Genomic DNA, 72,089 nt, shown 5'->3' with positions numbered 1-72,089 from the left:
TTTGTACGTACTGGTTATATATGACAAAATTGTTTGTAATTGTATTTGTTGGGTGGGTTTGTGCAGCTATGTTGGCCTCAGGATTCTGGAAGAGAGAGAGTCTTCATAAGTGGGCATGCATGCAGAAGTTGGAATTAAATTATGTCTCCTTCACTCCACTTCGCTTTGTTACTTGAATTCATACATTAATAAAGAGAAAGATCATCCGTAATAAATTGTATGAGCTTGATATTTATAATAATTTTTAGATGGTAGTTTCTATCGGTAATTAGAAAGGCTTCGCTTGCGCATAGGCATGGTATTTGCGGAATGGAATCTAATTTTATCACCACATCGTGTGAGAGCATAATTTTTTGTGTTTAATTTTATTTAATATTTTAGCGACGAGGTGACTCATCGCTAAATTTTAATTTTTTATTTAATTTTTTTTACTTTTTAGCTACGGGAGTGATCCGTTGCTAAATTTTAATTTTTTTTATTTAAATTTTTTTTATTTTTTAACGAATTTGAATTTTTTTATTTTTTAGCTACGAGAGTCACTTGTCGCTAAATTTTAATTTATTTATTTAATTTTTTTTTATTTTTTAGCGACGGGGTTGACCCCATCGCTAAATTTTAGTTTTATTATTTATTTATTTTTTATTTTTTAGTGACGGGATGAATTTATTTATTTTTATTTTTTAGTAAATTTAAATTTTTTTATTTAATTTTTTTTATTTTTTAGCGACTAGAGTGACTCTTCGCTAAGAAATATAAAAAAATTAAATAAAAAATTTAAATTTAGCGACGGGTCACTCTCGTCACTAAAAAGTAAAAAAAAAAATTAAATAAAAGAATAAAAATTTGTTAAAAATTAAATAAAAAATTAAAATTTAGCGACGAGTACTTCCCGTCGCTAAAAATTAAACAAAAATTAAATAAAAAAATTTTAATTTAGCGACGGGGTCAACCCTATCACTAAAATATAAAAAAAAATTAAATAAAAAATTAAAATTTAACGATAGGGTATTTCCTATCTCTAAAAATAAAAAAAAAAAAATTAATTTAGCGATGGGGTTGACTCCATCGCTAAAAAATAAAAAATAAATAAAGAAAGAATTAAAATTTAGCGACGGGTCAACTCGTCACTAAAAAATAAAAAACAATTAAATAAAAAATAAAAAATTTTACATTTAAACATATCACAATAATTTTTACTAACATTAATATTAGTAAAAATTAAACTAATAATTTTTTAAATATATTAAATTTAAAATCAAAATAAAAACATAATTTTTCACAGCTAATATAATAATTAATAAAGTTTTATTTAAATTAATAATGGAATAAAATTAAAATTAATATTCATTTTCCTTTACTAACATTAAATATTAAAATTAATATCATTAAAGAAGTTTGAGAAATTTTGGTGTATAAATATAATTCTAAAATATTTGAAAGAGAATAGTATAAATATATTTTATATACATCAATGAACAAGGAGGCGTCCAGATCAGCTGGCTCGCACGCAAAACTTGGTCATGAGAGGTTTGGGGGTTCGAATCTAGTTAAGAACATTAGATAATTGTTAAGAGTATTATCCCAGCGCTGCCACGTGGCGCACACGAGAGGTGGCTGGTGTCTGGCGCCCATTGAATTTTTAATTTTGGGGTTGAATTTAGTGATGCAATTAGCGACGGGGTCAATCCCGTCGCTAAAAAATATAAAATTAATTAAAATTTAGCGACAAGGTCGACCCGATCGCTAAAAAATTAAAAAAAATGAAATAAAAAAAATTCAAATTTAGCGATGGGGTCAACCGCGTCGCTAAAAAATAAAAAAATTAAATAAAAAATTTTAATTTAGCGATGGGGTCAACCCCATCGCGAAAAAATAAAAAAAATTAAATAAAAAAATTAAAATTTAGCGACGGGGTCAACCCTGTCGCTAATTTCGTCGCTTATTAGCGACGGGTACAACCCCTGTCGCTAAATTTCAGCGACGCCCTTTTTAGCGACGGAGAGGTACCCGTCACTAAATCCGTCGCTAAATTTTTTAACGAGTGATTTTTATGTTTTAGCGACGGAATTTTTCGTCGCTAAAACGTTGATTTTTTGTAGTGTTGGTAAATACTTGCAAGTGCAAGGGTAAATTGGGAAAGAGGGAGAAGTATATAAGGATGCCATATGTAATTCCTCTTTATTTTCTTGCTTCTTCTCCTTATTCTTCTTCTCTTCATACTCCATCTAATCTTCTACTCCATCTTCTTCTTATTGATGCCAAAGAAGAGATCGGTTGCTGAAGTTAGAGGGATGTTTATCAGTTTTGATGGCTTTGTTCATAGCTTGCTTTCTCCTTTGGATTCAACCATCAACTAAGGCAAGTTTTTCTTCTATCTCTTTTTCATGGCAAGTCTCCTTTTTGGATCCTTATTGGTGTAATTTTTTATTCTACTTTTCCTTCGTGAATCTTGAATCATCCGTTTTTGGGTAAAGATTTCCTAAAACCCTTTGTTTGGAAGGGGATGATGTATAAACCTGGTTGTTTGTAACTCGTGTCATTTTTCTTGAATTTTTGGTAAACTGTGCCTATCATCTAGATAGGGGATTGACTCACCACATATTTTTAAAAGAAATGGCACAGTTGTCATTAGGGTGTAGTTGCACGCAAAAGTTTGACGTTGCTTGTATGTGTTTTTGGCCTCTCATAGGTTGATTTTCGAGTTGGAGAGGTTGTCTATCAACTTTGTTAGCGTTGCTTACATCTGTAGATAGATTGGGGTTTATAAGAGGTAATATGTCGATAGATAAAGGTTCATCTATCGACAGATTGAAGCATGGCTTCTGGCAATCAGCAATTCCTTTCCATCTGTCAATAGTTTGACTTCCATGGTTGCTTGATTCTTCATTTATGCTTCCAATATGCTCCCGAATCTTCATATAATCTTCTATTAAGCCCATCTATCAATTTTAATCTTGTTTATCATGTATAGAGGGTGGAGGAAATGGTTGTTCAATTATATGTGCATTTATGCAAGAATTCTAGGAAATGGGGCATTGGGTGCTATGGTTATAGAAAGGCATGAAGAAGGGTACATTTATATAAACTATTCCCTAAGGGGGTAATAGGACTAAATCCACAATAATGTATGGTGATGCTTGTTATGTATGTGCGCACCTAGTATCTTATATGGTGATATGTCCGTGTATCTTATATGGTGGTGTGTTTGTGTATTTTGTATGACGGTGTATCTGTGTTAAGTTAAAAGGGATCTTACCAAGCTAGTAGGGCTTATACCTATCCGTGGGAGTTCAACTCATAATGCCGCCTAGTATGAACTAGGTGGTGGATGTGGGTCTACAATTGCATATGATATGTGATCTTTTATGAGTTAACATACAACATGGTATAAAGGTGTGGTTATTGATATTTTTATTCGTGGTAAGGGAATTCTTGATTTGAACTTATTTATGTTACTCCCTACTATTTTCCTTCTAGATGAGATGAACTTATATATTCGTGGTTGTTAAATTATGCTTCATTTTGTTGCGCTTCATATTTGTTATATAGACTTGCTGAGCCTTGTGGCTCATATTGTTTTCTTGTGTCATTTTAGGTAAAGATAAAGGGAAAACTAAGGAAGGTGATGGGTTTAGTTGTTGGTGATTCCTCTGTTAGATATGTTTCTCTTCCCAACTTGAAGATCTTTGGGGGATATTTTGAGGGCAAGGAGATGAGTTTTAGTTTGTAATTTTCCATAACCCTTTAGATATTTTATAATATATGGGCAGTTAAGGCCGAGAAAAGTATTGTAATGGCATGGTGATGTATTTATATATATGCGGGGTTTGTTAATTACAGTATTGTCCACGTGGTTGGCTTTTGTTGGATTGTGTTTCTATACCTCATCTTTGACAACTCTCTCACGAATCTCCTATGCTAGTGGAAGCTTCGAGAAATGGGCCGTTATAGGCTATTTCTTAAACCCCAACAATAAATCTTTGGGGTTCAAAGGGGGGGGGGGGGGGGGGGGAGGGGGGGGGGGGGGGGGGGGGGCGCTTGATTTTGGGAGACTTTGGAAAATATGGTAAATTTTAACAAAAGAAACATCAAACTTTCTAATTTTCAATACAAAGCATAAAAGTTATTTTATGTTTTCTAATTAGGAAAAAAAATTAATTTGAACACAATTTCTAATTCTCTTTTCCTGTGACTGTGATTTTTTTTTTTTGAAAAACTATTCTAGTTTTATGTAAGTGAACAGTCCCTTAGCTTTTCAACTAGTTTGTTTTTGTTGATTATAGGTTTATAACAAAAAGAGTGACTCAAGATTTTAAAGTTTCGACTCAAACTCATTAAACCAAGATGACAACTTAAGTAACAAATTATATACGGTACAAGAAGAGTTTATTATTCATCAATTAATTAATAACAACAATAATTTATTGGCAATTTGACATATTAGATACGAAATACTTATAATTTTAAATAATAACTCACCTATTAATTATAAGACAGTATTATTTAATGTCATCATTGCTTTATTTCATTTATAAATTTATCCTATCATTATTTAATCCAAATTTAAAAAGGGTAAGAGATCTGGAGATAAAGGAGGATAGGATATGGATTGCAAATTTGGAATTCCTTGGTGCTATTACGAGGCTTTGCAATACTTGTGATCCATCATACTAACTAACTCATCCTCTAATCAACGGGTCGGCACATTTGATTCGGAACATAGCTTCTGTTTGAAGCAATAGAGCGTTTCTCGTGTATATTATTATATGAAACTATTCTAGCTTTGCCTTTGAGACTTGCCATGTCAAAATCTTTATGATTCACATCCATCCTACCCCTACAAGGACGGACCCTCTATAGTAGTATTTTTACAAACAGGAAAGGGACTCCAAAAATTTCACTAATATCACTAAATCTAAGTTATAAAATTCTCTCAATAGTCACAAGAGGCAATAGACAAACCACATAATCAAACTTGTCTCAAATCAATGAAATAACAAAAGAGTTAGAGAAAAACAAATCGAACCACAAGGTAGTACGAAAATAACTCGATTTCCAAGGATTTAGGCCTCTAAATCAGATCTTAACCGTCCAGATCTTAGAACCATGAGCCTCAAATGTACCTTCTAAATTTCAGCTCAATGGTAACATAAAATACCATCTAATCGCTTGTTTGATCACACCTATGCAAGTAGAAATAGAAATCTAAAATCGAAGTAGAAATAGAAATCTAAAATCGAACCACAATGTAGTACAAGAATAGATCGATTCCATAGGATCTTAGCCTTCAAATCAGATCTCTACTATTCAAATCGTAGGACCACGAGTCTTGAATGTATCCTCCAAATTTCAAATCAATCAGATGACAAAACACTATCGGATTGTCTGTTTGATCACAGCTGCAGAGACATAAATGTAAATCCAAATTTCTCTAAGAACTTTGTCGCTTTTCCTTATGTTTTTCTCACCTATTATGCACAACTTTTATGGCTTAAGAGGCACAAAAAAAACCCTAATCTCATTAAGGGGTATTTTAGTCATATGAGATAAAAATATTAGTGACATAAATTGAACCATCCTTTTAGGAATATCCAACCATTACTGGGTCATCCATTTAATAATACTTAACCATTATTGGGTTGTCCTCTAACTAGGATGAAAGTGCGACCCAACAACATCCACCATAACATTAATATTGTACCTCGAGCAATACATGATGGCTATTCATTGACGTTTCTTTATGTCCAACTATTTCTAAGAGAATATGTACTTAATCCTCTTGTAATATATATAGATCTCAAATTTTTCACCATAAAGATAATGTCTCCAAAGATTCAGGACATATATCACTGGAACCAACTACAGGTCATGGGTTGGATTACAATTATGATCATACGCCCTCTACTCTTCAAACCCATAAGCTATCACTTCTCCTTTTTGCTTAAGTAGGTAACTCAAAGTAGTCTTAGCTACATCACGGTAAACCTCAAATCCTCTTAAACTTTATAGTAGGGCCAATATAGGTGTTGTGGTCAACCTCTCCTTGAGTTCCTCAAAACTTCTTTCACACTTGCCATTTCTAGGTTATTCTTAGGCTTCCAAACCTTCATAACAAGTTAATCGTCCTATTATATATGTTACTCCAATTCCTTGAAACCTAGACTCTAACCCAAGCATAACCTTATAGTGTCGTTTTAGATTTTTGACTCTTAAGACCATTTTTGCAAGGTGTTATGTGGCTTTGACAAATGGACCTAGGTTATTGTACCATGAGTTAGCCCTTTCAGCCACCTTGATTGTGCTGCTTCGACCATAGTAGTCACAAGCCAATAATAAATTTTTTTTCTTTGCCCTTAATCTTAGGTTTGTCATTGGAGCATCACACTTACAGTGTTACTCGTACGCTAGAGTTCATTATTCCTTCTCTGCAAACTACCATGGTTTGGTTGTTGGCACTTATGTCGTTCACTTTTGTGCCATTACTCAGGCCTAGCTTCATGCTCCTTGAACTTTTATTTTCTTAATGTAAATCTTGGTTCCAACATTTCTTATAATGCTCATAGACCAACTAGGGAACTTGGCTTCCTATGTATTACTTGTTGGATCAACTTACGAATAAGTTAACCAATATCTCCATAAGCAAGAAGTAGGTTAAATTTAGCTTGCTCACCACTCATAACCCAATTAGTATTGTTCTTACTAAAGCTTCCAATACTCTAACCTCAAGATGTAACACCTTGCTTAGGCATGTTATGACCTCCAAATTGGAAATATTTTTTTGTACTTAGATTTCAAAGTTTCCCAAAATTCTCATTTCCCCCTTAATATAACATCTTCAATAAAATTAGACTTAAGGTAGGAAATCAAAATAATGACTGTACATAGTCTAGATCGAACCTCAATTGAAGCCACTACCAAAAAACAAAAAAAATCAAAATTAGTGACGAAATTTAGATACAAAATTTATTCCTATCTCCAACAAAGACGGATTTAGAGGTTGAAATAAATTCCATCTCAAACAAAGACAGATTTTGAGTAGGATATTTCAGAGACGATGTCTCTAAATCATAGACGAAAAGATTTCGTCTCTAATATTTTTTTTTCAAACAGAGACGGAATCAAAGATAGAACTAGAGACAAAAAAAATTTCATCCTTGATATTTTTTCGTCCACTGAATTTTTCATATAGAGATTGAATTAAGATTAGAGAAGGAATTAGAGATGGAGACTAAATTTTTCTATCTCTAAATTTTACCCAATATCAGAGATGAAAAAATTTCAATCTCTATTGTTTTCTCAGAATTATAGACATAAATGTTTTCGTCTGTAAATTTTGCCTAATATCAAAGATGAAAAAAAAAATTCTTCTCTGATTTGACTAGAGATAGAATTTAGAGATGAAAAATTTGACTCTAATTTTCATCTCAAAATATTTAAATAAATTTATGTCCTTAACTATTTTCTCCTTGTCTTCTTCTTCTCCTCTGCCTTTGTTTGTTCCTCCCCCTTTCACTTGTGTGACTGTGTCACTTTTTCCTTTTCTTCCTTGGCTAGTAGTCGTTTTGGCTCATCCTTCAGCCACTGAATGTTGTCCCAAATGCAAGTGATCGGAGTTTCTCCGATTTAAGGTAAAATCCAATTTAATGTTTTTTTATTTTAGTTTTCAGATCTAATGAAATCTAACAGTTGGATCATTTTGGTTTTTAGCTATGTTGGTCACTAGACCAAGATGATTCCGATGATTAGTTTTGATCATAAGAATCAACCATGGATGGTGGATGGCAATGCCCTTCCAGAAACAAGTAACATTTAAAAAAAAATCAACTTTTAAATCTATTAAGATCCACCAATTGGATCATTTTGATTTGTGGTTATGTTGGTCATCAAACCAAGGTGATTCTGATGATCAGTTCTAATAGTTGGAATCTTCCATGGACGATGGGCGGTAATGTGCTTCTAGAAACGAGTAACCTTTTTCTAAACAATTAATATTCATATTGATTGAGATTTGATTGTTGGATCATTTTAGTTTTTGGGTATGTTAGAAAGTGTAACATCTTGATAATTTGGGAGTGGTTAATAATGATTAAATTCTGCTTTTGAAGTGATTTTTGATTTATTGGAATTGAATAATTTTGTGAACAGTTGATAATTATTAATTAGTGTATTTGTGATGATTATTGAATATTTGTGAGTTTAAAGGAAATATTAATTTATTTTGGTATTAGAGAAATGGGCATGAAATTGTTGAAAATTCGGGATATAAGTGTTATTAATAAGTGGGGTGCATATGATAATTTCCAGAAGTTATGGGATCTAAATGTAAATTCCTGAAAATATGCTAGAATCACCTTAAAATTAAATCGAAGCATATAATGGTTAAAGGCAGCGTGTGGCGCGGGCAGTCATGCGCGTAAGGGACCAAGGGGAAGACACGGGTTCGAGCCCGCGGATGCGCGCGTACGAGGGAGGATTTTGGTTGGAATTTTCTATCCATTCCTTTCCCAAAATGGCATCGTTTTAGGCAAGGTGGTGGGCAGCCAGTAGCTGCCACGCGACGCACGCTGGCCTACCCAATTCCATGTTTTTTTAAACCTCGATTTCAGTAGTTTTGAGAAGTAAAAATCAAGCAATTCCAGTTAGCAGATTAAAGGGAAGAAGAAAACGCGCCAGGTGGGAAAATTTGAGAAAAATTCAAGATTAAATGAGGTTTAATCAAGATTTAATTAGTTAGATGAGTAAAGAAATATGTATTAATAATTCTGTACGGTTGGAATTTAATTTTGGGAGCGATTTGGTTAACTTTGGGAGGTTATATTAACTTGCAACGTGTACTGAAATAGTGGCGTGTGGGCGTAACAACGTTGAAACCTGCTAAATAGAGGCAAGCTCTTCCCTTTTTTTTGTGAGCTCCTTCCATTTTATGAATCCTATGCTTTTCCTTAATTCGATTCGATTTCACGTATTAATTATACTAATCGGGGATTTTATTAGCATGAATTAATTTAAATTAAATATGAGACTCATTGAGGTTTTATTTGTTGTGAGCCTACGGGGTATTGTGACGCCCCTATTCTGTTGGGAATGATGCCAAACCTGATCCAGGGCTAGGTTCATAGAGGATTGACGGGATTTGGTCGTGGTTATGGTTTCCCATGAGTGGGAGTCTTAATAAATGGAGGCATGAGTTGTTGATCGGTGAGGTGACGTGTTGACCATTTTGTAACATGAGAGCAAACTGTCGACCGGGCTTGGGATGGTCATTGACTGGTTGATGCTTAGTCAAAGATTGTTGACCGGTGCCTGATCACTGTTGACCTGCTTTCCCATTGTGGCATACTGCATGGCATTGCAGTGCATGAGATTGGGCTTTCATTCATTGGGGATCATGCTTGTATGTGTTGGGGGTGTGAGCAATGGCATGACACAGTTGGCCTACTGAGTGCTGACTTGTGTATGTTAGGCGAGCATATGCATTTAGAGCATTCGCTTATGTGAATTCCTACATAGGCGTAACATGGCCTAATACTTGACTTATGGGGGCCTTGTCATCATGTTAATGCTACAAAAGCCATTACATTTATTATTTGTTGCAGTGCATGGTTACGATACTATATATCTTTACTAGCCAGGGCCACGGGCTCATATATCTTTGCTAGCCAGGGCTGCGAGCTCACATATCTTTGCTAGCTAGGGCCATGGGCTCATATATCTTTGCTAGCCAGGGCCATGGGCTCATATATCTTTTCTAGCTAAGGTCGTGGGCTCATATATTTCTGCTAGCCAGGGCCTCGGGCTCATATGATTTATACTAGGGCTTCAGGCCCATATGGTGGATGCTAGCCTGTCCATGGCAGCGGCAGGTTTATATGCGGACTTGGGTGCCAGGTTGTGCATTTCTTATGTGGACCCCAATGACTGCAACTATATGCATTGGTTTATTTATTTGTGTTGATGGTTGCATGTTGTAATACATGGTATGGCACTTTTCTTTCCATCACGGCATTTGATGGGTGGTATTTAGTGTTAGAGATTTATTCCTAGCCATACCATATTTCTTCTATTATGTTTGCTGAGCCTTGTGGCTCACTTTGTTTTACCATCATTCAAGGTTGAGAAGAATGGTGCTCAGGAATGGTTGCTATGGCGATATTATTCTCTTTGGATTCAGTGCGTACAGGGCAATCCCAGCCGAAAAGATCTTTGGGGTATGAGTTGTAATCAGGGGCTCTGATTATGTATATGTGGTATTTGAATGATTGATGCTTTATTGAGTAAGGAAATGCACCTGAGATGTATATTTATATTTAATTTGCTTCCGTTGTTGTATAATAATGGGGCAAATTTTCAGCCCCTACGATTGAGTTATTATTTAGTTGTAAATAAAAATCCTGAAAATTCTGTGTCGTCACAGTTGGTATCAGAGCACAATGGGATGAGTCGCCCCGGTACACATGGAAGTGTTGAGAGGTGTCTATGTTGCGTTTGACAACTAGGTATGAGTCAGTATAAGAGTTTTCGTTCTTAAGCCAAAAATTAGGAGGAAAGGGAAGTGGAGTGTCCCTAAGTAAGTCTATGTGGTATGGTATGGATTTGCATTGGGATACCACAGTAAGGGAGCCATATGTTTTTGGCTTGGTTTCTGGTTGAAGGGTGAGGAATTTGGTACTTAGCTTGATATTTGACTTTATGTGCAAGTCATGGGGTATCTTGTTATTTGGTATGGATCCAGGAGGATTGAGTTCTAGGGTGCTAGACCCGGATTAGGTGGCACTGGACTTAGTTTGGAATCGTTGGGAGCACGACCTACTCCCCACCCTAGGTGGTGAGCTGTAATACCCAGTATTAAATGATAAGAGAATTTTTGAAGATATGGGTCAAAATGATATTTAGCAAAGTTTCGGGCCTAAGTGCAATATTCAAAACTTAAACGAAAGACGAACGACTAGGTTAAGATGAGCTAATTGAGGAGAAATGGCACAATTGGGCGATATTTGCTAAAAATCAAGAGATCTCGAAGGGTTGAAGTCAAAAGCACGCAATTAGGAGAGTTCGGGCAAAAGTGCAGATTTTGCAAAATATCAGTGGGAGGTCGAATCGACGAATTTTTTAGAAATTCCAAAAGGAAATGGAAAATATAGAACTTGAGGGTCGTTGTGGTATATTTAGAAAGATCAGGGACTCAAAGGAAAGGGCCGAAATGTCAAATGAAGAAAATAATGGGGTGAAAATGCAATTTTGTAAAACTTGCATAGTGGGAACGCGAACATCGCACATGGCCGCGGGCAGCCGCCTCTGGAGGCGTCGGGAAGGTCGCCTGAAGGGTGCTAGGGTAGCTTCAGGTGATGATGAAGTTGTTAAGGCTTGCCATTGGCCGGAAATGGCCTTGATGCGATCGGATTTAATGGCGAAAGTGACCGCCGATTCGGTCAAAATTTTTAAGGTCCAAATCTCATGATTTAGGGCTATTTGATCGATTTAGAAGCTAGATTTGGGGATAAGGAGATAAGATCAAGCAAGATTTGGTGGATTTTGGCGTCGAAAACGGGTATAAATAGCCAACCAAGGCCGAGGGTTTCAAAAAGAATCGAGAGAAATTCAGGGCGTTTGGGCTTGAATCGAGGCGCAAGGATAAGGGGCTTTTGTTCTTAGTGTTCTAAGGATTGATTTTGGAAAATTTGGGAGCGTTTGGTATAGATTTGGAGGGGTTTTGGAAGCTTGGCCGGAAAGTCGAACCGCCGCCGTCTCGACCTGCAACTGGGTTTTAAACCCACCTCCGGCCACTTTTTCCGACGATTGAAGGTTCCATTGGGGTCGCCTTGAAGAGCTCTACAAGCCCCTATAAGAATTTAGGGCATTGGACGTCGCTGGAATCGGGGAAGACGACCGGAGAAGACAACCAGACGGCAGCGCGTGGCTCCCACTCGTAGGACCTCTGGGTGGCATGTGAGGGCGCGTGAGGTGGGGTTTTTGTGTGTTTTTAATTCCATAATTTAGGTAGAAATATTTTAGGAATTATCATGGAAGAATATTTTGTAAAAATTGATGTTTGGTATTTTTAATGAATTTTCGAAGGTATAGATGTTTGAAAAATAAATAAAAATAGAAAACAATTGTGGAAAAATAGAAACGTTGATTCCAAAGGTCTTAAATGGTGAAATAGGAGTCAATTGGGTCGTTGGAAGAAGGATTACGCGATTTTCAAGGAGTAGCACGTTTTTCGAGGCGAAATCCAGACTTTTCCGAATTGAGGTGAGTGGTTTGATTCTAGCTTTACCTTGTCTTGAAAGTGTTTTTTTAAGTGCATTTGGTGAGTTCTAGTGAGCAATTATACCCTCCTAGACTTAGCTTATATTACAAGGTTTTTGCTTATGGTCATTGTGTCGATATTCGCTACATTGCATTAACTGATTTACTTTAAAATGTTAGTGCATGGCGTGTGAATTTTCATATCATTTGGGGTCTAGTTTCATTACATCGTTGGGTTCATATGGGGTGGGACGGGGTCTTCTTGAAAATGGGACACGGTTAATCCTGGCGATCGGGTGACACGGTAGGGCATCTGGGACTGGTAACCAAGTGACACTGTAGGGCACACGGGGATTAAGTATGTCAGGGAAATTTCTCAAGTTTGACGTGTCTTGCATGTTGTCGTTTAGTCTGCCATGCTCATGTGTCTTTCATGCATTATATAAACTGTTTCATGCCTTCACTTAGATGTTTCATCATTTAACCTGGGTTATGCCCCTGGAACATTCAACGTTCCAGTTAGGGACAGCTGCGAGGTCAAGGACGAGGCCGGAGAGCCAATAGTGTTTATGTGATAGTCATTGTATCATTTGATAGCATAGGAACTTATTTTGCTATATGTATGAACAATCGTACGTCGGTGTTGTAAACATTTAGTAACGATGTTATATGTATGTTGGTAGGGAACATCTTGTGTAACACGTGGCAGGCCACGTTATTTTGATGGTTAAGTATTCCGCTGTTTTTGAAATGTTTCATTCATTTGTGATTATGCTAATGTTAACTAAACAAGTAAGACTGGAACTCTCGGGGTATATATCTGCATGTGGAGATTGTTCTTGAGATCACCGCAGGTGCCGGCTGTAGTTTTGCGACGAGTGTTTCATCTGCATGTGAAGATTGTGCTCACAGGCGCCGCGAGTAACAGACTTGGAGAAAAAAAAAAAAAAAACCCTGGGAATTTCCTTATAGTGACACGCCTGTATAGGGCGGGGTGTTACATGAGCAGTGTGATGGGGAACATGTGAGTTTCTTGTGGTGCATGGATCAAGTGTTCCTATTGACCACGCATGAGTACCTGCGAGGGTACTCTGAAAAGCAAGTACTTTTCGTAAGGAAGTATATGAATGAGAGGTGGAGGCAACTCACTCGGATTCTGATAGAGGATGTGACTCTTCGGGTCCACTATGACTAGTTTTCCCATGCTATAAAATGACATGCAGAGATTTGGGACCCGGCTGATTCCAGAAGACAACGAGTATCATTTGTGGGACGTCCAGCGGAGGCCATGGTGTAGAGTCTTGCTCCCCTGAGAGATGAATCTGTGGGACCCAGCTCTAGTGTTGGGAATAGCAAGGGATTGACGAGTTTGACAGATGAGGCCACGTCTCGAGCAGAAGGGGATGCGATGAGAACCACCTAGAGAGAGAATGCATGTTTTAGTAAGAAGAGGAGATAGGAAGTTGATTATAAATAGGGTTTGCGTATGTATTTTATTTTGGTTGTTGGTGTGGATGTAAATTGCTATTATCTAGGGAATGTGTAAATTAAAGAAATGGGAATTTTTTTTAAACTCTCCCCGAGTATGTGTGGTTATCTTGGTATGTGTATGGGAATCGATGAGGTATGAGCCTTAGACGTAATATTTGTGTTACTCTATAATGGTATCAAAAGTGATGGAAATAACCTATGCGTATGAGTTAGGTGAGTAAGAGTATGTAATGGCGTAGAATAAAGTTTTGAAAGGATATATGGCACACGTTCGTGAGGTGTGCTTAGAATTAACGAGCTAGGGCATGGAATGGTTGTCTGAGGGAATTGTGAGTGTGGAGCTATGGCTCATGATGCCCGTCCGATGTGATTTTGACTCATAGTAGGACGTTAGTCCTTATGGTGGTATGATAAAATTGCTAACATAAAAGGAATTATAAATGCGTGGTAGGTGCTAACGCGTATGATGATAAGAGTAAGACATGGTGGGACATAAACATTTCATGAAGTGGTTAGGGTGTATGACCACGTGCGAGTGGACGGAATGCATGATATTATTGTGAATTGCCAGGTCACTCTTATTGGTAGGTGCATATGCATGTATGCTTATGGGTAACCGTGAAAGATATGGGTGAGGCAATAACGAGGCACAGCAGGCAATTGATCGTGGGTAAGGGAACTGTTGGCCGATCGCAAACGGTCACCCTTTCTCTTCCTATATGTCAGTTCTTTGCTAGGAGTTCAGTTTCTACTATGTGTAGCTATGGGAAGGAAATTACAAGTTAGATGTGTATGTTGCGTGCCTGAGGACTCGGGTAATGGAATATGAGGGAGTAGAGTGGTCAAAGGTTTACAAGTTGCTACGATGTCGAAAAAACGAATGAGAAGAAGAGTCAGTGAAATTGGATAGCTAATAGTGAATTATTTTCACGTGGAACGGTCAATTAGCTGGGGAAGTAGAAAAAATCTCAAATGGAATTGGAAATTTCGTGTATGTAGTCCAGCTTACTTGTTGTAATTCGTGAAATTGTCCAGCTTGCTGTAATTCGTGTATGGGTTATTCGGGTATGTACCTAGTGGTAGTCTATATCCAAGGATGGAACTGAAGTGATTAATTATACAACTAAAAATTGAAAGGTGATACCGAATTAATGGTAATAGAATTAAAAGTGGGTGAAGTAAGGAATGAAACAAGTTGGTACGATTACAGGCTGTGTAAATATATGGACGTTGAAGTCTGTTGTTGTGAATGACGATCAAATGAAATGGAAGTCTTGTGCTTGGAAGGTTTGACTACAATTTAAGGATGATTGTCATGTGACACTTAGGTATTTACTTGGATATGGAATAGGCACTGTCTAGGCAATGAGGCCTAATTGTGCCACTAATAACTCACAGTCGTTAAAGGTTTGGAATACCGGTGTAACTCTGAGTGGGGAGTTATTGTCCCGGTGGATAGTATAGCTATATATTATGGAACATGGACGATCAAGTGAATGGGACCTAATAGATGAGGTCTAAGCAGTCCACCTGAGGCAGTCATTGATAGTTATGACGATAATGAAAACTCATAAATATGGGTTCGAACGAGTGTAGAGAGTATATTAGGACATGAAGGAATGCTCAGGTGCATTTCTAGGAAGAGTTATCTTCCAAGACGGAAGCTGAGGCTAGCAGTGAATTGTTGTCTGAGTCCATTGACTGTGAGCTCGTCCAAGATTGTTTCTTGCAATGAATTCATGCTTCATAAGTAAGGGGAAAAAAATGGATTTAAAAGTGAGTAAAGATGGTCGCACCTAGAATGAGGAGGTTATCATTACCATTACGTGTGTAACTACCCTGTTACCCAGGTGGGGTGGGGTAATTCATTTGATGATGTCCGAAATGGCCGATGTGTTGGTAATGTTTATAGCCCACATGAGTTGAATGACCCATTGGCATCTGGATAGAATTTATTGTGGGTCTCACGTGTCATATCAACTTAATTGGTTAGTAAGGGAAATTCATTGGTGACATTCGAGGTTAATCACAACCATATCGGGTGGTTTGCAAGGTAAGATGTCTGGTACGTGGTGCTAGTGTTAAAGGCGGGAAACAGACATGAGGTGTTCTCTACCCCAAGTGTTTATTAAATTGAGTGGATTGTTACTATGGTATATATACAATGGGTTGGAACACTAAGGATGTTATAAAGGAAATAATTTGAACAAGCCCATAGGATATTTACCTTGGGAATCCGCAGAGTGTGCCTGGAGAAGAACTAGATGTAGCTGGATTGAAAGAGAAGGGTAGTCAGTTTTAGCAACTTTGATGGGTAAATAAGTGTCATTGGTGGTGTGCCGTTGGGATAAGCCTTGGTGATCCTTGAAATAGCTCTCGACTCTGTGTGAAATGAAGCAAATGAAAAAAATATGTGCATGGAGCGGTGTGTCGTGTGTCATGAGTAAGGTTATCGCTTAGACTATATACCCCTGTGTTCTGAACATGTCCCTAGATTAATGTGTGGTAAGGATGTTGCCAGTTGAGAGTGCAATGTAAGCATAGGGTGGCCCTGAATGACATTTGGATTATGACTATATATTGTGGATGCTTTGCTAATGTCACTCAATGTAATTGTTGGTGACCCCTGAGCTGGTTAGGGTACTAGTGGTCATAACGTGGCCAAATAAAGTAATGACCTAGGGATATGTATTGGTGTATTAAGTCAAGTGAGGTTCTTAGTGGGTTCGATATTGTGAGAATACTGAAAAATGACGATATGGAATGTTTTAGAGATAATGTCGGATGTTATCATGAGAACTACGAGCTAACCTCATGGATACAGGGTGAATGCTAATTGAGTGGACTAATTCTTTGGAATAGGTGTGCCTCCATGAGTGGTTTAAGCTAACCAATGAGAATTTTGAGGACAAAATTTTGTTAAGGGGGGGAGACTGTAGCATCCCGATAATTTGGGAGTATTAATAATTATTAAATTCTGCTTTTGAAGTGATTTTTGATTTATTGGAATTGAATAATTTAGTGAACAGTTGATAATTATTAATTAGTGTATTTGTGATGATTATTGAATATTTTTGGGTTTAAATGAAATATTATTTTATTTTGGTATTAGAGAAATGGGCATGAAATTGTTAAAAATTCGGGATATAAGTGTTATTAATAAGTGGGGAGCAAATGATAATTTCTAGAAGTTATGGGGTCTAAATCCAAATTCTTGAAAATGTGCTAGGATCACCTTAAAATTAAATCAAAGCATATAATGGTTGAAGGTAGCGTGTGGCGCGGGTGGTTAATTGCGCGAGGGACCAGGAGAGTGACCTGGGTTCGAGCCTGCGGAGACGCGCGTGAGGGAGGATTTTGGATGGAATTTTCCAGCCATTCCTTGCCCAAAACGGCGTCGTTTTGGGCATGGCGGTGGGTAGCCAGCAGCTGCCACGTGGCGCACGCTGGGCCGCCCAATTCCATGTTTTTTTAAACCCCGATTTCAGCAGTTCCAGGGAGTAAAAATCAAGCAATTCCAGTAACCAGATTAAAGGGAAGAAAAAGGCGTGCTAGGTGGGAAAATTTGAGAAAAAATCAAGATTAAATGAGGTTTAATTGAGGTTTCATTAGTCAGGTGAGTAGAGAAATATGTATTAATAATTCTGTACGGTTGGAATTTAATTTTGGGAGCGATTTGGTTAACTTTGGGAGGTTATATTAACTTGTAGCGTGTACTGAAATAGCAGCGTGTAGGCGTAACAACGCTGAAATATGCTAAATAGAGGCAAGCTCTTTACTTTTTTTGTGAGCTCCTTCCATTTTATGAATCCCACACCTTTCTTTAATTCGATTCGGTTTCGCGTATTAATTATACGAATCAAGGATTTTATTAGTATGAATTAATTTAAATTAAATATGAGACTCGTTGAGGTTTTATTTGTTATGAGCCTACTATTGTGACGCCCCTATTCCTTTGGGAATGATGCCGAACCTGATCCAGGGCTAGGTTCACAGAGGATTGGCGGGATTTGGTTGTGGTTATGGTTTTCCACGAGTGGGAGTCTTAATAAATGGAGGTATGAGCTGTTGACCGGCGAGGTGACGTGTTGACCATTTTGTAACATGAGAGTGAACCGTCGACCGGGCCTGGTATTAACATCAATTGTATTTTTGGTTTATTTTTGTATTTTGTAATAGTGGATTTTAGATTGGACATTGGACTTATTAGTTAGTTTTATTACTTGCTTACTTGTTGTTTTGCTATTGTTTTAATCAATGGCATTTCTATAAATTAGTTCATAGGTTTTGGTCAATATATAAGGCTGAGATCTATGAAAAGATCGATGAAGCACTTTTTACTCTGGTTCTCATTTTATTAATATGGTATTAGAGCATCTTGTGAAGCCCTAGGGTTTTCTCTGGCTATCTTCTTTGATGTAGTGCCCTAGGTTTTCTTCTTCTGCTCGTTCTTCTCATTGTTTTCGTCCTTGAGACGCTGTTGATTCCGTTGATCGGTGCGGATCTTCGTTATTCGGCTATCTTCATTTTTTTTTTCGATTTGTTTGCGAATCTCCTTTGTTCTGAAATCCATGATCTTTTCTGCTTTCTGGTGATCGGAATCTTACGATCTCTGCAAGTCCTATTACTTTCATCTCTTTTACATGAACTGTTTCATTCATTATAGGGCACTGGAAAACCCTAATATGTCTTCTTCCTCGTCAAGGCTTGATTTTTCCATTGGCGATGGTTCGAGTCCTTTCTTCTTGCGTCATTCAGATAGTCCAGGGCTTGTTTTGGTTTCTCAGCCCTTGACAGGGGACAACTATGCATCTTGGAGCCGTTCAATGATGATTGCGCTATCTTTCAAGAACAAGTTGGGGTTTATTAACGGCTCGATCCAACGTCCTTTAGGTGATGATTTCCTTTTAAACACTTGGATTAGAAATAATAACATGGTTATTTCGTGGATTCTTAATGTTGTGTCAAAGGAAATCTTGGCCAGAATCATTTATTTTGAATTAGCACAAGATATTTGGACTAATTTGAAGGAACGTTATCAGCAAAGCAATGGGCCTAGAATCTTTCAACTGAGGCGAGAATTGATGAACCTTACTCAAGGTTGCCTATTTTACCAAGTTAAAGACTATTTGGGATGAATTGGGGAATTTTAGACCTACCTGTAATTGTAACAGTTGTACTTGTGGAGGTATTAGGTCTCTTACAAATCATCACCAAATGGAATATGTCATGTCCTTTTTAATGGGATTAAATGATTCATTTGCTCAAGTAAGAGGTCAGTTGTTATTGATGGAACCTTTACCTCCCATAAATAAAGTCTTTGCCTTAATTTCACAAGAGGAGAAACAAAGGAATGTAGTGGTTAATACGGGAGATCCAGTTCTGTTCAATGTTAAGCACGATCATAATAAGAATAATCTTGGTAGATCTCAGAAAAAGGATAGGGCAATATGCACAAATTGTGGATATCATGGTCATACTGTTGACAGATGCTATAAATTACATGGATATCCCCCGGGGTATAAGATGAAACAGAAGAATCCTAATGGACCTGGACCTAATGGGCCTAATTTCATGAATTCTACTAATCACTTCAGTTCTAACACTGTGAGTTAGGTTTCTGAGGGTACTACAAACAATTGGGGCATGGGAGAATTCATGCAGTCCTTGAATTCTACTCAATATCAGACCCTATTGAGTATGTTGAATGACCATCTTGGTGCAGCAAAGGACAGGGCAGAATCTGATGCTTCTCAAAATCAAGCATCGGGTATCTGTTTTAATGTTTCGGTTAGTTCCTTACTTGGTCATTCAAAGTATTGGATAATAGACTCAGGGGTTACATGTCATGTTTGTTTTACTAAATCCTATTTTCTCAAGCTGAGACCAGTTAAGGATATGTTTGTGACTCTCCCTGACCAATCTCGATTGTCAGTAACCTGTATAGGGACTGTGAGATTAAATGACTATATGGTGTTGGAAAATGTTTTGTATGTGCCTCAATTCAAGTTTAACTTGATATCCGTGAGTGCGCTAGTAAAAGGGAATAATGTGATCCTTAGTTTCTTCTCTAATTCGTGTGATATCTAGGCTGTCCATCTTTCGAAGATGATTGGCAGGGCTAGTCTTCATGGGGGATTGTATGTGCTTGATGCTAGTTTTATGCCTAGTACTTCTAATTCTCATGCCATTGTGGCTCATGTTGTAAGTAAACATACTTGGCATAGTAGGGTTGGTCATGTTTCTTTCCAAAAGTTGGATAAACTGAAAACTTTGTTGAGATATAAAGATGCTGAAATTGTACCATGTTCAGTATGTCCCTTAGCTAAACAAAGGAGACTATCATTTGTCTCTAATAATCATCTTTCTCAACATGATTTTGATTTAATTCACTGTGATACATGGGGTCTATATCATGTGCCTACTCATGCTAGTTATAAGTATTTTCTTACAATAGTTGATGATTGTACACGATTTACTTGGGTATTCTTGATGAGACATAAGTCAGAAGCTAGGGATATCATTCCTAAATTTTTCTCTATGGTAGAGACACAATTTGATACAAAGGTGAAGAAATTTAGGTTAGACAATGCACCTGAACTGAATTTTCATGACTTCTTTAGTGCTAAAGGGGTGGTTCATCAATTTTCCTGTGTAGAAAGACCTGAAAAAAATTCGATGGTAGAGCGTAAGCATCAACACCTCCTTAGTGTAGCTAGGGCATTGTTCTTCCAATCTCGAGTCCCTATTCAATTTTGGGGTGAATGCATTCTCACAGCAACATTCTTAATAAATAGGACTCCTACTTCTTTATTGAAATATCAGTCCCCTTATCAGCTTCTATACCATTCACCAATGGATTATTCATCCTTTAAGGTGTTTGGTTGTCTTTGTTTTGCATTTACTTTGTCTTCTCATATATCAAAATTTTCCCCTCGAGCCACTGCCTGCATATTTCTTGGTTATCCTCCCGGTGTGAAAGGTTACAAACTATATAACATAGTTTCCAAGAAATTCATTATTTCTTGGGATGTTGTATTTCATGAAGAAGTGTTTCCTTTTCACTCCATTGCTCCCTCACAAATGCTTGTGGATCCTTTTCCTGATTTAGTCATGCCTCAGCCAGGGCTGGATGTGCCTATCGCAGATCCAATTGTGTCTAATTCTCCTTCTTCTTTGGTTGAAACCCCTAACAGTCCTATTATTTCTGCACCATCAGTTCGCAGATCTACTCGTGTTGCTCGACCCCCTACTTATCTTCAAGATTATCATTGTCATTTGTTAACTCAAACCTCAACCCCTCATACAACTTCTTCTTATCCACTAACCCATTATGTTTCTTATTCTGATCTGTCTCCTTCTCATAGGCACTTCCTTCTCAATGTTTCTTCCAATTTTGAACCCTAATTCTATCATCAGGCAGTGCCCTATGCTCACTAGAGGGATGCCATGAAGGCTGAGTTGGATGCCATGCATTTAAGTAACACTTGGACTGTCACCTCTTTGCCTCGGGATAAGCATACTATTGGGTGTAAGTGGGTGTATAAGATCAAATATAAATCTGATGGTTCAATAGAAAGGTATAAGCCCCATTTAGTGGCAAAGGGATACATACAACAAGAGGGTCTGGACTTCTTTGACACTTTTTCCCCTATAGCTAAGTTGGTTACAGTCAAGGTTCTCTTAGCTTTAGTTGCTGTTCATAGTTGGCCTCTTATCCAACTTGATGTTAATAATGCATTTCTTAACGGGGATCTTTTTGAAGAGGTATATATGGACCTTCCACTTGGGTATCGACCTAGAGTTACTGCTCTTACTCAGGGGGAGAAGCGAGTTTGTAAACTGAATAAATCAATCTATGGATTAAAACAGGCTTCACGACAATGGTTTGCAAAGTTTTCCACTGCCTTACTTACATATGGGTTTATCCAATCCAAGTCTGACTATTCACTATTTACTAAGAGTAGTGGGTCTTCTTTTGTGGCTTTGCTTGTCTATGTTGACGATATCATTATCACAGGTAGTGATACTGCTGCTATAGCTTCTCTTAAGGAGTTTCTTCATGGTCAGTTCAAACTTAAAAACCTTGGGCGTCTAAAGTACTTTGTTAGCCTTGAGATTGCTCGTTCATCTAGAGGTATTTTCCTGTCCCAACGACATTATACATTACAGATTCTTGAAGATATAGGCTTCTTATCTAGCAAACCAGCCATGGTTCCTATGATTCCCAATGTTAAATTGAGTTCCATTGATGGTGAGTTGGTTGAGGATGTATCTGCCTATAGATGACTCATTGGTCATTTGCTTTATCTTACTATATCTCGTCCTGACATTACTTATGTTGTCCAGAAGCTCAGCCAATATATTTCTCAGCCTTGAAAACCACATCTTGATGCAGTCCAGCATTTCTTGAGGTATCTCAAGTCTTCTCCTAGACAAGGACTGTTTTTCTCTGCTACTTCTTCCTTGTAGATCTGGGCATTCTCCGATGCTGATTGGGGCTCTTGTCTAGACACAAGACGTTCTGTTACGGGCTTTTTTATTTTTCTTGGAGATTCCTTGATTTCTTGGTGGGCTAAGAAATAAAGTACAGTTTCTCGATCTTTTGCAGAGGCTGAATATAGGGCTCTTGCTGCTACCTTCAGTGAGATTGTATGGTTGCATCAGCTTCTTGCTGATTTTCAGGTTTCTGCTCTCACTCCTGCTCTCTTATTTTGTGATAATCAGGCTGTTGTTTGTTCGCGATAAACTAGCAGCTGGTGTTTTCAAGTTGCTGCCCATTCGGTTTGCTCATCAATTGGCAGATTTGTTCACCAAGCCTTTACCATCTCCTCAATTATCTCTTCTATTGTCCAAAATGGTTGTTATGAATATACATAGTCCATCTTGAGGGGGAGTATTAACATCAATTGTATTTTTGGTTTATTTTTGTATTTTGTAATAGTGGATTTTAGATTGGACATTGGACTTATTAGTTAGTTTTATTACTTGCTTACTTGTTGTTGTTTTAATCAATGGCATTTCTGTAAATTAGTTCATAGGTTTTGGTCAATATAAAGGCTGAGATCTATGAAGAGATCGATGAAGCACTTTTTACTCTGGTTCTCATTTTATTAATACCTGGGATGGTCGTTGACTAGTTGATGCTTAGTCACAGATTGTCGACCGATGTCTGGTCACTGTTGACTGACTTTCCCATTATGTGGCATATTGCATGGCATTGTAGTGCATGGGATTGGGTTTGCATTCATTAGGGATCATGCTTGTATGTGTTGGGGGTGTGAGCATTAGCATGACACAGTTAGCCTGTTGAGTGCTGACTTGTGTATGTTAGGCGAGCATATGCATGTAGAGCATTCGCTTGTGTGAATTCCTACGTGGGCGTAGCATAGCCTGAACCTTGCTTATAAGGGCCTTGTCATCATGTTAATGCTGCAAAAGCCATTGCATTTATTATTTGTTGGAGGGCATGGTACGATACTGTATATCTTTGCTAGCCAGGGCCGCGTGCTCATATATCTTTGCTAGCCAGGGCCGCGTGCTCATATATCTTTGCTAGCCAGGGCTACGGGCTCACATATCTTTGCTAGCTAGGGCTGCGGGCTCATATATCTTTGCTAGCCAGGACCGTGGGCTCATATATATTTTTTAGCCAGGGCCGTGGGCTCATATATTTCTGCTAGCCAGGGCCTCGAGCTCATATGGTGGATGCTAGCCAATCCATGGCAGCGGCAGGTTTGTATGCGGACTTGGGTGCCAGGTTGTGCATTTCTTATGTGGGCCTTAAGGACTGCCACTATGTGCATTGGTTTATTTATTTGAGTTGATGGCTGCATGTTGTAATACATGGCATGGCATGGTATGGCACTTTGGTTTCCATCACGACATTTGATGGGTGGTATTCAGTGTGAGAGATTTATTCCTAACCGTACCATATTTCTTCTATTATGTTTGCTGAGCCTTGTGGCTCACTTTGTTCCACCATCATTCAAGGTTGAGAAGAATGGTGCTCGGGAATTGTTGCTATGGCGATGTTATTCTCTTTGGATTCCGTGTGTACAAGGCAATCCAACTGAAAAGATCTTTGGGTTGTGAGTTGTGATCAGGGGCTCTGATTATGTATATGTGGTATTTGAATGATTGATGCTTTATTGAGTAAGGAAATGCCCCTAAGATGTATATTTATATTTAATTTGCTTCCGCTGTTGTATAATAATGGGGCAAATTTTTAGCCCCTGCGATTGAGTTATTATCTAGTTGTAAATAAAGATCCAGAAAATTCTGGGTCGTCACATAAAGAAACTAAGGTGATTCTGATGATCAATTTCGATTATCGAAATCTGTCATGGACGGTGGCTGGTGATGCTCTTCTAGAAATAGGTATCATTTTTTCAAAAAAATAATATTTAGATCTATTGAGATTCAACCATTTGATCATTTTGGTTTTTGGCTATGTTGGTCACTACAGACAAAGGTGATTCCAATGATCGATCTCAATCAATCTCTCATGGATAATGGTCAGCAACCGGTATTTTTTTAAGTTCATCTCTAATGTTAGAGACTCAAAAAATTTTGTCTCTAATATAAAATTTGACTTATTTTGAGACCAATTGCACAACCAAATTAGAGACAATTTTTTTTTAGACTGAAAAAAATCTATTAATTTGGTATGTTTTATTACCTAAAATATACCAAAGTTTGGCTAGTATATTAATTGTGTTGGGCTGGGTTTCCTCTTTTATAGAGATGAACTATTAATTTTTACTTAATCATTAATTAAGTAAAGTAAAATCCATATAAGTTAAACTTACATGAAAGATCTAGAGGTATTTTTGTTCTAAAAATATCAAGTATAAAAGAGTTTAAAACCCTTCTAATGTGGCTGTGGAACATAAGAAAAAGGGAAGGAGAAAAGTGCAGAAATTGAAAAAAAAATGTGCAAACCAATTTTGATTAAGACACTATTTGGGGTTTGATATGTGGTTCGATTTGGCTGAAATTCAGTCAGCGTGTTCACAACACACAACTCTATAATTTGAACGATGAAAATTAGTTTTGGAGCTCTCTATTAACAAGTTTCTACAGTAGTTGTTGTTGCAGTCCAATTTTGATCAAGAGGTTGTTTGAGATTTGATTAGTGGTCTGATTTGGTTGAAATTTGTCAGCATGTTCACAACGAACGGTTCTACAATCTAAACGGTGGAGATCAGTTTTGGAGCTCTCTCTATTAATAGGTTTCTACAATAGTTATTGAGTTTTTTTATTCAGTGAGATCTCTTATATTTCTTATTGCAGTTGTTTAGTTTCAAGAGTGTATATTTTTAAAAATATATTGTTATGTGCCTTTAGTTATTGACAACTAAAAAATACTTTCGTGTATTCTCATTTTTTGTTTAATAGTGAAAGTTTTTGATAAATTTTGGTGACATGATTTTTATTTCTCACATGGGAGTTTTTTACGTAAAATTTTAATGTTCTTGTGATTGAATGATTACTACACTGATTTCATATTACTTTATATCTGTTTAATTTAAGTCTTACTAGATTCACAACACGAGAAGGGGTGAACAAAACATTTGAACATTCTTAAATTAAGTTGTTGATTTGACTAATTTTCTCCCAACAAATTCTACACAAAAGTTTGCATTAAAATCAAGCTAACAAAATATCACATCGTTAAAGCTACTCAACATGGAATATGTATTAATAACTTGTCAGAATTGATATCAAAAAGCGGAACATGCATTAACCACACTAAAAGTTCAAGGACCTTGCTACATGTAACGAGAATATGTACAAATTCGATGATCGAATCAGACTTTATCTGATGATGAAGTCCAATCATCGTATGAAGTCCGATTTGGACTTATCCAATGATGAAGTCCGGACTTCTTTGCCCGGACTTCATCCTATTCGGACTTCATCATGAACCTTGATTGGGCTTAGTCCTCAAATTAAGCCCGATTAGGCTTATTTCATAAAGCCTAATCGAGCTTAATCAACGAATTAAGCCTGATAGGGCTTAATTCATAAAGCCTAATAGGGCTTAATCAGTGAATTAAGCCTTGTTGTGAACCCAAGAGAAAACCTTAGGGTTTTTCTTTGTATTTCAAACACGGATGGAAGAAGAACAAAACTGGAAGCACGAAAAATAAACACAGCACAATAAACAGAAACAAAAATAGAAACCGAGACACGAGAGATTTACCATGGTTCACCTCAAATCGAGGCTACGTCCACGTTGAGCTCGAGAGAGAAGAGCTCACTACACTATGAGATGAAAGCCCAGATTACACCCACATAAGCCCTCACAAAACCCTCGATACAAACAATGGTTCGAGAAAACAAAAATTCCAAATAATCACTTAATACAGATTAGAGGCAACCCTATTGAACCATATAAAATGAAATCAAGCTATACATGATTTACAGGGAATGAAGAACAGAGAAACCAAACCAGAACCCCAGCCCCGAAGACAAAGGCTCTTGCCTTTTCTGCTTCTTTCTCTTTCACGATTTCCTTTTTGTCAATCTCGTCTCAAAGTTCCTGTATGGGCTCACATCCCGAGGGGTGGGATTAAAAGCAATGACGAAGGGTCGGGATGAATGATCATAAAGTAAGGATGAAAGTCTAGGATTCAGTCGTGCAAGCACGATTGATTATTCCCAACAGAAAATGGCAGACGAGCAGGAGATGATCGGGCAAAGGAAAGGGCGAGATCAGGCGCCAGCTGAAAACAGCCGATGGTTGCCACGTGCAGCCATCCAGCAGCTGCCAAATGGCAGCGTGCGATTGCTGCACGTGGCCCTCCAACCAGCTAAGAGCAACGACACCGTTTGGAGCTTCACAGCCAACAATCTCCACCTTGAAGCACCAAACAGGAAATGTAATCCAAACTTCATGACAAAAGGGCAGCATGCTCCAATCCTCTCCTTCATAGCTCTGGTTGATAAGATCAACCAATACCCACATGCAACAAGTCCAAGCAATGCTTGAATTTTGTTGTATTTAGCAACTTTGTACCCATGTCTGCTGGGTTATTTTCTGTAGGCACCTTTAGTATAGAAATAGTGTCATTTAAAACCAAATCTCTAACATAATGATACCTGACATCCACATGCTTAGTGCGTTCATGGTAGACTGGATTTCTGGTCAAGTGAATCGCACTTTGACTATCTGAATACACCTCAACCTTTCCTTGAAGCAGGTGAATTTCCCGAAGTATACCTTGAAGCCAAATAGCCTCCTTTACTGCATCAGTCACAGCTACATACTCTGCCTCAGTGGAAGACAGAGCAACCAGAGGCTACAGCTTTGACTTCCAGCTGATGCAATTTCCACCTAAGGTGAAATATAGAGCAGTAGTGGACTTTTAGGTGTCTTTATCCCCTGCAAAGTCAGAATCTACATACCCAACAAGATCAAGAGAATTAAATCTTTTCTTGTAAATTAATCCAACATCAACAGATCCATGTATATATCTTAATAAATATTTAAGAGCATCCCAATGAGGTTTACCTGGGTTGGACATGAATCTGCTCAGGGATGATATAGCATAGGCTAGATCAGGCCTTGTACTAATCATAGCATACATGATAGTTCCAATTGCATTAGCATATGGAACCTTTTCCATGTTAATGATTTCAGAGTTGGACGAAGGGCATTGAGATTCAGTTAAGACAAAATGTCCAGCTAATGGAACACTTACTGGCTTGCAATTATGCATGCCAAACCTTCTTACAGCTTTCATTAAATAGTCATTTTGATGAACCTTTAAGTTGGAATTTCCTCTATCCCTTTCTATTGTCATTCCTAAAATTTTCTTAGCTGACCCTAAGTCTTTCATGTCAAAACTTGTGTTAAGCATTTGTTTTAATTCATTTATCTTAGACTTAGACTTACTGATTAATAGAATGTCATCTACATACAACAGTAGATAAATGGGGATATTTGAGAGAATAAAATAGAAACAGTTATTATATTGACTCCTTACAAAACCAATCCCTAAGACAAAACTATCAAATTTTTTATACCACCACCTAGGGGATTGTTTTAAGCCATAAAGAGAGTTTTTCAGTAAACACACATGCTCAGGTTTATTTGAGTCAATATATCCAGCTGGTTGAGTCATGTAAATTTTCTCTTCTAAGTCTCCATGCAAAAATGTTGTCTTAACATCTAATTGTTCTAATTCAAGGTCAAATTGAACAACTATTGATAGCATCATGCGAATGGTTTTAAATTTGACTATAGGGGAGAAAATTTTAGTGTAATCTATACCTTCCCTCTGAGTAAACCCCTTTGCCACTAATCTTGCTTTATACCTAATTGGATCAGTAGGAGAAATACCTTCTTTTAACTTATACAACCATTTACCCTGAATTAACTTATGTTTCTGAGGTCTTGGCACCAACTCCCATGTGCCATTAATTTTAAGTGAAGACATTTCCTCATCCATGGCCTGCTGCCACTTTACATTTTCTTTGGAGCTGACAGCCTCCTCATACGTGGAAGGCTCACTGCTCTTTAATTCCAGGCCTGCCATAAGGGCACAAAACACTAAGTCTGAATAGGCATACCTTGCAAGGGGTCTTGAAACCCTTCTGCTCCTATCTCGGGCTAAATGGTAATCATTGAGATCTTGGGTTGAGCTGAGATGCTCCACCTCAATCTCATGTTCCTCTTCTTGTTCCTCTTGATCATCATCATGATCAGAGGTTTGATTTGGGGTTGGAACATCTTCTAGGTTGGATTCTGTTGGAGCAGTTGGAAGGGGATCTTCAGCCTGCTCCACCTCAATTTGAGACCCTCCTAGAATGATAAAATCATCTGGACTTCTATTAATGTTGGTTTCTTCAGAGTGATATGTTTTGCAAGGGAAAGTTGTTTCATTAAAGATGACATCTCTGCTAATAATGATTTTAATCCCACCAGATTGTCTTTCCCATAATCTAAAACCTTTAGTTCCTTCTTGATAACCATCAAACACACACCTAATGGACCTAGGATCTAATTTACCTTCTGATTTGTGAGCATATGCTTCACAGCCAAACACCTTAAGGTAATCAAGATTTAATTTCCTACTGGTCCATTTTTCTTCAGGGCATTTTAGATTTAGAGCAGTGGAAGGACTTCTATTCACCAAATAGGCTGCAGTAGACAAGGCCTCCCCCCAAAAGGATTTTGGCATATTAGAGGTAAATAAGAGGCATCTAACCTTTTCAAGAAGAGTTCGGTTCATCCTCTCAGCTACCCCATTTTGTTGGGGTGTATACCTCACAGTCCTATGTCTAAGTATTCCTTGGATATTGCAAAATTCATCAAACTCTTTGTTACAAAATTCCAGACCATTGTCTGTCCTTAAGATTTTAATCTTTCTATCTATTTGATTTTCAATTATGTTCTTCCAAGTTTTAAACTTCTCTAGAGTCTGGTCTTTAGATTTTAGAAGAAAAACCCAAACCTTCCTAGTGAAATCATCAATAATAGAAAGAAAATACTTGTTACCACCATAAGTAGGGACCTAAGAAGGCCCTCATAAATCTGCATGTATATATTCTAAGCATACCATCGCCAGGTGGGTTCCCTTATGGAAACCTAGCCTGTGTTGCTTGCCTAGAACACATGGCTCACAAAAAACGAGAGACCCCATTGGCACTGAACCAAGGTAGCCTTGTTTAGACAGTGCCTTAAGACCTTTTAGGCTCATATAGCCAAGTCTCGGGTGCCATAATTCTATCTTATCAGATTTGACTATGCATGCAGAACTAATATTATCAAAAGAGAAATAACAGCCATTCAAAACGTACAAACCATTTTTCTTAGCACCAGTTAGAATTAGATCATCTCCTTTAAACACATACATTGATCCATTTTCTGTTTTATAAGAGAAACCTAGTTCATCTAATGTGCCAAGAGATATTAAATTTCTTTTTAGGCCAGGAACATATCTTACATCAGTTAAGGTTCTGGTTTTGTTATCATGCAATTTGAGAGATATGCTTCCTATACCTTTAACCCTACATGATTGGTTATTACCCATAAACACTGTTCCAGATTCATTTTTATCAAAATTATGAAACCAATCAATGTTGGGACACATATGGAAAGAACATCCTGAATCCATGATCCATTTATTATCAATAGAAGCATTTGAAATAGTAAGAACCTCAGCTAAACAGTTTGAATTACTAGGATTAGCATTTACATTTTCCCCTTGCTTTTGTTTCTTAATTTAATCATAACAGTATTTCTTAATGTGTCCCTCTTTCCCACAGTGATAGCATTTCCACTTTTGCTTACCCTTTTTATCTTTCTTCTTACCCTTTTGCCCTAACCCACTAACATGATCATTATTACCAATAGAATGCTTTTTCTCATTCTTCCCCTTTACAAAGAGATTGTTACCATATTTCTTTGATGTCCCTAGTTCCAGTTCTCTAGCCTTAATGCCTGAAATAACAAGGTCTAGACTAGGTACTATGCCAGTATATCTTAATGCATGTTTAACAACATCATAATCATCAGGCAATGAATTTAATAGAATCATAGCTTCACTAGAGTCTCCTAATGCTTGATCAGTACCTCTGAGTAATAATGCAAGCATAGTAAATTCGTCTATGTTCTCATCCATTGTCTTTGATGCATTCATTTTAAAATTAAATAGCATGCCTTTCAGATATACTAAATTAGGTGCAGTAATGACAGAAAATATAGCATCTAGTTTATTCCAAAGTTCTAAGGGAGTGGACATATATATCATCTACCTTGCGAATCACACTGTCACCCAGGTGGAGGAAGATCAGATTGAAGGCTTCTTCTCTGATTTCCTCTGTCCTCGCAAGCTGGTCTGCTGACCATTTGCGATCATCTGTCTCAAGTGCTATAAGCACTTTATGATGAGAGAGTAAAACTCTCATCTTTTTCTTCCAACTTCCATAATCTCTTTTTCCATCAAATGTACCGATTTCAAATCGGGTAGAATTCATCTTCGCCTTGCACGAAGGTAACTTAGGTGGCTCTAGACTCAGAAAAGAATCAACACAGCACACACCCGCTGAAATAGACTCTCTCAGAGAAACTCTAGATCACCCGCAAGATGAGTAAACCCCATAAATGAAAACCTAACAGATTGAAGTTACAGAAACCCTAAGAGATTAACTTAACAAGGCTCTGATATCACTGTTGTGAACCCAAGAGAAAACCTTAGGGTTTTTATTTGTATTTCAAACACGGATGGAAGAAGAACAAAACTGGAAGCACAAAAAATAAACACAGCACAATAAACAGAAACAAAAATAGAAACCGAGACACGAGAGATTTACCGTGGTTCACCTCAAATCGAGGCTACGTCCACGTTGAGCTTGAGAGAGAAGAGCTCACTGCACTATGAGATGAAAGCCCAGATTACACCCACATAAGCCCTCACAAAACCCTCGATACAAACAATGGTTCGAGAAAATAAAAATGCCAAATAATCACTTAATACAGATTAGAGGCAACCCTATCGAACCATATAAAATGAAATCAAGCTATACATGATTTACAGGGAATGAAGAACAGAGAAACCAAACCAGAACCCCATCCCCGAAGACGAAGGCTCTTGCCTTTTCTGCATCTTTCTCTTTCACGATTTCTTTTTTGTCAATCTCATCTCAAAGTTCCTGCATGGACTCACATCCCGAGGGGCGGGATTAAAAGCAATGACGAAGGGCCCGAATGAACGATCATAAAGTGAGGATGAAAGGCTAGGATTCAGTCATGCAAGCACGATTGATTATTCCCAATAGAAAATGGCAGACGAGTAGGAGATGATCGAGCAAAGGAAAGGGCGAGATCAGGCGCCAGCTGAAGGCAGCCGATGGTTGCCACGTGCAGTTGTTGCACGTGGCCCTCCAACCAGCTAAGAGCAACGACACCGTTTGGAGCTTCACAGCCAACAAGCCTGATCGGGCTTAATCTTCATCCAGGATGAAGCTTGGAGCTTCATCCAGAGGCCGCAGTGACAAGATGGTGTAGTGGCGGTCGGCGTGAGGCGCTACGGTGAGGCGATGATAGGATGTAGCGGTGATCCCGTGAGGCGTTGCAACGGGGCGATGACAGGATGCATCAACGATCATCGAGGTGAGTCGTGAGGTGATGCAGGGTGAGATGAAGGCGACGAGGCGTGTCGTGAGGCAACGATGAGGCGAGGCAAAGCTTGCTCGAGGTGGCCATGGCTGAGAAGAGATGAGACAACCAAAGATAGGGGTGGTGAATCTGTAAATTGGGGAGGGTATTTTTGTGATTTGGCACATTCGATCATTCTCTTGGTAACCCACTTATTTATACAAGTAGCATTTTCCAAAGTTCAAACCCAAAAGGACTACTTCAAAAAAAAAACAAACCCAAAAGGCAACAAAACAGATCCTAAGAAAAAACTAAATGGCGGGACACCTACTATACTAGATCTAGAGAACAACTGAAAAGTACAGCAACAAGTGGTTATATATTAATAACCTTCCAGAATTGATATCCAAAAGGGGAACGTGCATTAACCACACTAAAAGTCCAAACCCGAAAGGGACTACTAATTCTGGAAATAAAACAAACCCAAAGGCAACAAAACAGATCCTAAGAAAAAACTAAATGGCGGGATACCTACTATACTAGAGAACAACTGAAAATTGTACACCACCATGTGGTTATATATTAATAACCTGCCAGAATTGATATCGAAAAGGGGAAGGTGCATTAACCATACTAAAAGTCCAAATCCAAAAGGGACTACTAATTCTGGAAAAAAAACAAACCCAAAGGCAACAAAACAAATCCTAAGAAAAAACTAAATGGCGGGACACCTACTATACTAGAGAACAACTGAAAAGTACACCACCAAGTGGTTATATATTAATAACCTGCCAGAATTGATATCAAAAAGGGGAAGGTGCATTAACAACACTAAAAGTCCAAACCCAAAAGGGACTACTAATTTTGGAAATAAAACAAACCCAAAGGCAACAAAACAGATCCTAAGAAAAAACTAAATGGCTTGACACCTACCATACTAGATAACAACTGAAAAATACAGTACCAAGTGGTCCACAGCCATCAAAACATCTCAAGACTACTAGCCTTTACTCCAACAGAATCATCTTAGGGTTAGCTTAATGGTTAGTGTGATGATGAATCTCTTTTGAGTTAAAACGTACTTTTTTAGCTAAGTTAACTTTAAAATGATAATATTTTTTGGTTAGGAAGACATTAAAATGACAATTGTTTTTTTAATTCAACGGGATGTACCCGAAAACTGCTATAAAATCAGGTTCATTTAATGTAAAATCAAAAGTAACAGAAAAATGTGAAACTTTTTAAATTTGCTCAAATCTTTTTAATAGTTTTAATCGAAGGACAGCCATCCTTTGGATCAATTCCGAATTGGTTTGAAAAATGACTGTTTTGAATTTGGTCTTAGTTTTGACTTCGCATAATCTTAAGTTCATCCACCTAACCAAAAAAATTCTTATTTCAATCCTATTACTCCCATTAATTACTCGTTCTCAATAACAAACAACAAATTACCTGTTGAACTTACTTAATTACGTACACCGTTGTCCAAAATTCATGTCATTAATTAATATATAACTGAATGAGTTAGCTAAAGCTGTTAGCCAAGAGAGTATGTCTTTTACTGTCACAAGCAACGATGAAGAAATAAACTGATGTAGAGCCTGCTTGGTATTGTTGTATTTTTCAAATGTAATAATTCTTTGTTATTTTTTTCTTTTAAATAGTATATGATAAATTGCAACTTTGCTTTTTAAAAAATACAGTTATGTTAATTCCCATAATAATTTAATACTAATTTCAATGAACTCTAAATTCATCTTTATATATGCATGTATAAAATAATATTCTTTTACAAATTTATTTATTATCTTAATTTATTCTTTTTTATTTGTAAAATAATATTCATTTTTTATTTAAAAATTCTAAATTTATTTATTTATATATTCATTGGAAAATATTATAAGCATTTTAGGATCTATTCATTTGAACGTAAAATAATTCTTTTCAGTTATTTCTAAAATATATATTCAAAGTAAAATAATCCTTTTATTTAATAATTTTGATTTAGTACAATGAACGAAAAGATACAAAAAATACTTTATGTAGTTTTTTACATACTGACGATGGTATAAAAAAATTATGTATTTAATTTTTTATATTTGATATACAATATTTTTTGCTTAATATATATTTTATATGAATGAACTTTCTTTGCAGTTCATGACGTCTGTTTAATTTTTCTGTACCTTCCTTGTCCTACCTTTGCCATTGGCAGAGAGCTGAGACTTCCCTCTCCTTCATTTCTTTCCATCTTAAAGTTTCACAATTGAACTAATCACCATAACTAGATACCTTCAGTTTAATTAAACACGTGAAATCAGAAAGAGTGTAATAAGGAATGTTTTGTTGGGAAAATTAGTAAATCGTGGAATTTTCTCAAAATTATTTTTTTTCACCATGTAATAGAATACAAACAAAAATATAAGAGACAAAAATTTAACATGAAAAATCCTCCAATATTGGAAAAAAAAAATCACGGGATAAGTTTTGAAAAATATTTCATTATAATAAGAATAATTACAAAATATTCTCACACATTCTATTCTCTTTCAAGTTATACAAGAATATAATAGCATACTCTCAAGAATATATATAATGGCACACTCTTAAATTTGGATGCCTCAATCTTATAGAGATGGGAGGTATTTATACTTGAAGCTTACCTCTCCTCCCCTCTCCCCACCCAATAATTGGTTAGGCATAATTAAGCTACCTAATTTAGGCTAAATCCCAACACTTGATCAATGTAAAAACCTCTTGTTACAATTTTAGTGGATGCCTAATTTAGGCTAGATCTCAACAATTCTCCCCTTCTAGCTTATATATGAGTAAGGAGAATAATGATGGAAACTTATGAATAAGGAGAATAATGATTAAAATAATTAAACGGAGTCTATGCCAGCTAATTTAGGCTGTACCTTCCTCGTCCTACTTTTGTCGTTGGTAGAGAGTTGGTAGAGAGCTGAGACTTCCCTCTTCTTCTTGTTATTTTTCTTCTTTTCTTTTCATAGATCTTCACAATTTAACTAATCGCCTTAATTAGATACCTTCAGTTTAATTAAACACGTGAAATAAGAAAAAGTGTAATAAAGAATGTTTGGTGAGAGAAATTAAGATTACTCGTAGGATGATTGTTCTTGCGCGGTCCCCAATATTCGTGCCTTCGATTACGTTAGGAAAGGTAAATCACAGGTTAAACCTTTAGCCCTTATACAAGGTGAGAATCGAACTCAGAACCCACCGAATTGACACTAATATATTACTCATTCGACCGTTCGACTATGCCCTAGGGGCGAAATTAAGATTACCCTTTGACCACGTAATATACACTGTAACGAACAAGGACTTTATTCTTTACATGGGCCAGAACCACACCAGTGGGTGATCAACTCGTTTATCTTCCTCATGGCAATCGCTCTCCTCTTCTTCTCATTATGTGTATAAATAAACCACATGCAAGCCCATCAGGAAATCATATACAGAAATTGGTTCCTCTTAAATAGAACACTAATTTTACACAAATATATATCCCATAATTAATATTTCATTCTTTTCTAATTATCGAGGCAGTTGAAGAAGGAAGAAAGATGCAGAAACCGGAGCTTTTCGCCATATTTTTTGTCTTCATCTTCCTCATTGTACCTCAACCCAGAATTTCTTGGGCTGCTGATCAATCCGATCAACAAGGCTCGTATTCTCGTATACATTCATATCATTTTCTTTTTTTCTTTTTTGGCCAAGTAAAATTCTCCTATTTTCTTTATTTAATTTTGCCCGGTAACGTCAGTTATAATTTCGTCATCTTTCTTTTACATGTCCCAATTTCTCAATAATTTATGTTTGATACACCATGTCAAGTGTCTGCATTACATTTTATGCAGCAACTAGAATTTCTACGTTAATTATTAAACGAATATTGCTAGTGTGTTTGTTTAGTCATGTGGTGATTGTTTCTTCAGATCAGGATTATCTGAAGTTAGTAAGAGATGCCATCGAATTTCCTTCAAGAGAGTTTTATGATTATATAGTAGTTGGCGGAGGGACAGTTGGTTGTCCTCTCGCCACCACTCTTTCAACAAGCCATTCTGTTCTACTCTTAGAAAGGGGTAGTTCGCCTCGTGAAAGGCCAGAAGTCTTACTCCAGGCAAATCTCATCAATAATATTTTAGAAGCAGATGATAAAGACTCACCTGCCCAAGCTTTCACTTCTGAAGATGGTGTTCAAAATGTAAGAGGAAGAATCCTAGGTGGGGGAACTATGATAAACTTTGGTTTTTACTCAAGAGCTGACCCGTACTTCTACACAAATTCTGGCATCGAATGGGACATGAAGCTTGTCAACGAGTCCTATAAATGGGTTGAAGAGACAATTGTCTCCAAACCCATTGTTGGAACATGGTCATCTTCAGTGAAAGAAGCGCTTCTACAAGCAGGTAATGGCCCAGATAATGGATTTACGTTTGATCACATTATCGGAACCAAGATCGGAGGATCAACCTTCGATGGGAATGGGCGGCGACATGGTGCAGTTGAGCTTCTCAACAAAGCTCTATCAAACAATATTCAATTGGCGATTCGCGCCACAGTTGAGAGGGTGATTTTCTCCTCAAATTCACGAGGTAATGGATATAGCATTTTTGCTTAAAGTTTAATACATACTCGTCCCTTAACAATTAAAAAATATAGAGTTTAATTCTTGATATGCAAAACATTAAGATTCAATATTTTAATTATAAAAAAATATTACTTTAAATCTTTACTATGACAAAATATTAGCATCTGAATGAATGCGCTCGTTTTTATAAGTGACACACTACGTAAATAACTAGCTAACAATATTTAAATAGATTGACAAATTTGTTGTACTTCCTCAATAATTATATAATATAGTATTTAATTTCTAATATACAAAAATATTGAAATTTCGTATCTTAATTATTAAAAATTGTTACTTTAAGTTTTTATCCTGATTGAGAGTAAATAAAGTTATTATTTACACCACAAAGAACATATATATAGAAAAGAGAAAGTATCATATCATAAAAAAATCATGTCAACAAGACATTTGATTAAAATTCATTTTGATAGGGGAAAATACCAAATTACTCATAACTTAAAAAAACTTAAATTCTAAACATTTAAATCTTTGAATCACTAACTCAAAAAACTTTGTCTTCTTCTATTCTCAATTACAAAATATAACATAACTAATCTCCATCATTTCTCTTTATTGAACTCATTCTATTGTTCTCTCACTCTCTTATTTATATTCTCTTTTATGTCTCAAGGTAAGGATTTAAAACAACACCTTTTAAAAGTTGAGATTCAAAATTTTGACGTTTTTATAAATTAGAGATCAAATGCTATATATTTTTAATTTTTGAGGAAACATAATAAATCAGTCAATGATCTATTCAAATACTATCAATTGGTCATCCACATGACGTCTCACTCATAGAAATGAGCGTATTTATACATATAACGCTCTGTCACGATAAAGACATTAAATAATAATTTTTAATAATTGAGATATTAAATTTTGACAATTTGCATATCAGGGATTAGACGCCATATGTTTTTAATTGTTGATGGGGTATTATATGTATTATACCTTTGCTTAATCAACCATTGTTTTATGAGCATTAATCCCCTCTTCGATATATTTTTTTCATTTATTATTTTCAAAACTGGAAATAATGACCTGATGAATACAGCTTTAACTTCTTGTTTTTCAAAGGAGTATGTGAAATTTTTCTGTAAATAGTTGATTATGATTGTACGATTATTGAAATTAATTTTGTTTGGTGTTTTGTTTTACATAACCTTTGTCAGCTGTTGGAGTAATCTATAGTGATTCAAAGGGTAAGTTACATCAAGCCATGCTAAAACCCAAAGGAGAAGTAATTTTGAGTGCGGGCACCCTCGGTAGCCCTCAGATTATGCTGCTAAGTGGGGTTGGTCCAATGCCATATCTATCATCCTTGAAGATTCCCATAGTGAAGCACCATCCTTCGGTTGGCCAATTTTTGGTGGATAATCCCCGTTTTGACGTTAACATTGCTCCTCCATTTGAAGTACAGGGTTCTGAAATTGCAATTGCAGGTATAACAAAAGATTACTATATTGAAGCCGTATCAGGTTCTTACCCTTTCAATTCTCCCGTAAGCGTCATCCTCTTCCCAAACCCATCTCCTCCTGTGAACTTCACCGTACTGTCTGTAATTCACAAACTCGCAAGGCCACTCTCATCAGGTTCACTTTCTCTAGCATCATCCACAAATGTGACGGCTACCCCAAAGGTTCGCTTCAACTATTTGTCCAATCCAACAGACTTGGCTAAGTGTGTGTTGGGAACAAAAAATCTTGACAAGGTGATGAGTTCCCAAGAAATGGAGAAGTACAAGTTTCCAGGATTAAACGACACCAAAGAATTTAAATTTGTGGGGGCATCTTTGCCGAATGACAAAGCTGATGATGCAGCTTTTGAAACATATTGTCGCAAAATGTTGACTACTATATATCATTACCATGGGGGTTGTGTGGTGGGGAAGGTTGTGGATCCTCATTTTAGTGTTATTGGAATTGGTGCATTACGAGTTGTTGATGGATCCACCTTTAATTCCTCGCCAGGAACCAATCCTCAAGCTACTCTCATGATGCTTGGCCGGTAATTATCTAAAGTTTCCTATTATTTCAGTTGTTTTATTTTGTACGTACTGGTTATATATGACAAAATTGTTTGTAATTGTATTTGTTGGGTGGGTTTGTGCAGCTATGTTGGCCTCAGGATTCTGGAAGAGAGAGAGTCTTCATAAGTGGGCATGCATGCAGAAGTAGGAATTAAATTATGTCTCCTTCACTTCACTTCGCTTTGTTACTTGAATTCATACATTAATAAAGAGAAAGATCATCCGTAATAAATTGTATGAGCTTTATATTTATAATAACTTTTAGATGGTAGTTTCCATCGGTAATTAGAAAGGCTTCGCTTGCGCATAGGCATAGCATTTGCCTAATGGAATCTAATTTTATCACCACATCGTGTGAGAGCATAATTGTCAGGATGTTTAAGTTCTCTTAGGCTTAGGCTTTTCTGTTACCTAATTAACATCTCTGCTACATTCAACTTAGCACATCTTTGGGCACAAAAAATATGCACTTATATATGGTTGACTTGTCTCACGACTATAAATGGTCCAATCCAGAACCATTTATATTTGGATCAAATGGATCTGGATCTAGATCACCATCCTTTTTTTTTTTTCTTTTTCCAAACCTACAAGCATTTCTCTCTCATCTCTCTCTCTCTCTCTCTCTCTCTCCCCCTTTGAAATTAAAAAGAAAAATGTTTAGAAAATTAAAAAAACAAAATACCGATGATTAGGATTGCAATCGAACTGAGTTAAGCTAAGTGAGACAATTTCTAAACTCGAGCTCAACCACTTGCTGGCGAGGCCAAGCTCAACATGAGCTCGAGTTCAAGCTCCCCAATAGGCTAAGGCTCGTTAGAACTTGTTACTTTGCTTAAACTTAATTTTTTATTTTATTTTATTATATATACATATATTATATTATGTTGAATAATTAAATTAATGTATATTTAATAATTTTAAATATATTCAATTTAATTGTATTATTATAATAATTTAATGTCCGATAACTTTATATTAAATAATATATTTATAAAATTAGAAATAAGTGTATTAATGAATTTATAAACAAGTTTGTTTACGAACTATTATCTAAACTTTTAATCAACCATATTTATGAACCTCTAATCGAATCTATTAGTATTCACGAGTCTCTAAATGTTTATGAGCTTTACAAGTTTCAAAATTAGAATTAAATTCGACTCATTTAACTTAACGAATGAATTTAAATGAACTTTTGTCAAGTCGAACACTAAACTGCTCGGCTCATTTGTGACCCTACCAGTGGTGGCCGTTTCTTAAACCCCAACAATAAATCTTTGGGGTTTAGAGTGAGGGAGAGGGAGAGAAGACTTGTTGGGAGACTTTGGAAATTATGGTAAATTTTAACCACAAAACAATAAAACTACTCTAGTTTTTCTTTTTTGAAAAACTACTCCAGTTTTGACGTTCTTTTCATATTTTAGTTTTTAATTTTGAGTTTTAAATTTATTTTTAATTTTGTGGTTTGATTGTCTATTTTTAAATTTCTAAAGATGTGTTCTTTTTATCATTCTAAAAAATTATTTTTCAAAATAGAAAATTAAAAAACGCATTTACTTTAAAATTTTACATAAAATTATGTTATAATATTTTATTCAATGAACAACCTATACTGACCATAACCATCGCCACCAACGATCGCCAGTGACCACCGTCGATTAGAGATTCCATGATTAGAGCTTACCATTAGAAACACCAAGGCAAAGGGTTAACATACGCTAAAATATGCCAGATTTAACGGTTGGATTTTCATAAATTTAATTTTAATTTTCAATCAAAACTAAAAAGTGCACTAGTAGTCACCCCCAGCCATCGTGGCCGATGGTTTCCGACGATAAAAGACAACCACCCGACACCCTTATCCCTGTCAACCAACAAACCAAAAAACTAACAATATCCAATTATTGAATTTCCATAGATCTAAGCTTAAACTTTCAGTCGAACTCAACACCTACGAATACAAACATACATACATACATACATATATATATAGTGGCGGGAATGAACAAAGAAAAAGTCGATCTAGATATAAAGGGAAGAGAAGATGAAGAGGCAGTAGCCGAAAATCGCTAAGAAGGCAAAGATGAAGTGGTTATGACGTTTCATAGTGGCCGAGCGTAATGGCAAAAGAAGTGGTGGCATGAGCCTCAACGGTGGTTATCGAGTGACAATGGTGACGTAGATGTCATGACTAGAAAGGCCTTGTCAGTCGATGGCAGAGACGGTGGCTGGCAGTCTAGAGAACGGAGAAGACGAGAAGATGGTGGAGTAGGCGGTGAGTACGGACGCATGCACGCGCGCGCGCGCGCACACACAAATAAAGGGTGTCTACTTTCTGCATTTTGGGATTTTTCAGTATGTTTTGGCTAAAAAGACTCAGAACAAAAGTTATTTTGGATTTCCTTTATAAAATTTTTCTTATTTTCGAAAATACATTTTTTGGAAATAGTAAAATAAACATATTTTTACTATTTTGTAAAATTAAAAATGGCTAAAAAATAGCAAAGAGAACAAGCTCTTATAACTTTGCAACTGGTTTGTTCTCGCTAAGAGATCTTTCACATCTTTGACTAATTGATTATAGGTTTATAACAAGAAGGGTGACTCAAGATTTTAAAGTGTTGACTCAAACTCATTAAACCGAAATGACAAATTAAGTAACAAACTATATACGGTACAAGAGGAGTTTATTATTCGTCAATTAATAACATCAATAATTTATTGACAATTTGACACATTAGATATGAAAGACTTATAATTTTAAATAATACCTCATTTATTAATTATAAGACCATATTATTTAATGTCATCATTATTTTATTTCATTTATAAATTTATCCTATCATTATTTAATCCAAATATAAAAAGGGCACGTAAGAGTTCAGGAGATATAGGAGGATAGGATATAGATTGCAAATTTTGAGTTACTTGATGCTATTGGGAGGCTTTGCAATACTTGAGATCCATTATACTAAGTAACTCATCCTCTCACCGGCACATTTGATTGGGAACATAACTTCTGTCTGAAGCGATAGGGCTTTTCTTGCGCATATTATGATATGGAGCTATTCTAGCTTTGCCTCTGACTTGCCATGTCAAAATCTATATGATTCACATCCAAAACCTATCAAAACAGGAAAGGGACTCTCCAAAACCTAATTAATTTTTTAACTTTTTTTTTTTAACTTCTTATCTCTTTTTTTATCTTGTGTCCATACAAACATATCAAAAATTACAATTGTATCAAATCGTTTACCTGTTTGTCCCTCGTTTTTTAACGAAAATAACTATTTAAATCTCCATCGATACCATAGCTCAATCCTTTGCTACTCGAAGCCCTGAGCACGCCCTTATGCTTTACGGAGCTTGTTACAACTCCAAGAACACTAGTCACTAATTGTCGAAGTTCATCAACAAACACCCTTCTTTCTTTGTTGATTGATATCCAACTTTGATATTTGTTTAAAAACATTCAAAGTAGTTGGCGTTTTTATGATTATTTATAACAAAGGCACCATATATAGACATTACAAACTCACAATGGTATTTTGAAAAATTTATACATACATACATAATTATGTTAACATCAATAGAGAACTATAGGGTTTCTGAATAATTGCTTAACTACAAAAGGGGATAATTGCGATATCTTATGTATTAAAGGTCAAAGTTATTTAATATAATTTTTAAATGATAAGACAAAATTTTCAAAAACCTTAAAGTAACGAACACAATTTTTCCATTTTTTTTTTTTTTAAAGCATTCAACCTTTTTTCACTTTCCTCCCATCCTTCCAACTCAAACTCTCGTCCACCACCAAAGAATGGTTGCAATGGTCCAAAAAATGTAAGCAAATTCATTCAAATATAAGGTATTTTCTCAATATCGATCTCATGCAATCGTTGTATTAATTGTATAACTTTGGTTCGTTGACGAATTCCTTCTGACCTGTAGGTGGAAAGGATCCCAAGAAATCACCAAATCAGCAGCCTTATCAGAAAAGAAAAAGAAATTTCCAAGGTTCTCAGCTACTTTCAATTTGAATGTTTCCATCCTAATCCATGCATAAAATTCAATCAAAGGCGAAATAGTCTTGGTACAATTTAATGGTGGTCCGTTAATGGATAAAATTAAAAGTTCAAATTAAAATTGTAATTTGACTTTTTTTTAATAAAAGAAGAAATTTACGTAACCAAAAAACACAATGTATTAGGTTATAATTTAGTGAAGGTATACATATTAGTCATCAATACATTAAAAATAACTTATTAGAGGAGCCATTTGAGATAACTTATCCCTTACGCATCCTAGCTAAGTTAGTAGTTGAACTTTTTAATTGAGTAATTAATAGTGGAGGCCAACTTATCAGATATTTGATGTTTCTATTAACTAAACCAGAGATGTTGACAGACTCTAACAGAAACTGGTGCCCTGAAGGAAGTAAAACAAATTTAAGATTAAATTAAAAATTAGTGATTAATAATACTAACGGTTTTATGGGCGAAGGGTTAACAAATAAATTCAATAACTTCTACCTTAAGTTCGGCCACTACGTTATTATCGAACTTAGGGTCTCTATCCTAAACTTTTTGTTGTTATTATTGACTTCCTTCAATTTGTAATTTTGTAATTAATTTATTCTTTGAAGACGTTAGCCATATCATCAAATAAAATTCAACGTCCACTACCCTTTTACGTGTATATCCTTTTAAGTGTATATAATAAAGTTAATTTATTCGAACAAATCTAATCACGCGGAACAACATTTGCCATAAAAAAGAAAATTGTTTTGGGCCAATTATTGAGTCCTATGCGATGCGTGTAGGGCGACTTTTATTTATGCGATTCGTGCAATCACGTTAAATGTCCATATATTAAAGTCAGTCGAGAAAAAAGATGCAAATATAAAACTAACCCTGCCAGCATAGCATAGCTTGAAAGTTGAAATGGCAATTGGCCTTCTGTCCTAATTCCTAGGGTCTTGAAAGTTGAAAGCATTTATTTATGATCATTATGATGATATGATCATCTTTTCTTATAATAACTTGTAAAGAATAGAAAAAGTAGCAGCTAAGAAACAATGTGATAAATTTGTTGATTCACTCCATCGTCCACGTCCATATTTTTTGGTCACTCAAATCACTAATAAATTAATATTGTAGTTCCAATTCTTTTAGTTTTAGCTGTCCAAATCAATTTGTACACATTGTTAAATGGCCAGATATTAATTAATGTTCTTAAAAGAAATTAATTTTAAGAACATTAATTGCTTACGAATCTCATCCCAATTGCTTGTATTACCCAAATACCTCTACCTTATCATTTTTCAGTTTCAATCCACCGCGTTGACCTTATGCAATTGCATTATTATGTTAATCTGGTACGTACTATAACTCACTATTATTTTGTCATATATCCATAATCTGAATACATACATGACAATTAACGAAGATAAATTATATTTTAAATTTTAAATTTATCAAAAATCAGTACGATAAATAGAAAGACTTCTACGAAATGAACTGATATTTTCTCATTGCGAAGGCTACTAGAATTCAAGTGTCAAAGTCATAATCAAGATGTTTGCCACATCTTATTTGAATATAACATAACAAATAAGCAGACAACTTTGGAGGGCCGGGGCCAGTGCGGTCAATTGTTTTATCCTGTTCATATCTGCGGCTCCTCATCTTCTTTTGTGTGCAGATGTATCTATAAATAGAGCCACGCGCATGCAGATTAGAGAGATTATACACACAAACTGGTTTGGTTCCTCTAAACAGAGTAGTACTAATCTTACACATTCATCTTTCATTCTTTAATTTTCTATTCGAAGTTGTTGAAGAAGAAAGATGCAGAAGCCAGCGCTTTTCGCCATCTTTTTTGTCTTCATCTTCTTCATTGTTCCTCAACCCAGAATTTCTTTGGCTTCTGAATCCCATAACCAAGGCTAGTATTCTTATCTTTTTATTTTCCTTTTTCTTGTAAGTTAATTTACCTTTCTGTCACTTTATTTTTGAATAGTTAGTGCAAGCTTGCGCTCTTTTACGGGTAGAAAAGGAAAAGAAATGGAATGACGTTTAAGGGACAAGTTTTTACTTTTCATCTGGATGCATTAAAGCATATTGAGAAGAAAATGATCATGATTGTAGGTTAAAACTTATTTCCAATTCTTCCCGCAGTAACAAAATAGCTATATATATAGTTTTATCTCTATCTTCTGCATTCCAATTTATCAATAATTTATGTTTTTTTTTTATAGAAGAAATCAATTAAGAGGTTATATCAATTTAGTGTTTAATTCCACAAGTTCCCAATTTGGCAAAGTTGTGTAAAATTCAATTCCTGTATCCACGTACACGATCACTGATAAATTTGAAATTTTTTGAAGTTTATGTTTAATACATCATATTGAAGTGTACATTGCTGTCGTCACAACTAGGATTTTGCCTTTGGTAAATGAATAATTGATGATGACACTGGGTCACGTAAACATAAAAGCAAGAGATGCAACTTTAATAAAATAATAAAAAATCATAATTACTGTAATTTGATTAATTTGATTCGTTTTTTTTACTTCCAACTTGGCTTATTTTAATTCTATATATATTTTTAAATCGATTGACATAGTCGAATCCAATCATTGTTAGACTTTTAACTTTCATGAGGTTAAAAGGTTAAATCTATTATTTTTTTGTCTAGATGATTTTCCTTTTGTTTTTCACTTTAGTAATATTAGAATAAGTTTAATTTATAGATCTTAATATTTTTTATTGCTACAAAAAAAATTTAATTTAATTTTTTTGTATAATTAATTTTTTAGACTTTGAAATTGAGACCCATTTGATCGATCCAATCTAGCTTAAGTTTAATTGGGGTAAGCTTTATAAATGAGCCGTTTTCAAATCAAAAATTTAAATTTAATCGTGCATGATTAATTTGGCGTTGAGTTCATATAAAATTGACCAAATAAACTCACATGCATTGCTAATACTTAATGCTACATAAGGAGTATTTTTCTAACATCAATAAAAGTCTTATCAATTCTTATCTTGCACTCTGCAGATCAAGATTACTTGAAGTTTGTTAATGATGCAACTAAATTTCCTTCAAAACAGTACTATGATTACATAGTAGTTGGCGGAGGGGCAGTTGGTTGTCCTCTAGCTGCCACTCTATCAAAAAGCCATTCTGTTCTACTACTTGAAAGGGGTAGCTCACCATATGAAAGACCAGAAGTCTTACTCGAAGCGAATCTTATGACTAACATCTTAGAAGCAAATGACAAAGACTCACCTGCTCAAGCTTTCACATCTGAAGATGGCATTCCAAATGTAAGAGGAAGGATTCTTGGTGGGGGAACCATGTTAAATTTTGGCTTCTACTCGAGAGCCGACCCATACTTCTATGCAAAATCTGGCATCGAGTGGGACATGAAACTTGTCAACGAGTCGTATAAATGGGTTGAAGAGACTATTGTCTCCAAACCCATTCTTGGAACATGGCAATCTTCAGTGAAAGAAGCACTTCTAGAAGCAGGTAATGGCCCTGACAATGGATTTACCTTTGATCACATTATAGGAACCAAGATTGGAGGATCAATCTTCGATGGGAATGGGCGACGCCATGGTGCAGTTGAGCTCTTGAACAAAGCTGTATCAAAGAACATTCGAGTGGCCATTCATGCCACAGTTGAGAGGGTGATTTTCTCCTCAAATTCATCAGGTACTTATATAGCATTTTTGGCAAAAAAATTATTATTTTGTATACATTAATCCCCACCTAGTTATATTTATACACACGCACATATATATATATATATATTTGGTAGTTTGAGATAATTTTCTATAAAAATTTCACAAAACAATTCATTAATAAAAGTTATTTAATAAGAATGCCAAAAAACAGTTGCTTCTAAGAGAGACTATAACAACGACAAATCTAATGTTTTTTTGCTTGCGCAAGTACTAATTTTTGTTTGGTGCTATGTTTTACACAAGGCTTGTCAGCTGTTGGAGTCATCTATACCGACTCAAAGGGTAAGCTACATCGAGCCATGCTAAAACCCAAAGGAGAAGTAATTTTAAGCGCTGGAACTCTTGGTAGCCCTCAACTTTTGTTGCTAAGTGGAGTTGGTCCAAAGTCATATCTATCATCCTTGAGCATTCCCATAGTGAAGCACCATCCCATGGTTGGCCAATTTTTAGCTGATAATCCTCGTTTTGATATTAATATATCTCCTCCATTTCAAGTAGAGGATTCAGGAATTGCAATTGCAGGAATAACAGAAGATTACTATATTGAAGCCGCGTCAGGTTCTTATCCTTTCGATTCTCCAGTAAACTTCATCCTCTTCCCAAACCCATCTCCTCCCGCGAACTTCACTGTATTATCTATTGTTGAAAAACTATCAAGGCCTCTCTCAACGGGTTCACTTCGTCTAGCGTCATCCACAAATGTGAGAAGAACCCCAAAGGTTCGCTTCAATTACTTGTCAAACCCAACAGACTTGGCAAATTGTGTGTTAGGAACAAAAAATCTTGACAGGTTAATAAACTCCAAAGCCATGGAGACGTACAAGTTTCAGGGCCAGAATGGAACTAAAGAATTTAAATTTGTTGGGCTATCTTTGCCAGAAAACAAAACTGATGATGTAGCATTTGAAACATTTTGTCACAAAATGCTAACGTCCATGTACCACTACCATGGTGGTTGTGTGGTTGGGAAGGTCGTTGATCCTCGTTTTAGGGTTTTGGGAATTGATGCATTACGAGTTCTTGATGGATCCACCTTCACATCGACCCCAGGAACCAATCCTCAGGCTACTCTCATGATGCTCGGCCGGTAATTATCTTTCCTCCTATGTCTAACTTGTATTTTTCTCTTGTCTTAATATGTGTGGTTTTGTGTAGGTATGTTGGCCTGAGAATGCAGGAAGAAAGAAAGCCATAATTGGGGAGAAGTTTGAATATCAACCCTCTACCACTTCAATTAGTTTCTTCATTCAATAAAGAGCTTTAAATTAGAAGTCTGAAATTAGTGTATTTGACCCACCCTCGTGACAAGCATGAGATGGTTGGCAGGTTTCGACCGTTTCATGTCCATTAATAACTGGACATTTCTTATTATTTTATATGCTAGCTCTAAAATAAGTGTATTTAATACATGTACCCTGTGATTAAATTTATTATTGGTTCTCAATTGTTTCACAGAACATTTGTAATAAAATAATCTTTTATGCTAAATGTAGGAATTTTTTTAGATGTCTTATCATTTGTTAGAGCATTTTGATGATTTTAAATATAGGTAAAAGGTTATTTTGATATCTGAATTTATAATTTCCATTACAAAAAATTCGTGATTTAGCGACAGTCTTTTAGCGATGAAAATTTTCGTCGCTATATTGCGACGAAACAATGACGGAATAGCAATGGATTTACATTATAAAACTAGCGACGAATTAGCTAGAGAAAATAGTGACGGAAAAATATTCCGTCGCTAAATTAGATTTTCAACGACAGAAATATCAATCCGTCTCTAAAATTAGAGACAAATTAATACTTCCATCGCTAAAATTTAAAAATAAAATAAAATTTTTTATTTAGTGACGAAAATAAATACTCCATGGTTAAATTGCGATGAAAAATTTATTCCATATCTGAATAAAAAATTTTATTTTATTTTTCTTTTAATTTTAAATTTCAGAGATAGAAATATTAATCCGTCTCTAAAATTAGAAATAGATTGGTATTTTCATCTCTAAAATTAGCGACGAATACATATTCCCATCACTAAAATCAAAAATAAAAAATAAAAAATTGATTTTTCCGACGAAATATTTAATCTGTCGCTAAATATAATTTTATTTTCAATTTTTATAAATATATTTTGATTATTATAAAAATAATTTTAATTTATTTAGCGACGAAATAGAAAGTCCGTAGCTAAGTGGTAAAATTAAAAAAAATTAATATAATATAAATTTATTTTAATATAAATGAGTTGAGATTTTTTTTTTTAAATCGAATAAAAATATGAATCAAATTATACATTAAAGTTGACATTTTATGTTCTTATAATGTGACACATATATGATCTTAATATAGTTGTATGCAAATAAATATAAATTAAATATAAAAAATATTTTAAAATTAAAAAAAATATATTAAATGTATAATAATTTACTATTAATTTTATACTTATTGTTTCTATTTTGAAACGATACGAATATACTTTGAGTTTTTGTAATAATATTTTGAATTAAGATTAAGGATATATATATCAAAATCAAGTTGTACATTTCTCTATATATTATATATCAAACATGATATTTATGATATATTTATTCATTTAATAATATATTTAGTATATTAAGATATTTTTTAAAAATTAGCTACAGAGGGCATTTTTGTGTTTGACGCCTTCGATTGCATTGCTTCTTTCTTTCTTTTCTTTTCTTTTTTTTCTTCTTAGTGGACTGCGTTTTCTTGTAATCTTCTATGCATTGCATTCTCATAAATTCATTTATAGAGATTAAAACTCATAAATATAAACATACCAAAACTAGCATAAGACCAAAAGAAACTAATCCCATACTAGAAATTAAGAATGAGCATAAATTAGAAGCATTTGGGATTGATGACAAGTAGAAGATATTCACACAAAATCATGTATGACAGGATGACTAAATTAATTTTTGCTTAGTCAGCATGTAAGCATACACCAAATCTACCAAACCCAAAAAAGCCTAGGATGCAAGGAACATAAGGGAACAAAAAGGGAAAATACAACCAGCATAAAGTCTAAGCAAAAACATCTAATATGAACCATAAGGAAAAGTAAACAACACGAGGAACTACATAACCACAAAAACTAGAGCTCAGCTAAGGAAGAACAAAACTAGTAGATTAGTGTCCGATGGTTGAGCTTTTACATTGAACAACCAGCTTCATCTTTGTTGTCACCTTCCTCGAATGTTTCACTCGAGTAATTAAGAGGCCAAGAGAGGAATTTGTGCCCGTGATAAAAGCGATCTTCAAAGGTCAAGATGAGGGAGGGGTAATAGATCCTCTTCCCTAGATTTTAGGTTTGAAAAGACAATATGAAACTGGATTTTAGGTGTCAAAATCCTAAGAAGATTGTGCAGACAAATGCTGTTAAAACTGTGTAAACTAATTTTTTTAAAATAGTTAGCAATGTAATTAACTAGTCTGCTACCAAATGTTTGTTATTGAAGTTAGTTACAATTGTTCAATCAGTTACAAAAACAATATAAAAGCTAAGATCTATTCTCGTGTAATTAGTTTTAGTTTTAGTTCTCACTTCACAATTAGAACAATGATAGTTCTTTCTTCTCAACTCTCTGTTCTTATTTGAGTCGTCTTATTATTATCTTCACAAAGTTGAGCGCACACAATAAGCAGGGGGATGAGGAAGAAGAAGACCATGGAAGTAGGAAGCCGACGATGGCTGACAGGAGAGAGAAGGGACAAAACAAAAGGGATCAAGCAAGAAAAAGTGTTGCGGATAGCTATGAAGGGATCAAAGCAAGGGGTAGTAATAGGAAAATGGCCTTGAGAGGAAGGAGATGATAAGAAGGAGAAGGCTGATGACGGCTATGAAATAAATAATTCCTGACCTTTCACCTAGCTAGGGTTTGGCGCTAGAGAGATCTTGATTCAACATTAAATACATAACCAATCAAATTACTTAGCAGAAAAAATAAAACTAACAAAATAAATAAATAAACGACTTTGTCTGAACAATGAATACATCTATTAATATAGACTAAGTTTATTACCAAAAACATACCAAAGTTTGACTAGTATATTAATTCTGTTGGGCTGGTTTCCTCTTTTGTGGAGATGAACTATTAATTTTTACTTAATCATTAATTAGGTAAAGTAAAATCCATATAAGTTAAACTTATATGAAAGATTTAGAGGAATTTTTTTTCTAAACAATATCAAGTATAAAAGGGTTTAAAACCCTTCTAATGTGGCTTCGGTACATAAGAAAAAGGGCAGGAGAAAAGTGCCGACATTGGAAAAAAGATGTGCAATCAAATTTTGATCAAGACATTGTTTGGGGTTCGATCCGTGGTTTGATTTTGCTGAAATTTAGTCAACGTGTTCACAACACACAGCTCTACAATCTGAATGATGAAGATTAGTTTTAGAGCTCTCTATTAATAGGTTTTTGCAATAGTTGTTGTTGCAGTCCAATTTTGATCAAGAGGCCGTTTGAGATTTGATTAGTTGTCAGATTTGGTTGAAATTTGTCAACTTGCTCACAACGAACGGTTCTACAATCTGAACAGTGGAGATCAGTTTTGTATTTCTCCTTTTTATAGGTTTTTACAATAGTTTTTGACTTTGTTTATTTAGTGAGATCTCTCATATTTCTTATTGTAGTTATTTAGTTTCAAGAGTGTTTTATTTTTGAAAATATATTATTATGTACCTCTAGTTACAATTAGAGAAGACTTTTATGTATTCTTATTTTTTGTTTGATAGTGAAAGTTTTGGGTAAATTTCGATCGCGTGATTTTTATTTCTCATATTGAGGGAGTTTTTTACGTAAAATTTTAGTGTCCTTGTGATTGAATGATTACTATATTTATTTCATATTACGTAAAATGACGATTGTTTTTTTTTTTAATTCAACGGGATTTACCCAAAAACTGCTATAAAATCAGGTTCATTTAATGTAAAATCAAAAGTAACAGAAAAATGTTAAACTTTTTAAATTTGCTCGAAATCTATAGGATATGTCATTGATAGTTTTAATCGAAGGACACCATTCCTTTGGATCAATTCCGAATATGTTTGAAAAATGACTGTTTTGCATTTGGTCTTAGTTTTGACTTCGCATAATCCTAAGTTCATCCACCTAACCAAAATTTTTTTTATTTCAATCCTATTATTACTCCCACATTACTCGTTCTCTATAACAAACAACGTACAAATTACCTGTTGAACTTACTTAATTACGTACACCGTTGTCCAAAATTCATGTCATTAATTAGTAATTAAGAAATAACTGAATGAGTTAGCTAAAGCTGTTAGCCAAGAGAGTATGTCTTTTATTTATTATCTAAATTTACTCTTTTTTATTTGTAAAATAATATTCATTTTTATTTAAAAATTCTAAATTTATTTATTTATCATATTCATTGGAAAATATTATAAGCATTTTAGGATCTATTCATTTGAACGTAAAATAATTGTTTTGGGTTATTTCAAAAATATATTTTCAAAGTAAAACAATCCTTTATGTAGTTTTTTTCATGTTGACGATGGTTTAAAAAAATTATGTATTTAATTTTTTATATCTGATATACAATATTGTTTGCTTAATATATTATTTTTAATTTTTCTGTACCTTCCTCGTCCAACTTCTCGTCCAACTTCTGCCGTTGGCAGAGAGCTGAGACTTTCCCTCTTCTACTTGTTATTCTTTTTCTTTTCTTTTCATCTTAAAGCTTCACAATTTAACTAACCACCATAACTAGATACCTTCAATTTAATTAAACACGTGAAATAAGAAAAGAGTTTAATAAAGAATGTTTTGTTGGGAAAATTAGATAGAGATTTGATAAATTGTGAAATTTTCTTAAAATTACTTTTTCCCACCATGTAATAGAATACAAATAAAAATATAAGAGACAAAAGTTTAATGTAAAAAACTCTCCAATATTAAGAAAAAAAACAACGGGACAAGCTCTGAAAAATATTCTATTATAATAAAGATAATTACAAAATATCATCACACATTCTACTCTCTTTTAAGTTATACAAGAATATAGTGGCACACTCTCAGGCATAATTAGACTAGATCCCAATACTTCAATATGTAAAAACCTCTTGCTACAATTTTGATGAATGCCTAATTTAGGCTAGATCACAATAATTCTCTCCTTCCAACCTATGAATAATGAGAATAATGATGAAAATAATTAAACGGAGTCCATGCCAGTTAATTTAGACTGTACCTTACTCGTTCTACTTCTGTCCTTGGCAGAGAGCTGAGACTTCCCTCTTCTTCTTGTTATTCTTCTTTTCTTTCCATCTTAAATCTTTACAATTTAACTAACAACCCTAACTAGATACCTCCAGTTTAATTAAACACGTGAAATAAGAAAAGAGTGTAATAAAGAATGTTTGGCGAGAGAAATTAAGATTACCCTTTGACCACGCAATATACACTGTAACAAACAAGAACTTTATTCTTTACATGGGCCAGAACCACACCAGTGGGTGATCAACTCCTTTATCTTCCTCATAGCAATGGCTCTCATCTTCTTCTCATTATGTGTATAAATAAACTACATGCAAGCCCATCAGGAAATCATATACAAAGATTGGTTCCTCTTAAATAGAACAATAATTTTACAAAAATATATATCCCATAATTAATATTTCATTCCTTTCTAATTATCGAGGCTGTTGAAGAAGGAAGAAAGATGCAGAAACCGGAGCTTTTCGCCATATTTTTTGTCTTCATCTTCCTCATTGTACCTCAACCCAGAATTTCTTTGGCTGCTGATCAATCCGATCAACAAGGCTCGTATGCTTATATATATTCATTAATTTTCTTTTTTTCTCTTTTGGCTAAGTAAAATTCTCCTATTTTCTTTATTTAATTTCTCCCGGTAACGTCAGTTATAATTTCGTCATCTTTCTTTTACATGTCCCAATTTCTCAATAATTTATGTTTGATACACCATGTCATGTGGTGATTGTTTCTTCATTATCTTGCATTGTGCAGATCAGGATTATCTGAAGTTCGTAAGGGATGCCAACGAATTTCCTTCAATAGAGTTTTATGATTATATAGTAGTTGGCGGAGGGACAGTTGGTTGTCCTCTCGCCACCACTCTTTCAACAAACCATTCTGTTCTACTTTTAGAAAGGGGTAGTTCGCCTCGTGAAAGGCCAGAAGTCTTACTCCAGGAAAATCTCATCAATAATATTTTAGAAGCAGATGATAAAGACTCACCTGCCCAACCTTTCACATCTGAAGATGGTGTTCCAAATGTAAGAGGAAGAATCCTAGGTGGGGGAACTATGATAAACTTCGGTTTTTACTCAAGAGCTGACCCGTACTTCTACACAAATTCTGGCATCGAATGGGACATGAAGCTTGTCAACGAGTCCTATAAATGGGTTGAAGAGACAATTGTCTCCAAACCCATTGTTGGAACATGGCAATCTTCAGTGAAAGAAGCACTTCTACAAGTAGGTAATGGCCCAGATAATGGATTTACGTTTGATCACATTATCGGAACCAAGATCGGAGGATCAACCTTCGATGGGAATGGGCGGCGACATGGTGCAGTTGAGCTTCTTAACAAAGCTCTATCAAACAATATTCAAGTGGCGATTCACGCCACAGTTGAGAGGGTGATTTTCTCCACAAATTCACGAGGTAATATATATAGCATTTTTGCTTAAAGCTTAATAATTACTCCTCCCCTTAATAATTAAAAATTATAGCATTTAATTTTTTATATGCAAAACGTTAAAATTTGATATTTCAATTATAAGAAATTATTGTTTTAAGTGCTTACTGTGACAAAATATTAGTGTGTATATGAACGCACTCATTTCAATAAATGACACGCTACTTGAATGACCAATTAACAATATTTGAATAGGTTTACTAGTTTGTTATGCTTGCTCAACAATTAAAGAAAATAGCATTTAATCTCTAACATACAAAAATATTAAAATTTCGTATCTTAACTATTAAAAATTATTATTTTAAGTTTTTATCTTGATTGAGAGTAAACAAAAAGTTATTATTTACACCACGTAGAACATAAATATAGAAAAGATAAAGTATCATGTCATAAAAATGTAATGTTAGCGAGACACATTTGATTAAAATTTATTTTGATAGGAGAAAAGACAAAATTACCCATAACTTAAAAAAATCTTAAATTCTAAACATCTAAATCTCTGAATTACTAACTCAAAAAACTCTATCTTTTTCTATTCTCAATTACAAAATATAATAGAACTAATTTCCATAATTTCTCTTTATTGAATTCGGTTATATTGTTCTCTTACTCTCTTATTTATATTCTCTTTTATGTCTCAAGGTAAGGATTTAAAACAACAATTTTTAATAGCTAAGATTCAAAATCTTGATGTTTTTGTAAATTAGGGAGCAAATGTTATATTTTTAATTATTGAGGGAGCATGACAAACTAGTCAACCTATTCAAATACTGTCAACTAGTAATCCATATGATGTATCACTCATAGAAATGAGCGTATTCATACACATGCTAACGTTCTTTACACGGTAAAGACATAAATCAATAATGTTTAATAGTTAAGGTATCGAATTTTGACGATTTGCACATCAAGGATTAAATGCTACATTTTTTTACTTATTGAGGGGGTATCATATGTATTATACCTTTGCTTAATTAACCATTGTTTTATGAGCATTAATCCCCACTTTGTTATAGTTTTTTTCATTTACTATTTTCAAAACTAGAAATAATGACCTGATGAATTCCACTTTGTTATAGTTTTTTTCATTAACCATTGTTTTATGATTGTATGATTATTGAAATTAATTTTGTTTGATGTTTTGTTTTATGTAAGCTGTTTCAGCTGTTGGAGTAATATATAGTGACTCAAAGGGTAAGTTACATCAAGCCATGCTAAAACCCAAAGGAGAAGTAATTTTGAGTGCGGGCACTCTTGGTAGCCCTCAGATTTTGCTGCTAAGTGGGGTTGGTCCAGTGCCATATCTATCATCCTTGAAGATTCCCATAGTGAAGCACCATCCTTCGGTTGGCCAATTTTTGGTAGATAATCCCCGTTTTAACGTTAACATTGCTCCTTCACTTGAAGTACAGGGTTCTGAAGTTTCAATTGTAGGTATAACAGAAGATCATTATATTGAAGCCGTATCAGGTTCTTACCCTTTCAATTCTCCCGTAAGCGTCATCCTCTTCCCAAACCCATCTCCTCCTGTGAACTTTACCGTACTATCTGTAATTCACAAACTCGCAAGGCCACTCTCATTAGGTTCACTTTCTCTAGCATCATCCACAAATGTGACGGCTACCCCAAAGGTTCGCTTCAACTACTTGTCCAATCCAACAGACTTGGCTAAGTGTGTGTTGGGAACAAAAAATCTTGACAAGGTGATGAGTTCCCAAGTAATGGAGAAGTACAAGTTTCCAGGACTAAACGACACCAAAGAATTTAAATTTGTGGGGCGATCTTTGCCGAATGACAAAGCTGATGATGCAGCTTTTGAAACATATTGTCGCAAAATGTTGACTACTATGTATCATTACCATGGGGGTTGTGTGGTGGGGAAGGTTGTGGATCCTCATTTTAGTGTTACTGGAATTGGTGCATTACGAATTGTTGATGGATCCACCTTTAATTCCTCGCCAGGGACCAATCCCCAAGCTACTCTCATGATGCTGGGCCGGTAATTATCTGAAGTTTGCTATTATTTCAGTTGTTTTATTTTGTACGTACTGGTTATATGTGACAAAATTGTTTGTTGTATTTGTTGGGTGGGTTTTGTGCAGCTATGTTGGCCTCAGGATTCTGGAAGAGAGAGAGTCTTCATAAGTGGGCATGCATGCAGAACTTGGAATTAATATTATGTCTCCTTCATTTCGCTTTGTTACTTGAATTCATACATTAATTAATAAAGAGTTTCAGGACTCGAGTTGGGGACAATTGTTTGGTGAGATCACCATCTATTTCTTTTTCTTTTTTTCCCCAAACCTACAAGCATTTCTCTCTCTCCCCCCCCCCCCCCCCCCCTTGAAATTAAAAATAAAAATGTTTAGAATATATATATATATATATCAATTGTTAGAATTGCAATCGAACCAAGTTGAGCTAAGTGAGGTAGTTTCTAAGCTCAAACTCAACCACTTGCTGACGAGCTCGAGCTCGAGTTTAGGCTCCCTAATAGGCTAAGGCTTGTTAAAACTTGTTATTTTGCTCAAACTTATTTTTTTATTTTATTTTATTATATATACATATATTATATTATGTTGAATAATTAAATTAATGTATATTTAATCATTTTAAACATATTCAATTTAATTGTATTATTATAATAATTTAATATTTGATAACTTTATGTTAAATAATATATTTATAAAATTAAAAACAAGTGTATTAATGTGTTTATAAACGATTTTGTTTACAAACTATTCGTGAACTTTTAATCGACCATATTTATGACCCTCTAATCGAATTATTAGTATTCATGAGTCTCTAATCGAACATGTTTGTGAGCTTTAACAAGTTTCAAAATTAATTAGAATTAATTTCAACTCATTTAATTTAACGAATAAATTCGAATGAATTTTTGTCGAGTCGAACATTGAACTGCTTGTGAATGATTCAGCTCATTTATGACCCTACTACTGGTGGGCATTTCTTAAACCCCAACAATAAATCTTTGGGGTTTAGAGAGAGAGAGAGAAAACACTTGCTAGGAGACTTTGGAAATTATGGTAAATTTTAACAAAAGAAAAATAAAACTACTCTAGTTTTTATGAAAAGCTACTTTAATTTTAGCTGACGTTCTCTTCATATTTTAGTTTTCAGTTTTAAGTTTTGAATTTATTTTTAATTTTATATTTTGAGTGTCTATCTTAAGATTTTATAAAAAAGTATTTTTTTTATTATTCTAAAAAATTATTTCTCAAAATAGAAAATTAAAAAACGAGTTTACTTTAAAATTTTGTATAAAATTATTTTATAATATTTTATTCAATAAACAACCTCCAACCACAACTGTCGCCACCAACGGTCACCACCATTGTAATATCCCGTATTGGCATAAGGTTGCCACGTAATTTTGAGGAGCTTGGGATACCGAAAAAATGGTTGGAAAGGGCAATAAGTCACCGAATCGACTGTAGGAAATGTCCCAAGGTTGAGATTTCAAAGGAAAATGATATGTTATTATTAAACATCCCGAGATAGGATTTTTAGTATTGAAAGAAATCAAATCGGAGTTAATTTTCAATACAGCTTCAGTTCGAGCTGAAAAATTGAATCGTCGACAGGGAACGTCTCGAAATTTAGATATTTAAAAGAAAGGATATATTATTGACGAACGTCTTGAGAATGTCTGGTATAGATTATAGTTGTTTTTAATAAAAGATATTATGCTTTATCATGTCAAAAAAAAACATATAAAACAAAACAAAACAAAATTGCGACGTGAGGCATGGCTGCCACACCTGCCACGTCGCCGTCAAATCAGCGACCAGGGCATGGCTAAGCCTGGCATGGACGTGGGGGTGGTTTCTAGCTCACATTATTCCTTGTGATTGGTTGAGAGATGTAATACCCAGAAATAATTTGAGGATAAAAATGATATTTGATAAAATGCATAAATGAAATTTTGGAAAAAAAAATAAGACTATAAGGTACACTAACACAACTTTGGACGACCGAATTAGTCAAAGGGAGTACTCCGGACCCTAGATAGCTAAGGAAAATGGTATAGTATCGACGAGTGATTTAAATTATGATTTTTAGTGATAAAAGAAATGAGATCGGGAACAGTTTTCGGTACAGCAAAAATACAGCTGCCAATTAGATCGTATTACCGAATTGTTATAGACAATGTCCAAAAAATCAACGGAGTGTGTCTAGAACTAATATTTAATATATAGAACAACCCTTAAGTGGTTTCAGGTTGAATCGAGTGGATTTGAGATCAAAACAATCAATCGAGCCTAAGTGCAATTTTCTAAATTTGCCCGAAGGAGGTCAAAATGATAATTTTTCGGGAGTTTCAAGGGAGAAATGAGAAGTACTAATCTTGAAGGTCTTAGTGATGGTGCTAGAAAGATCAGGGGCTTGAGGATAAGGGCCAAAATGTAAAAGAAAATTTCAAGAGGGCCAAACTGCAATTTTCGAAAAAGCTCACGCACATGGCAGATCTGGCCAGAATTTTGGCCAGAAAATCCGGCGATTTGGCAACCTATTTTCATCAGGGCATGGGAAAGGACGGCCTAGGAGGCGTGTGAGAGGAGTTTTGGCTAGAAATTTGCCGCGTGGAGGTCGGATTTGGCCTATAAATAGCCAAGGGTTTCGGCCGATTTTGAAGCACCAAATAGCTCGGGTTTGAGGACGAATCGAGGAAAGCCAATAAGAGGCTTTGTTCCTTGAGGCAAGAGGAGCATTTCTGGTAAGTTTGGTGAATTTTCGAGGTGGTTTGAAGGGGTTTCGAGAGTCGCCGAAAAATCGCGGGCTGTGGTCGGACTGAGCCTGTTTTTGCTCGATTTGAAGGCCGCCAGTGGTTGTTTCGAGCACCTAAGGATGCCATCATGATCGACTGAAAGAAGGCTTTCAGGTGGTGTGATCGGGGAAGAATTCCGGTGCCGGCCGGCGAGCTGCTCGTCGGAGAAAACGATGCACGTGCAATGCACGCGCTGTCCTCACTCGTAGAAACGTGCCTAGGCGTGTGGAGGCGCGTGCCACATAGGTAATTTCTGATTTTTTTTTTTCAAAATTATTGGAAAATTATTTTATGAATTATTATGTAAAAATATTTTAGAAAATAGTTGTGTAGATATTTGTTTTGGATTATTAGAGAAGAAAAATGGGAGAAAAATAGGAAAATGTGATAAAATTAAGGGAAAATTATAACTGTTGGATGAATATGATAACATAGGGTGCCTTGAGAGTTGAGACGAAGTGACTCGTGCGAAGTTCGAGGTGGGCATGCAAATCGAGGCGTACCGCGCTTTTCAAGAAGAATTCGAATTGTGTCTAAAAGGTGAGTGGTTCTACCCGAAAAGACTTATAATAGCATGTGAATGATTTACTGTGAGTGTTCATCCCTATGGTTTGGTTTATTTTGATGGTTTGTCCAAACGGTTATTTACACATGCATTGAATTTCGTACGACAAATTGCATACATTGAGATGTTGATTTTATGCATGTTATGATTTTTCGGCATTGGCATGTTGTGTTGTCCATGTGGGATGTGGGTGGTTAACCTGTGACGTAGCTCTCAAGTGTCAGCACTCGGAATGTGTGCCAAGGGTTAATGCTATGTGACCCACTTGGGACGGGGCTGAGATGGACTTCACCCTATGGTACTCAAGTGGCGGGGCTGAGAGTGGACACCACCCCGATTGTTGGCTCAAGTGGCAGGGCTAAGAGTGGACACCACCCTAGGTTCCTTTGAGTAATAGCATTAAGGCCGAGGTGTCGTAGATTTCGGGGATAGTGCTGATGTGACACTCTTGGGGCTAGGGTTGCGTTGGGTTTTGGAATGCCTTTGAGTATGAGCGTAAAGCCTAACAATGACAATGGGGTGATTCTCGGGTTCCTATGTTGAGGTTGTCCCTCTTAAGCAGGATTGGTTTGCCAATGAGTCGATGTGGTCATGTCGCCTTTAGAGAGATTGCATTTTTCCCGGTTAGAACTAAGTGCTATGTGGGATTCTCTTAGGCTGGGGTATGTCGAAATTTATCGGTTTTATATATGATTTTGCATATCTGCATGAAAATATTTTTGAACTCTCACTTAGATGATTCAGCATCTAATTTGGACTATGTCCCTAGAATATTCAAACATTCCAGATGAAAGCAGTGGCGCCAAGATAAAAAATGTCATCGAGATGTAGCTACTATGTTTAGTTTTGTAGGTTTTGTCAATGATTACGATGTTCAGAGGTTATGTAATATTTTGATATTTTCATGCGAAACATCAATTTGGTTATTGTAAAGGAATTGTCGGTTATATATTATTGAGGTTTCGATCTTGCTTCCGCTAATGTGATTGATAATACCTGTCTTAGTCTATTAATTATTAAATTTTGATATACTGAGAAGGTACGATCGGGATTGTCGGGAAATGACTATGATGAAGGTATGTATGTCAAGAGGCTTATGTTGTGTATATGATGTTAAAAAAAAAAAAATTATTCCCGAAATCTCGAGTTAACGCTCGCTTGGGAAAAGTGGGGCGTTACAAGAGAGGCTCGAATTTGGCTATAAATAGTCAAGTTTTGGTTGAGGGTTTCCATGAAAGTTCATAGCCTTAGATCTAGAATTTGGGAAGGAATTCGAGCGTTTTGATAAGGGGCTTTTGTTCCCCAAGTTGTGAGAAGCAATTATGCAGATTTTGAGAGTTTTTGGAGTGGTATAGGGGATGTTTTCGCAATTATATATTCGACCGCCTATATATATATATATACATATTGAGTTAGGATTTAAATCAGGTTGTAGAGTGAACGATCGAAGGATCTAATAAGGGGATTTTGGTTGCGAGGCTATGGGGAATTAGTTTGAAAAGTTTCGAGTCAATCGGACTTCGAATAGGAGGCCAATTTAGTTCGCCGGAGTTCAATGGCGGGCGGCTTAGGCAGACTGTTTTTGGCTAAATCGAAGGGCTTCCAATGATTTTTTCTGACCAAGAGGGGTACAATTGGGATCGACTAAGGGAGAGAAGCATCCCGGTGTCATTTGTTTAATTTTTCGGTGTGCCGGCGCCGGAGAAGATAATCAGAGGTAATTTCTGTATTTTTTAAATACTAAAAATATAAAAAATTTGAGACAAAATAGAATTAAAGGAAATAAAATTCTAAAAAAATATCTAGAAATTCAGGAAAAAATAATAGTTTATTTTTATGAATTTTTTTCTTAGAAATTTCTTGAGGAGATAATTATTTGGGATTTTTGAAAGGAAAGGTAAATGAAAAATAAATATGAGGGATTTTTATAAAATTATGAGAAAATTCCAGAAGGATAAGGAATTTATTTTATGAGCCTTGGTCATTTTCATGGAGGAAATTCGAAGGAAATCAAGGAGAAATAAATTTTCTCAAGGAAAAGTAATTATGGAAATTGGAGAAAATAGGAGAAAAAATGGAAAATTTCCATATAATTTCAGAGGCTTATAGATATTATTTTATGAATTTTTGTGGGGAAAAATTTAGAAAAATACTTGAATAGTTATTTATTTAGAATTATTGAGAGAAAAATAAGAAGAAATTAGAGAAAAATTATGAGAAAATTGAGAAAATCACTACAAGAAACAAGATTTTTAGTGGAGGCCAAAACCGTCACTAAAAGTATAAAAACTCGTCACTAAAAGTTTTAGTGGGCGCTAAGTTGGTTGTCACAAGCTATCACTAAAAAGTCTGGCACAAATAATATTAGTGGCAATTATTGGCTAGCCATCACTAAAAATACCATTTAGTGGCGACCGAATGTGACGGTCACAAAATTTTTTTTACTGACAACCATAGTCGTCTGTCACTAATGTCATTTTTTGTGACGGTCATGGCCCTCACAAATAATGACTCTTTAGTGACGACCACCGTTGTCACAGATAATGAATTTTTTGTGACAGGTTTGCTGGTTGTCACAAATGGTAAGATTTTAGTAATAGTGTTGGCCGCCACAAAATGAACGTTTTTTAGTGACCACATTATATTGATTGCCACAAAAAGTGTTTGACAGATACTTTTAGTGAGAGTCATGGTTGCCACAAAAAAAGACATTTTTAGTGACCACTTTTTGTTGGTCGTCATAAAAAATGATTTTTATAAAATTTTCTCACAACCCACTGCTTGTTTTTCTATATTTTAAACCTTATTAATTTAATACATTGTATCTAAAATAAACACCATTCTAATCATCAAGAAACTTTAGAAAACAACTCGAGTCAATTAATAATTGGCTAGCACTTTACATTTACATTGTCATCAAAAAAAGACATCTGGCACTTTACATCAAAAAAAGACATTAAACAATTAAGTCTAGTCAATTGTTATTTCTAATCCTTCTTGCCCTAACATCTTCTATAAAAGTTTCAAAAATTGATTGCCTTTCTTTGACTTGGTTCAATTCTGTCGACAACGCTTCATTTTTCTCTTTCAAAAGTTGCATTTCATTTTTCAAACCATTATTATGTTGTCACATTTGTTCTAGTTCTGTAATAAGCTCATGACGAGATGGAATCTTTCCAAGGACAGAAGAAGGAGTTGGTCTGAATCCATACCCACGAACACGTCCATGTCTTTCTCTTCCCATTACTTCAGAAAAAATTTCATTTTCATCAATAGCTTGAGAAGGTTCTTCCTCAGCACTTTGGGTTACTAAAGATTGAATTGTGTCCTGCAATTTGATAATAAATAAAATAGGTATGTTATAACATAATACTAAAATATATATCACAATAACAACATAAACTATTTAAAATAAAATTTACCACTATTTCTTTTGATGTGGAATCAACCATTGACCCGTCTTTTTTCTTGTGTGTCACCTTGAACATTTCCCATGCAGACGGTTCGTGTCCTAATATTTCAGCCTGTATTAAATAAACAAGTTAATCAACAAAAAAAAAAAAAATTGTTAATGAGAAAGATGTATAAATGATTTAAATTATACCTGTTCAGCTCTGACTCGAGCAAAACTTCTAGTGCCTGTAGTTTTAGTCATTGTTTGCTTGACCGATTAGACTTATTACGAGCACAAGAAACCTATATGTAAGACTAAATACAATAATCATATTTTAAATAATTAAAGTAAATTTTGCATAAAAAAAGTAAAGGGTATAGAATACCTGAAACTCATGTGAGCTCAACCAACTGACAAATTGTCTCCATTGTCCTTGGTCGATTGTTGTTGGAGCAAACTTAATTCGATCATCATCATTGTCATATGCATCATAATAGTTAGCCTTCAACCTATATCTATGGTTTGCAAAAGCCCTTCCCATCTTTCTAAAGATCTAATTTTTTCTTACTTCATTTTCATCAAATTCAAATTTCTCCTACACAAGTTAAAAGAAAAAGTTGTTTGAAACGTTATAAGTTATAAAGAACGATTTAATACAATATCATATAAGTATAATATAGAATAATTATTGATCTTACCAGTACATAAGAATACATTTTATTCTTATTGTCTTGTGGAACATCTTCCCAACGCTTGCAAGAAATTGGTGCATCTTCACATACTTTAACAATCTTGCCAATATGACTTGCAAACACATTAGCATTTGATCCAATGGCTTGACCATAATTAATGAATTCCAATGGCAATTTTTTACCAAGAGCCAAAGATATTAGTATTTTATTCTTTGTTTTCCCTCGACCTCTTTTTCTTGCATTAGATGATGATGATCCTATATAATAAATATATGATAAATAAAAACTAATAATTATTTTATCATTTTACAGATGAAAAAACCAAACTATTAAAAGATAGATAATTATTTCTTACCAGCGCAACTTTGTCTTGTAGATGGATCAAAATTAGATGGTGTGACGAGAATTTGTTCGTTGGTTTCAGCTATTCCCTCCATTGGCTACAACATAGACTTATATATAGAACGTGACTAAAGAAAAAAGAAACACTGAAATACACTAAGCTTTAGAAAAATAGAGGGAAAAAAAAAAGAAACATATCAAAACTAAGCAAGCAAGACATATACAATCAATCATCATCACTTAAAACTGGTTTTTATTTCCTTCTTCATCTAGTCTTTCTCTTTCCCTTAACTGAATGATACATTCTATTCCTTCGTTGTCTTGATGTCCCTTCTTCAAATGCAATCTCTAGCGGAATGTCACTTCTATGGCATGAAAACTCACAGTCATTTAGATCCGCATCTTGGGTTGAACATTGGCCAATGTTTGATATATCATTTTGTTGAAATGGTTCATCACTAGTGGCTTCATAGGCATCCATATCATAAAAGTTTCGAGATTGTGATCATTGAACAACATACCAATTAGGTTCCCCCATTTCCCTTACATAAAACACCTGTTCAGCTTGGCAAGCAAGTATAAATGGTTCATTAGTCTGCAATGATCTATCAAAATTTAAGGAAGTGAACCCGTAATTATCTGTCTTGATTCCTCTTCCTTTATTGCATACATCTCTCCAATCACACTTGAATAATACTCCTCATAAACCACCAAGATATTGCAATTCGATAATATTCATTAACACGCCATAGTAATCCACATTACCAAGGGTTGGGTTACCATCTCTCACAGTTGCAAAACTATTAGTTTCCCCTCTCATAAAAACTCCACTATTTTGAGTTTTCAATTCTTTCTCTCAATATCGGGTGTGGAACCGAAAACCATTAACAATGTAGCCTTTGTATGACAATGCACTATGATTTGGCCCTCGAGCAAGTGATAACAAATGATTGGTGACTTTGTCATTTTCTAAATTATACATTTGTGTCACCTATCCATTTAAAGGGAAATGGGTTAAATAACAATATAGTTCAAATGGATGGCATTGAACATCTAACCACAAAACATTTAAATGATACATATTGGATCTTAATATACTTACTTGATGCTCAAACCAACTTGGAAATTGTCTATTGTGAACTTTTTCTACGTTTCTGGGATGAGAATGGGTTAGAGATTGGACCACCAATTGTTTGTGTTCTCTATTTCAAATTACACACAAAAAGCAGTAAGAGAAATTTCATGGAAAAATAATTGTTATAAATTAATTGGTATATAATATGTCAAAATTATCACTTACTCTATGAATGATTGGATTTCATCACAATTTTTAAGGACATATAATCTAGCTTGGGACCATTCCTCTCTTCCAAGCTCACATTGAGTCGCTTTTCCTAAAGCACGACCTGTTTGAGTAAACACAGATAATCCACCAATTGTGTTCACACCATCCCCGTCAGCATTTCTTTCAACGCGATTGAATTTCGTTTCACATCCTTTTAGGTATCTAGAACAAAAATTCAGGCATTCTTCTGCAAGATATCCCTTTGCAATTGAACGCTCTGGACGACTCTTATTACGGACATAAGATTTCAATGTGCGTAAATACCTGTCAAAGAAATTGATAACTTTTCTTAAACTCCTTAATAAGGGGGTAAACTTTTTTTTTTTTTCCAAAAAAACTAGTATGAATAAGAACATGTACAAACCTTTCAATTGGATACATCCAACGATACTGGACAGGGCCGGCAATCTTAGCTTCACTAGGTAAGTGAATAGGTAAGTGTTCCATAATGTTGAAAAAAGTTGGAAGGAAGATTCGTTCTAATTTGCAAAGAGTTTCAGCAATTTGGAGTTCAAGTTCATTTAACCTTTCAACCCTCAATACTTTGGAACAAATCTCTCGAAAAAAGTTACTCAATTCAATCAATGCACCAAAAACATCCTTAGGGAGAAGGCCCCGTAGAGTAAGAGGGAGTAATCGTTGCATAAGAATGTGGCAATCATGACTCTTTAAGGACAAGATTTTGCGCTCCTTGATATTAACACACCTTGAGATATTCGACGAATAACCATCTGGTACTTTAACTTCTTTCAAAAATTCACACAACATCAATTTTTCTTTTGAAGACAACATGTAACATGCAAGAGGTATTTTATCATCTTCACCGAGTAGGTGGAGTGTCTCTCTAATGCCCATCTCTTTCAAGTCCATGCGAGCTTTCTTACCATCTGTCGATTTTCCTTGAATATGCATGATCGTTCTAATAACATTATCACATACATTTTTTTCAATGTGCATAACGTCTAGATTGTGACGCAACAAAAGTTCTTTCCAATAAGGCAGCTCAAAAAGATACTTTTTTCTTCCAATGTTTTAGCCAAGTATCATTAGAATTATCTCATTTTCCTTTTCAACAGTGCATAATTATTCAAACACATCATATCCAGACAGTTGTGGAGGTCGGTCCCTACGTTCCACCTTCCCATTGAAATGAACTTTATTATTACGCTATTTATGGTTCCTAGGTAAAAATCGACGGTGGCCCATATAGCAAAATTTTTTCCCATATCTTAGCTAATGAGACTTGGTGTGTTTGTTGCAACAAGGACAAGCCCACTTTCCCTTTGTACTATATCCAGACAAATTTGCATAGGCAGGAAAGTCATTAATAGTCCATAAAATAGTTGCATGCATCTGAAAATTTTGTTTCTTTAAGGCATCATACGTTTGAACACCGGCCTCCCATAACTCCTTCAATTCTTCAATCAAAGGTTGCAAATAAACATCAATGTGGTTTCCAGGGGCTTTTGGACTAGGAATAAGTAAGGTTAATATGAGATAAGGCTGTTTCATGCACATCCAAGGGGGCAAATTATATGGAACTACAATCACAGGCCATGTACTATGAGCAATGCTCATTCAGCCAAATGGATTAAATCCATCACTTGCCAATCCAAGTCTAACATTACGAGGTTCAACTAAAAACGAAGGATAATGCTCATCTAACTTTTTCCAAGCTTCAGAATCAGCTGGATGACATAATAACCCATCCTTAACACGTTTATCTTCGTGCCATCGCATATCTGAAGCTGTTTTGGATGACATATATAGCCTTTGAAGCCTTGGGGTCAATGGAAAATACCTCAGAATTTTTGTAGGTACCTTTTTCCCAGTTACATCTTTTTTTCCTATCACTGACTTCCACCTAAGAGCACCACATTTCACACATTCATGACAATTTGCATATTCTTTTCGAAAAAGTATGCAATCATTTGGGCATGCATCTATCTTTTCATAATCGAGTCCTAAAACTCGGATGAATTTCCTAGCTTCATAATAAGAAGACGGCACAATTTCACTCACTGGAAATGTAAATCTTATTATCTCAAGTAGCATGTTGAATGAATTGTTACTCCACCCACTTAAACATTTCAAATGCAACAGTTTCACAAGAAATGAAAGCTTCGACACATGGGTGCATCCTAGAAATAAAGGTTGTTCGGCATCATGCAATAATTCATAAAAAAATTTTGCACTCGAGTTTGGCTCATTCTCATTAGATGAATCGTGACCCATATCAATATTAACACTTGGCAACCCAAAGGCTTCTTCCAGCATAGGACGCATATCGTCATTATCATTGTTGTCATCATCCTCATCACTAATCTCTACTTCAAACAATACCTCTTCCCCGTGATAGTACCAATTAACGTAATTCTTAACTATTCCATACCTAACTAGATGAAACTTGACATCATCTTGACAAAAAAAATGAACTCTTTATACCTTTAATGGCCACAAATCGAGGCCGTCACAAATAATGAACTCTTTAGTGGCGAATATTTTTGGCTGCCACTAAACATGCCTCTTTAGTTATAAACAGTTTTTGGCCGCCACTAAAAGTGGCCACTAAAAGCTACTTTTCTTGTAGTGAATAGATATTGATTTTTCTTTGAATGCATATGATATCTAGGGTATCATTGAGGCTCGAGGTTGAACTGTAGTACGCCTAGCACAGGAATCGAGGTCAGGCACGTATTTCAAGGAATCTTGAATTTAGCCCAAGGTGAGTTGTTCAATCCAATTATTGTGCATGTTCTTGTTACTTTTAATCACTTTTGATATATTGTGGGCGGTACAATCCTATACTCGATTTTGTTGCATACAAATGGTTGACCCGTGATAAGATGATTTCATGTGGATGGTTTATCCAAATGTTTTTGCATGTGCATTGAAATTCGTGCATTAAAATGTTGTTGTTTGTAATTCATTGATAGATGTTGTGGTTATGGCATTGGCATATCTTTTGTGTTATTCATATGGAATGTCAGGATGTCAACCTGTGTTACGGCACTTAAGTGATAGCACTAGGGAAATGTGCCAAGGATCAATGCCCATCTATGACGGGGACTGAGAATGGACACCACTCTTACGAGTCAAAAGTGGTGGGGATAAGAGTGTACACCACCTCGGGTCGGCTCAAATGGCAAGGCTGAGAGTGGACACCACCCCAAGTTCCTTTGAGCGACAGTATTGTTTCCAAGGTGAACGTGGATTCCCAGGGATAGTGTTGATCATCTGGTGGCCAAGGTTTGTGTCGATGAGACCTGGAATGCCTTTGAGTAGAAACCTAATGATGATGGGGTGATTCCCAGGTTCATGCATTAATATTTCCCCTCTTAAGCTAGGATTGTATTATGCCAATATGTCGGTGTGGTCTGGTTGCCTCTATAGAGATTTGCTCTTTCCCCATGGTATGGGTTAAACGTTGTAAGGGATTCTCTTGGGCTGGGGTGTGTTGAGATATATCGGTTTTGTTCATGGTATTGCATATATCATGAAAATATTTTTGAACTCTCACTTAGATGATTCAGCATGACAGCATCTAAATTGGATTATGTACCTAGAATATTCAAACGTTCTAGGTGAAAGTAATGGCCCTAAAGGAAAAGATGTTGTCGAGATGTAGCCTTTATTTGCATATTAGATCTTTTGTAGATCTTTGGTTATGTACAAGATATTTAGTTGTATGTATTTAGTTTTGATGAAGTCATGTTGATCGATGATACGATTTCTACGATATAAATAAAGGCATCACGATTACATATCTATTTGAGGTTTCAATCTTACTTTTGCATTTTTAATATTGTTCCTATCTTAGTTTACTCATTTTTAAGTTTGATATGCTGAGAAGGTATAATCGGGATTGTCGAGAAATGATTATGATCAAGAGACTTATGTTGTGTGTATGATGTTGAAAGAAAAAATATTCCCGAAATCTCATGTTAACGCACACTTGGGAAAAATGGGGCGTTACAACCGTCGACCAGAGATTCCACGATAAGAACTTGCCATTAGAAACACCAAGTCAAGGGGGTTAATTAACATATGCTAAAATGGGCTACATTTAACGGCTGGATTTTCATAAATATGATTTTTATTTTTTGGTAAAATCTAAAGAGTGCATTGGCAGTCACCACCAACCACCGTGGCTGGTGGTTTCTGACGATCAGAGGCAACCACCAGACACTCTTATGCTCGTCGACCAACATACCCAAAAACTAGCAATATCCAAAGGTCAAATCTCCATAAATCTAAGCTTAAACGTTCCGCCAAACTCAACACCTGCAAATATATACATACATACATATATATATATAGTGGCAGTAATGAATAAAGCACTACACAAAATCAACGTTTTAGCGACGAAAAATTCCGTCACTAAAAAGGGCGTCACTAAAATTTAGCGACGGGAGTATTTTAGCGACGGGGGTTGTACCCGTCGCTAATCAGCGATGGAATTAGCAACGGGGTTGACCCCGTCGCTAAATTTTAATTTTTTTATTTAATTTTTTTTTTATTTTTTAGCGACGAGGTTGACCCCGTCGCTAAATTAAGAATTTTTATTTAATTTTTTTTATTTTTTAGTGACGGGGTCGACCCTATTGCTAAATTTTAATTAATTATTCATTAATTTTTTTATTTTTTAGCGACGTCGTTAATTCCATTGCTAAATTCAACCCCAAAATTCAAAATTTAACGCGCGCTAGGCCCCAACCCACCTCTCATGTGCACCACGTGGCAGCGCTGGGATAATACTCTCAGCAATTATCTCATCCTCTCAACAAGATTCGAACCCTCAACCTCTCATGACCAAGTATCGCGCGCGAGCCTGCCAATCTAGAAGCTTTCTTGTTTATTGATGTATATAAAATATATTTATACTATTCTCTTTCAAATATTTCAGAATTATATTTATGCACCAAAATTTCTCAAACTTATTTAATGATATTAATTTTAATATTTAATGTTAGTAAAGGGAAATGAATATTAATTTTAATTTTATTTCATTATTAATTTAAATAAAACATTATTAATTATTATATTAGCAGCGAAAAATTATGTTTTGATTTTGATTTTAATTTTAATATATTTAAAAATTATTAGTTTAATTTTTACTAATATTAATGTTAGTAAAAATTATTGTGATATGTTTAAATGTAAAATTTTTAAGCTAATTTTTTTTATTTTTTAGTGACGGGTTGACCCGTCGCTAAATTTTAATTCTTTATTTATTTATTTTTATTTTTTAGCGACGGGGTAGTCCCTATCATTAAATTCAAAATTTTTTATTTAGTTTTTTTTATATTTTAGCAACGAGAAATACCCCGTTGCTAAATTTTAATTTTTATTTACTTTTTTTATTTTTTTAATTCTTAGTGACGGGAGTGACCTTGTTGCTAAATTTTAATTTTTTATTTAATTTATTTTATTTTATTTTAATTTTTAGTGACGGGAGTGATCTCGTCGCTAAATTTTTTTTATTTAATTTTTTTATTTTTTTTATTTTTAGTGATGGAGTGACCCCGTCACTAAATTTTTTTTTAATTTTTTTTTTTATTTTTTAGCGACGGGGTTGACCTCGTTGCTAAATTTTAATTTTTTATTAATTTTTTTTTATATTTTAGCGATGGGGTTGAGCCTGTCGCTAAATTAAAATTTTTTTATTTATTTTTTTTTAATTTTTAGCGACGGGAAATACCCGGTCGCTAAATTTTTATTTTTTATTTAATTTTTTTTATTTTTTATTTTTTATTTTTAGCGACGGGAGTGACCCAGTCACTAAATTTTAATTTTTTATTTAACTTTTTTTTATTTATTTTTATTTTTAGTGAAAGGGAGTGACCTCATCGCTAAATTTTATTTATTTATTTTTGTTTTTTACCGACTGGGTTGACCCGTCACTAAATTTTAAATTTTTATTAATTTTTTTTATTTTTTAGCGATGGGTCATTCCCATCGCTAAAATTAAAAAATTAATAAAAAAATTAATAAAAAATTAAATAAAAAACTAAAATTTAGCGACGGGTTCACTCCAGTCGCTAAAAATTAAAAAAATTAAATAAAAAAATTAAAATTTAGTGACGGGGTTACTCCCGTCGCTAAAAATTAAAAAAAATTAAATAAAAAAATTTTAATTTAGCTACAGGTCATCCCCGTAGCTAAAAAATAAAAAAATAATTAAATAAAAAATTAAAATTTAGCGACAGGGTCAACCCCATTGCTAAAAATAAAAAATTAAAATTTAGCAACGGGTCAACCCCGTCGCTAAAAAGTAAAAAAAAATTAAATAAAAAAATTAAAATTTAGCGACGGGTCAACCCCGTCGCTAAAAAATAAAAAATAAATAAATAAAAAAAATCAAATTTAGCTACGGGATTATTCTCATCGCTAAAAAATAAAATAAATTTAAATTAAAAAAATTAAAATTTAGCGATGGGATTTCCGTAGCAAATTCCGTTACTAAATTTAGTGACAGGTATCTCGTCGCTAAATTAAAAAAATATTTAAAAAAATTAGCGACGTAAATTCCGTCGCTATCCGTCACTAATTAGCGATGGAATAATTATGTCTTTAAATTCCGTCGCTAAATACGATTTTTCTTGTAGTGGAGAAAGAGTCGATCTAGACAGAAAGGGCAACGAAGATGAAGAGGCAGTAGCCGAAAATCGATAAGAAGGTTGAGATGCAAGGGTTATGGCATTTCACAAGGGGCGAGTGTAGTGGCAAAGGAGATGGTGGTCAAGCCTTGACGGTGGTTATTGAGTGGCAATGGTGACGTAGATGTCATGACTGGAAAGGCTTTGGTAGTTAATGGCAGCGACAATGGATGGTAATTTGGAGAACGAAAAAGGACGAGGAGATGGTGGAATATGCGGTGAGTTCACAAGTACACGCACACAGAGACAGAGGGTGTCCGTTTTTCGCATTTTGAGATTTTTCAGTATGTTTTGGCTAA

The 72,089-nt window shown here is 35.1% G+C and overlaps 4 protein-coding genes across 4 annotated transcripts in view; all 4 read left to right on the top strand.

Annotated features, from left to right (window-relative positions):
* LOC127805730 (sinalpyl alcohol oxidase Nec3-like) overlaps positions 1–362 on the top strand; it is a 3,645-nt gene extending 3,283 nt beyond the window's left edge. Inside the window, exon 4 of the mRNA XM_052342484.1 lies at positions 67–362. Within this exon, the coding sequence (XP_052198444.1) occupies positions 67–109 (43 nt within the window). The 3' untranslated portion in view covers positions 110–362. The remainder of the gene's footprint in view (positions 1–66) is intronic.
* A 31,429-nt stretch (positions 363–31,791) lies between these two features.
* Positions 31,792–38,715, top strand: LOC127805651 (sinalpyl alcohol oxidase Nec3-like). The gene is made up of 4 exons (XM_052342403.1): positions 31,792–31,864; positions 35,809–36,432; positions 38,471–38,516; positions 38,622–38,715. Exons 1-4 carry the CDS (start codon positions 31,792–31,794, stop codon positions 38,662–38,664), a joined length of 786 nt encoding a protein of 261 aa, XP_052198363.1. The 3' UTR covers positions 38,665–38,715.
* A 5,486-nt stretch (positions 38,716–44,201) lies between these two features.
* Positions 44,202–47,786, top strand: LOC127806144 (sinalpyl alcohol oxidase Nec3-like). The gene is made up of 4 exons (XM_052343231.1): positions 44,202–44,490; positions 45,607–46,266; positions 46,542–47,385; positions 47,454–47,786. The coding sequence occupies exons 1-4, from the start codon at positions 44,394–44,396 to the stop codon at positions 47,491–47,493; spliced, it is 1,641 nt and encodes a 546-aa protein (XP_052199191.1). The 5' UTR covers positions 44,202–44,393; the 3' UTR covers positions 47,494–47,786.
* A 5,261-nt stretch (positions 47,787–53,047) lies between these two features.
* LOC127806146 (sinalpyl alcohol oxidase Nec3-like) lies at positions 53,048–56,255 on the top strand. The gene is made up of 3 exons (XM_052343233.1): positions 53,048–53,970; positions 55,160–56,003; positions 56,107–56,255. Exons 1-3 carry the CDS (start codon positions 53,268–53,270, stop codon positions 56,147–56,149), a joined length of 1,590 nt encoding a protein of 529 aa, XP_052199193.1. The 5' UTR covers positions 53,048–53,267; the 3' UTR covers positions 56,150–56,255.
* The last annotated feature ends 15,834 nt before the right edge of the window (positions 56,256–72,089 follow it).

This window comes from Diospyros lotus, chromosome 7 (assembly GCF_014633365.1).
Source record: "Diospyros lotus cultivar Yz01 chromosome 7, ASM1463336v1, whole genome shotgun sequence".
Lineage (NCBI taxonomy): Eukaryota > Viridiplantae > Streptophyta > Magnoliopsida > Ericales > Ebenaceae > Diospyros > Diospyros lotus.
Note: the sequence above shows the minus strand (reverse complement) of the source record. Positions and strands in the feature narration are given on the sequence as shown.

Bases quoted from the DNA above. Each gene is read 5' to 3' on its own strand.
- LOC127805651 (XM_052342403.1), top strand. From the start codon at position 31,792: ATGATAGGATGTAGCGGTGATCCCGTGAGGCGTTGCAACGGGGCGATG. The intron at 36,433-38,470 runs CAGTTGAGAGGG...CCACCTTTAATT, and splicing joins TCAATTGGCGATTCGCGCCA to CCTCGCCAGGAACCAATCCT. The intron at 38,517-38,621 runs GTAATTATCTAA...GGGTTTGTGCAG, and splicing joins ACTCTCATGATGCTTGGCCG to CTATGTTGGCCTCAGGATTC.
- LOC127806144 (XM_052343231.1), top strand. From the start codon at position 44,394: ATGCAGAAGCCAGCGCTTTTCGCCATCTTTTTTGTCTTCATCTTCTTC. The intron at 44,491-45,606 runs GCTAGTATTCTT...TGCACTCTGCAG, and splicing joins TTCTGAATCCCATAACCAAG to ATCAAGATTACTTGAAGTTT. The intron at 46,267-46,541 runs GTACTTATATAG...GTTTTACACAAG, and splicing joins TTTCTCCTCAAATTCATCAG to GCTTGTCAGCTGTTGGAGTC.
- LOC127806146 (XM_052343233.1), top strand. From the start codon at position 53,268: ATGTCATGTGGTGATTGTTTCTTCATTATCTTGCATTGTGCAGATCAG. The intron at 53,971-55,159 runs GTAATATATATA...GTTTTATGTAAG, and splicing joins TTTCTCCACAAATTCACGAG to CTGTTTCAGCTGTTGGAGTA. The intron at 56,004-56,106 runs GTAATTATCTGA...GGTTTTGTGCAG, and splicing joins ACTCTCATGATGCTGGGCCG to CTATGTTGGCCTCAGGATTC.